This window comes from Nannobrachium achirus (assembly GCF_963921795.1).
Source record: "Nannobrachium achirus genome assembly, chromosome: 24".
Lineage (NCBI taxonomy): Eukaryota > Metazoa > Chordata > Actinopteri > Myctophiformes > Myctophidae > Nannobrachium > Nannobrachium achirus.
In genome coordinates this window covers 3,604,540-3,676,628 of record NC_137831.1, presented here as the reverse complement: position 1 = coordinate 3,676,628, position 72,089 = coordinate 3,604,540, and the positions used below count along the sequence as shown (strand labels likewise).

The 72,089-nt window shown below is 41.4% G+C and overlaps 1 protein-coding gene across 1 annotated transcript; it reads right to left on the bottom strand.

Annotated features, from left to right (window-relative positions):
- Positions 1-24,966: 24,966 nt before the first annotated feature.
- LOC308309379 (protein NLRC3-like) lies at positions 24,967-53,606 on the bottom strand (the record flags this gene model as incomplete). The annotated part of the gene is made up of 11 exons (XM_080754927.1): positions 24,967-25,221; positions 26,215-26,465; positions 26,509-26,579; positions 33,540-33,621; positions 33,907-34,071; positions 34,210-34,215; positions 46,956-47,008; positions 47,128-47,277; positions 47,728-47,901; positions 50,324-52,079; positions 53,492-53,606. The coding sequence occupies 11 exons, from the start codon at positions 53,604-53,606 to the stop codon at positions 24,967-24,969; spliced, it is 3,078 nt and encodes a 1,025-aa protein (XP_080611053.1).
- Positions 53,607-72,089: the final 18,483 nt, after the last annotated feature.

The following is a 72,089-nucleotide window of genomic DNA, read 5'->3' as shown; positions in this document are numbered from 1 at the left end:
CCGCACGACCCACAGCCCGCACGAAACGTAACCCGCCTGCCCGCGCCTCAGAACAATATACAAATCAACGAATCCGCCCGCCCCGCAACCCGCATTTAAAAAAAAGATGGTATATCATCTCCAGAATAGCTCATCTTTATATACGGCTCTTCTAAGTACCCAAAGTCGCTTTACAGAAAGGTTTACAGTAGCACAATATTGTCATGGGCTAAATAAACAAAAGTGTTGTTCAAATTGGGGTTTAGCCTAAAAGACATTCATTCAAAGAAGTTTCATTCTCTCTGGGGCATCGTCGGGGTGAGAATGGCGTTTCAGGTTTTATGTCAATCATATTTATACAGCGCCTCGCACTTTAAACAGACAGCAAAAGACGGACAATATACATTCTGTTAGTTATTGATTAATCACCAGATTGTAGAGATGGGATCATGGGAGCGACTCGAGGTGAGCGTGGTTGGTTCATTCAGTCAAAAAATCTGTCTCACTTGCGAAAGTTGTGTTTCAAATTGTATCCGTTGACTGGCTGGTTATATAACTTAACCGACACAAAGTATTTATAAACGGACTTGGATGACAGAGACACATACGGTAAGTGAAATCCTGATCAGCGACGCGCTGAATTGTTTGTGCATTCTTCTGTAGTGCTCACGTTGTGTCAAATGTTGGCAAAATGTGGTTCGCAGGCCCAACAGGAGCGGAATTGGGACGGTCCTCGCACCAAGGAGCGGAGGAGAAACCTTGCTCCTCTCTGGCGCATTTTAAAACTCGCTCGCTCGTGCTCGTATTCAAACGTTGTATTCTTATTCTTATAGGCCTACTCTTTTTAAGAATAAAAGGCAAATAAGAACAGGTGATTATTCTTATTTATTTTTTGCACATGAGAGTGGTGATAACCCGCCCGCCCGCCGCCCGCCAATATTGAGTCTGAAACCTTGACCCACCCACCCACACGCGGGCGGGTTGGCGGGCGGGTGGGGGCACCGGGTCAGCCCGCGCATCACTACTAACTAGTGCAGTGTTAAACATCATTGTTTTTTTCTGTCTCTTCTGAAAAAATACAAAATAAAAGTCAAATCCTGCTATTAGAAGGAAAGAGGAAGTGTGATCTTTGAGCTGCGTGCTGCACTGAGCGCTAGAGGTGGGGGCGGGGCTGCTACATGTGGGCAAGAGTGCATGTGGGTGTGGGTGTGCGTGCGTGCATGCGTGCGTGCGTGCGTGTGTGTTTTAACTTTAGAAATGCAGATATCCTGTATACACTCATACTGTATGTTGGTTTGGTCCGTTGAGTAAGAAAACACTGTTGCACATTAAAATAATCATCTGGGGACCCCTAGTTTCTTTGGAAACCATTGCTCTACAGTTTAAACAGTGTTCATCTCATGTAATCCTGGGTGTTTGTGTTGCCTGTATACAGTAGGTGTTGAATGATTACATGGACCACAATGGAAAGCAGACCTTTTTTATGATTCATCCATTTCACATGTTGTATTGTACTGCTGTACTTTTATATTGTCAATAATATATTCAATCAATCAATGAAAAGAAAAAGAAAAAGAAATTAACCACATAGTCACATCTGACAGAATCTTTTCTCAGGAGTTGCTAATCGGGAGATAAGCGACCGTCAGGTTGCATACACAAACTTTAGAAGGCAATCGTAGCCAATTAGGAGGGAATATGGGAAATGGGACAGATCCATGTTGATGACATGACTTTAGAGATACTGTGTACCGCTTTGCGTGATTTTAGGGCACAATCTATAGAGCAGTGTCCAAAAATGTGTTTTGCAAAGATCGGCCTGATTGTGGCGCTAGATGGGACAGATGCATGTTGATGGCATGACCAATGGCTGACCAATTTACTGTCTCCAGGTTTTCTTCAGAATATGTATGACAGTGATTTAGCCTATTATTGATTATGACACTATGGAACATTGATTAGGAGTCTTTGATTGATTGATTGATTGATTGATTGATTGAAGACTTTATTAGAAGTTTGCATAGGAAAAGGTACAGTTTCATGACTGTACAGTTCACTGGTACAAGGTCTACTAAAACGAGATCCTAGAAAAGACTACGCTTATTTCCATAGGAAACCATTGAAGTATCTCATATAACATTGAATGACAGACGGATAGAACACAGTACTATGCTGTCAGGTAGAAAAAGGGAAAATAAATACTCAAACATTGTATTTTCATGGACCACCAGCTCTTTATTGTGTCCACTAATTGTGTCCATGGAAAAAAATATGATTTTACAAAGAATTTCCAGCACAAGCCAGCATGGTGATGTCCCCTGTACTCCAGTACAGGGGACATCACCATGCTGGCTTGTGCTGGACATTTTTGTAATACTATTACTTCTACTCCACTACATCTAAGAAACATATTTATCTTGTGTTACTAGTCTACTGTAGTTACTTTGTAGATTATTTGATTATTACAAAACATAAATTAACCACTTTAGCCTTATACTAGATCTACATTTTCAAAATATGTGTACAGGAATGGGTCATCCATTTCATTTGGGTGGACTGGGTTCTGCTACAGACAGAACAAAACAGAACTAGCAGTAATCTGAACATGTGTACTGTATGTAATGTATTGTATATCATTGTAAATATGGCACCCTCTCCTGGCTCTGCAAAGAGTTGCAGCGCTTTTTGGCTATCAAGGTCCAATAATAGTCTGCAGCAGAATCCCAGCAGAATCCTCGCTAGACTGAGAAAAACCTTGTTTGATACAAATTGTATCATTAAACTAAACTTAATGTCTGGTGTTATAATACAGTATGGACCTGTTGATTTGTATTTATCAATCACTGTTGATGTGTTATAATACAGTATGGACCTGTTGATTTGTATTTATCAATCACTGTTGATGTGTTATAATACAGTATGGACCTGTTGAGTTGTATTTATCAATCACTGTTGATGTGTTGACTTGATAAAGTGCATTGAGGAGGAGGAGAAAAGGGAAAAGAAAGCTGTTATTTTCCAATCAAGATATTCTAACGTTTTACTTTATCTTGCGGAAATGGCTAAAAGACAAAAAAAAAATCATCAATTCTCTAAGAGTAAAAAGGAGTCTTATCTACCTACTATGTTTAGTAGCTTGTAGTGTTTATGAGTTTGAGGCAGGGGTCTTCAACAGCACATCCGGGACCCCTAGGGCAGTGTTTCTCAATCTTTTTTTTTACCCCCCTTCCCTGATTTCTGAATCCAAGTACCCCTTTACCCAGAAATACAAATTTGCTTATAAAACTGTTATATGATGCTATGATAACCCCCCATTTTAAGAATATAACATCAGAAATAAGAAATGGAGTGAAAGAGTTTCAAACGGTTTTCAAGTCAATAACTTCAATACATTCAAACAACTTTAAAACACATCCGAGTTGACCTGTTACCATGTAATTTGGATTAACAACTCAGGTTTGTATCAAGTTTCTCCATTTGTCATCATTAAACATAACAGTACATGTTTTCTTCCCCCTCCTAATTCAATGGTAGTCAATTATTTAACTATGAACAATATTAGCATGATTTATACTTCTATTTTTCTTTTTGGGAGGCAATTTCTAGAGTACCCCCTGCAGTACCTCCGCATACCCCCAGGGGTACACGTACCCCCATTTGAGAAACACTGTCCTAGGGGGTCCTGAGAGTTACTACAGGGGGGCCACCAAATCCTTGTGTGATAGGATACGGTGCCCTCCACACTACAGGCGGTTTCCGTCTGGGCTGCCGCTAGGATCAGCGGTGGCCACGCCGCGGTGAGACACAAACACACTCGCTCAGTGAGTAAACGCCATGAGGTATTTCACAAAGATGAATACAATCCATCTCTCACCGCCCGCGTACACATGCTCAAACGAGCACGCTCGCGGGGATTTCACGGGACCGCGCCCGCTCTCCTTGCAGCCCCAAAACTTCGCTGCGAGGCTGAAAAAGCCGCCCGCCTCCCATTGAAAATGAATTGCTAGGAGGCGGTGAGTCGGTGACCGCGGCTAGTGTGGAACCCCCTTAATTCTTTTAACTTAACAACTTGAACCCTCACATCCAAATTCCGAGGAGAACTTTAGCCAAACATAGCAGATCTACAAGCTCTCAACGCCTCACGCTGCAAGACGTTGAGAGCTTGTAGATCGGCGGTTTGGTGTATAGAGGTAAAAAAGAGCAGACCAAGTACATAGTGAAAGATCATTTACAAAATATCGACGAATCAAATCCATGAAGATCTGCATCACAAATGTATAAAATATGTAGAGGGGGTCCCTGCTTCATCTCTCTCACTCTCAGCTAAGTGGTCCTTGGCCTGAACACGTTGAAGACCCCTGGTTTAGGGTGTAAGGTTGGTTTAAACTCTGACAATGTGCTCAAAGTCAGTGATGTGTGATGATAAGTGTTGTTTGCTGCTAAATATGCTGTACAACACAGTAGCGGAGCAGTGATCAACATATACCGGTAGGCTAGTGGTCCTCAACCTTTTCAGGGACCCCCTAAATTGGTCCTATTTGAACTGGGAACCACCCCAAAATAATCATATTTAAACTGGGAAACAGCCCCAAAATAAAAAAAGTTTCGACGATGCGGTGAGCACCTTATTGATTTGTAGGCCTGCATGTTTTGAGCCGAAAATGGACGTTGGGGCTAAACCAGCGAGAGGGTTCTGACTCCCCTTTATATCTCTTGTAGGGAGTAAACGTCCCAATATAACCGACACCTACAAGAGTTATGATTTATGAATATCAATACTGCAATCAATGTGGAAATACTCTGCCACGAGTAGAAGTTTAGAATTGGTATCAAAATGTACTTAAGGGTACAAAGTACCAATAGTAGAAAGTATTTATAAATGTCCTGTTTCACAGGTTTTCCAATGAATAAAATGTAGAAAAACATTTGAAAATAGCTGATCTACAAGCTCACAATGCGTCGCGACGCATTGTGAGCTTGTAGATCGTCTATTTTGAAATGTCAGGTATGTAGCCTACCTATGTATGTCAGAAATAAATGTAAATAGGGTTGAAGTTATTTGTGGCTATCAATACTGCAATCAATGTGGAAATACTCTGCCACGAGTAGAAGTTTGGAATGTTAATATACTTGACTAAAGGCAGAAAAGTATTGGTATCAAAATGTACTTAAAGTACAAAGTACCAATAGTAGAAAGTATTTATCAATGTCCTGTTTCATAGATTTTCCAATGAATAAAATGTAGAAAACCATTTGAAAATAGCTGATCTACAAGCTCACAATGCATCGCAACGCGACGCATTGTGAGCTTGTAGATCGTCTATTTTCAAATGGCAGGTATGTCAGAAATAAATGTATATAGGGTTGAAGTTATCTGTAATTATGATCAAAATCTACAAAGTAACTAACTCAAATGAGCCAGTCTTTTGAACTGCTCTTTGAAAGGAACAGATCCCAGAGATCCTGGCTCACTTCAAAGAACCATAAATGCCATCTCTAGATTCCATGTGTTCACTGTCAGTGTTCCAGACATGTTGTGGTCATTCAGGACAGCTCATTATGTGTTCATGTTAATATTATAGTCTTCTATTTTTATGTCCACCACAGGCCAACATGGAGATGACCCCTGACCCCTGACCCCTGACCAACATGGAGATGACCCCTGCCTAGGTCCAGTGTTGGGGAAGTTACTTTGAAAGTGTAACTTGTACAGTTACAAGTAACTCACCATGGCAGTAACTTGATCAAGTTAAAGTTATACCCCTGGAGAAATGTAACTTATAAAGTTTCAAGTTACATAGAAAAAGTAACTTGAGTAACTTGAGTAAATTTTTTCCCAGCATTAAATTGAGAATGTACATTTGGTGTACATGAAATAAAATATAATATCCTACAAAAAAAGTAACATGCCAGCAGAAATATGCCTCTCAACTGAGTTTTATGTTTTATTTCAAAAAAGTTGTCATTTTCTTTAGTAAACATCTGTGTTACTAAAATAAAGTTAAAAAATATGAAAATTATGAGCTGTTGAGGACATTTGATCTTTAATCTTAACAAAACTTAAAGCTGTACTATGTAACTTTTTTTATAAAACAAATCTTAAAATTGTCCTAACTGTTAAATCGCTAAAGTTTTAGAACCCCCACTCCGTGAATTTCAGCTCTGAAAGCCTTTTCTTTATATGTTTTCTACTGGGCAGTGACCGGGGCGGTCTTTCGCGGGAAAATTGCGTCATCACACTACCGGCCAATCACAGCGAGGGTTATACAACGGCCGGCCAATCACATCGCATCTTGAAGTGGGGTCGCTATGGCCGCCATATTTGTTGTCGCCCGTTTGTACCATCCCTTCTCTAGGTAATTTCGCCTACCAGGCAGGGTGAAGGAGTCCTATCTCTGGAATTACTGAACGCACAGGAACAAGGGACCCCTTAAAAGATAGATCTCAGCGAGGTGGAGGCAGACGCGGGGGTCTGAAGGTACGGAAAACGTCCGAAAGACGCGGACGCGACCGCGGTTTGCTATAGGGCTAATGACCACTAGTTGGGCATCTTACACAGTATAGCTTTAAATGTAAAATTATAACTTCGCTTGTAACTTCTTGTAACTTATAACTTGAGCCAAAAATGACCCAAAAGGTATCTCAGTTACTTGAAGAGTTACAGAAATATGAACGTAACTCAGTTACCAGCAAGTTACAGCAAAATGTAACTTATAACTTTAACTTCCCCAACACTGCCTATGTCACATACCAAGCAAGCTCCTGGAAGCATGCTCATTGGGCAGCCAAGTGTCAATCAACTCTAGTCAACTTTAGCAGGGTCTGAAAGGGGGCGGGACCAAAGAAAAGCAGGAAGGAAGTCAGTCTGACAGTGAGAGAAACAGGTGTAAACAGAGATGTTTATGAATTCAATAATCTGTTAAATGAAGAGCCAGGGATTAATATCAGTGTGGATGTATCAGCATGTCTGTGTGTTTGGAGCTGGGATTTCACTCAGTATTTCTACCATAACCAGCTGACATTAATAACTACCAGATGGACTGTGGCTGCTAGCCTGGAGGAGAAGAGAGTGTGGGAGACATTTCAACAGGTTTCTGAGTGAGTATGGACGCTGTCTGACAACTGTAATCAACATCTGTTGAAGACAGACAGACAGGTGGGGTGCAGAGGGGACAGACAGACAGACGGACGGCCGTCCGTGAACTGGGACCCCCCCACCCCACCCCGACAAGCACTGTAGGAGTTGTAGGACATTTAGTTTGACTCTGTTCCACAGATAAATGTTGTGAAAATAGAAGATCTACAAGCTCACAACGCCTTGCACTGCAAGGTGTTGTGAGCTTGTAGATCGGCTATTTTCACAATGCTGGTCTCTTTTTTATGTCTTATTTGACAATTTGGTAATATAGGCTAAATGTCTTAATTTAGCCATTAAAGGAGTAGTTCACCCCAAAATGACTTTTTTTCTATTGATTAGTCACGCCATGGAGACTTGAGTTCAATGATATTTCTTTTGTATTTGTCCCATTCCTAAGACAAAACATATAGTAAATGTACCCCCATTGATTCTGGATGGGGACCCAAATGCATGGGCCTGAATGGGGACCCAAATACAAGGCCCTCGAAGGGGACCCAAATGCATTTGAGTGAGAATCAATGGGGGTAAATTCACTTGACACTTGCCCCTAAATCTACCCCCAATGATTCTGACCCAAATGCATTTGGATCCCCATCCAGGGCTTATTTGGGTCCCCATCCAGAACCAATGGGGGTACATTTACTATAATCAATTTTTGTCTTAGGAATGTGATGAATACAAAATAATATATCATTGAACTCAAGTGTCCATGGGGTGACTAATCAATAGAAAAAAAACATTTTGGGGGTGAACTACTCCTTTAAACTATACCTTTAGACATGTGCAGATACCCTGTACATACACCTATACTGTATGTTGATTTGTTTACTGTTGAGTGAGAAAACAATGTTGCACATTAAGCTAATCACCTGGGGAACCCCTGGGGGTCCTGCCCCTCAGGTTGTGAACCACCGGTCTAGCACACAGTTACAGTTAGACAGGTTGGGTAGTGGCTTCTTCAACACACCACTCATCTGGTTGTGAAACTGTTTGTTGTGGAACTGTGAGCACAGACAATACTTTCACTGAGGATTTCAAATCAACTCCAACAAGCATTCAGGACAAAAATACATGTAGTTTGTGAAGTAAACTTCTAGGACTTTTCTCCCCCTCTGGACTGGATGTGTCCTTCATGTTAGAATCATTTAGAAAAGAGAGCAGAGTGATTCACTGCTGCTTTTCTCTTTTTACACTGTGACAGATCTATAGGATCAGATCCTTGTACTTCTTACACACAGAAACATAATGGTTCTTTAAAAGTCTACATGTACTCCTTACTATTGGTTGATGATGATGATGTTTATCAGTGGTTTAACGGTGTGTGTGTGTGTGTGTGTGTGTGTGTGTGTGTGTGTGTGTGTGTGTGTGTGTGTGTGTGTGTGTGTGGGTGTGTGTGTGGGTGTGTGTGTGGGTGTGTGTGTGTGTGCTGTGATGAATGAGTTCATCAGAATGAAAGCACATGTTAGATGTTTTGGAGATGAAGCCAGAGAGGCCAGACTGAGATGGTTTGGACATGTACAGAGGAGGGCTGTTCTTCACCCAACATTCCACAGGGGGGCACTAAACTATAATAACCTTCTCCAGCACCCCACAGGCCCTGGTGTTGCTCTGTCTGTGGCTGTAGGATCTGATCATTATTCTACTGTTGAAATGAATAGATTATAAATATTACTGTCTATAGCTATAGGATCATTATTCTACTGTTGAAATGAATGGATTATAAATATCACTGTCTATAGCTATAGGATCATTATTCTACTGTTGTAAAAGAGCAACAGTGAAATGAATGGATTATAAATATTACTGTCTATAGCTATAGGGTCATTATTCTACTGTTGAAATGAATGGATTATAAATATTACTGTCTATAGCTATAGGATCATTATTCTACTGTTGAAATGAATAGATTATACATATTACTGTCTATAGCTATAGGATCATTATTCTACTGTTGTAAAAGAGCAACAGTGAAATGAATGGATTATAGATATCACTGTGTGCATCAGTTTGTGACCTGTGACCTTTGTGTTTGACCTTCAGTGTGGATCCATTGTTGAGGAGTGGATCAGGATCCTGACCTTCACCTTCTATAGCAGACGGGCGGTGACCAGAGGGTAAGAATAACACCAACACCAACACTCTAAAACAAGTTGCTGAATGCACCTGAGACAAACACAAGAACATGAACATGCTTACATTATTGGAGACATGATAAATGACTGCACTGCAGGGTGCTCAGGGCATGGGAACAAGGTTATCTGTATTTAGACTATTTTGGTGTATCACATCTTTCATATTTAATGTTAATTAAAACAATAAACACTGCATACCTGCAGCAAGCAGCAGCACAATGCAGACACAGCCATAGCATGCCTAATGCCCAAGGGTTCCTGAACTATTCAGGCCACGACCCCTCAAAATAACCCTATTTGAACTGGGGACCCCCATAATAATCCTATTTGAACTGGGGACCCCCCCATAATAATCCTATTTGAACGGGGGACCCCCCCCCCCCCCCCCCCATAATAATCCTATTTGAACTGGGGACCCCCCCATAATAATCCTATTTGAACGGGGGACCCCCCCCCCCCCCCCCCATAATAATCCTATTTGAACTGGGGACCCCCAATAATAATCCTATTTGAACTGGGGACCCCCCCCCCAAAAAAAAATCCTATTTGAACTGGGGACCCCCCCATTATAATCCTATTTGAACTGGGGACCCCCCCATAATAATCCTATCTGAACTGGGGACCCCCCCATAACAATCCTATTTGAACTGGGGACCCCCCCATAATAATCCTATTTGAACTGCCCCACCCTGACAAGCTCTTGGAATTGTAGACATTACATTTAGTTTGACTCTATTCCACAGATAAATATTGTGAAAATATCAGAGCTTGTAGATCGGCTATTTTCACAATGTAATGTAATGCGCATTTCTTAGTGTGGGAACCACTGGGATAGGCTGCACATCACTTCATTAAGTTAGGAACTGCTAACTAAGATAACAAAGTGACTGCAATGCAGCCAAAAGGCAAGCACATCCAAGGCCAGTATAGGCTGGGTGCTGGACTAAGACAGTGTATTCTAATAGAAAATTCAAATTTACATCAATTTATGCTCCCAAAGAGTACGTTTACTTCACAAGTAAACGTACTCTTTGGGAGCATAAACTTTTATTTTTCTATTTGTAGGAACTTCTTCCTAGACGTGGGAAGTTGTCTTCCCTGCAGACACTATAAAATGTGACCGCATCGTACAACGCTGATGAAGGCTTGACGCTGAAACACGTACGTTGTGCTGTTTGCTCTGTGGCGTGCCATGCCAACTTGTAGATGTAAATTAAAGTGCCTTAAATGACAGTTCCGTGAGTGCTGGTATTCTCTTTTAGAGATGTTCTTGTAAAAGTTACTTTCCCAAAAAAATGGTCAGAGAGGTGGAGGAGATGAATTGGAGTCGTGCTTGCTTCCTTTGTGTAAAGATGCACATCCACACAGTGAATCCAATGTTTAATCATCTTCATTTTATTACTTGATAAAATGGACAATCTACCCTCCCTGTAACACCACTACATCAGGGGTCCTCACTGGTTTTCAGGCCAGGGACCCCCTAGCTGAGAGAGAACTGAAGCAGGGACCCCCTAGCTGAGAGAGAACTGAAGCAGGGACCCCTTAGCTGAGAGAGAACTGAAGCAGGGACCCCTTAGCTGAGAGAGAACTGAAGCAGGGACCCCTTAGCTGAGAGAGAACTGAAGCAGGGACCTCTTAGAGTCTAAGAGGTATACCTAAGGGGTCCCTGCTTCATCTCTTTCTCAGTCTAAGACTTAGACTGAGAAAGAGATGAAGCAGGGACCCCTTAGGTGAGAGAGAGCTGAAGCAGGGACCACTGGGTTGTCTATCACAAGGGTTCCCAAGCCTTGTCAGGCTGCAACCTCCCCAAAATAATCATATTTGAACTGGGGACCCCCCCCACCCCCCGACAAGCACTAGGAATTGTAGGAGTTGAGGCAGTAGATTTAGTTTGACTCTGTTCCACGGATAAGTATTGTGAAAAAAGCCGATCTACAAGCTCAAACGTCTCGCACTACGAGGCGTTGTGAGCTTGTAGATCGGCTATTTTCACACTGCTGGCCTCTTTCTTATGTATAATTTATGAACATGTACAGAGGAGAGACAGTGAGATGGTTTGGACATGTACAGAGGAGGGACAGTGAGATGGTTTGGACATGTACAGAGGAGAGACAGTGAGATGGTTTGGACATGTACAGAGGAGGGATAGAGTCATAATGAGATGGTTTGGACATTTACAGAGGAGGGACAGTGAGATGGGTTGGACATGTACAGAGGAGAGACAGTGAGATGGGTTGGACATGTACAGAGGAGGGATAGTGAGATGGTTTGGACATGTACAGAGGAGAGACAGTGAGATGGTTTGGACATGTACAGAGGAGGGACAGTGAGATGGTTTGGACATGTACAGAGGAGGGACAGTGAGATGGTTTGGACATGTACAGGAGAGGGACAGTGAGATGGTTTGGACATGTACAGAGGAGGGACGGTGAGATGGTTTGGACATGTACAGAGGAGGGACAGTGAGATGGTTTGGACATGTACAGAGGAGAGACAGTGAGATGGTTTGGACATGTACAGAGGAGGGACAGTGAGATGGTTTGGACATGTACAGAGGAGGGACAGTGAGATGGTTTGGACATGTACAGAGGAGGGATAGTGAGATGGTTTGGACATGTACAGAGGAGGGATAGTGAGATGGTTTGGACATGTACAGAGGAGGGATAGTGAGATGGTTTGGACATGTACAGAGGAGGGACAGTGAGATGGTTTGGACATGTACAGAGGAGAGACAGTGAGATGGTTTGGACATGTACAGAGGAGGGACAGTGAGATGGTTTGGACATGTACAGAGGAGGGACAGTGAGATGGTTTGGACATGTACAGGAGAGGGACAGTGAGATGGTTTGGACATGTACAGAGGAGGGACGGTGAGATGGTTTGGACATGTACAGAGGAGGGACAGTGAGATGGTTTGGACATGTACAGAGGAGAGACAGTGAGATGGTTTGGACATGTACAGAGGAGGGACAGTGAGATGGTTTGGACATGTACAGAGGAGGGACAGTGAGATGGTTTGGACATGTACAGAGGAGGGATAGTGAGATGGTTTGGACATGTACAGAGGAGGGATAGTGAGATGGTTTGGACATGTACAGAGGAGGGATAGTGAGTATATGGGTAGAAGGATGCTGAGGTTGGAACTTCCAGGCAGGAGGCCTAGAGGCAGACCAAAGAGGAGATTTATGGATGTTGTGAAAGAGGACATGAAGGGAGACAGTGCATAGTAAATGGCAGCAGGACGCTGATTATGACTTAATGTGAGTTAGTTGTTGAACTTCTTTGAACACAGGCGCACTTTAGAGTTACAATCTGAGTCACTCACAAAGGGCTGTTCTTCACCCAACATTCCACAGGGGGGCACTAAACTACAATAACCTTCCCCAGCACCCCACAGGCCCTGGTGTTGCTCTGTCTGTGGCTGTAGGATCTGATCATTATTCTACTGTTGAAATTAATGGATTATAAATATTACTGTCTATAGCTATAGGATCATTATTCTACTGTAGAAATGAATAGATTATAAATATTACTGTCTATAGCTATAGGATCATTATTCTACTGTTGAAATGAATAGATTATAAATATTACTGTCTATAGCTATAGGATCATTATTCTACTGTTGAAATGAATAGATTATAAATATTACTGTCTATAGCTATAGGATCATTATTCTACTGTTGTAAAAGAGCAACAGTGAAATGAATGGATTATAAATATTACTGTCTATAGCTATAGGATCTGATCATTATTCTACTGTTGAAATTAATGGATAATAAATATTACTGTCTATAGCTATAGGATCATTATTCTACTGTTGAAATGAATAGATTATAAATATTACTGTCTATAGCTATAGGATCATTATTCTACTGTTGAAATGAATAGATTATAAATATTACTGTCTATAGCTATAGGATCATTATTCTACTGTTGAAATGAATGGATTATAAATATCACTGTCTATAGCTATAGGATCATTATTCTACTGTTGAAATGAATAGATTATAAATATTACTGTCTGTAGCTATAGGATCATTATTCTACTGTTGTAAAAGAGCAACAGTGAAATGAATGGATTATAAATATCACTGTGTGCATCAGTTTGTGACCTGTGACCTTTGTGTTTGACCTTCAGTGTGGATCCATTGTTGAGGAGTGGATCAGGATCCTGACCTTCACCTTCTATAGCAGACGGGCGGTGACCAGAGGGTAAGAATAACACCAACACCAACACTCTAAAACAAGTTGCTGAATGCACCTGAGACAAATGGAACAATGGAACCACTGGGATATAGGCTACACACTACAGCACTTAAGCCTTGCACATCCACAAAGTAATCCAATGTTTAATCATCTTCATTTTGACTTGATCAAATGGCCAATCTATCCTCCCTGTACTAGTAAGGGACCCCCTAGCTGAGAGAGAGCTGAAACAGGGACCCCCTAGCTGATAGAGAGCTGAAGCAGGGACCCCCTAGCTGATACAGAGCTGAAACAGGGAGTCTGGACTTCGGCCTATAGGGAGTGAGTATGAGAAATCAGAAAATGACCTGGCCAAACTGCGTTTCAGTGATGAGTGAAACGCAGTCACTCCACTACATGTAGTGAATACAAATTAGTTGCAGATTAAATGTTGTCATAGATTTCATAGATGGCTTCACAGACTTGATCACAGTTCTATCATCAGTCTTGTGTAAAAGAGCTTGTAGATCTGCTATTTTTGAAAAGTCGTGAAAATGTGTACAAATCATTGAATATATGTCCTTTTAAGCGGACATGTGTAACTAAAATTTTTTGCTGGTCAACTTTAACGGAATACTTTGAGATGGGGGTCCGTGGAGATGGGGGTCCGTGGACAAATGCACTCGGTGCAGCGCTTTGAGCTTGTATATCTGCTATTTTTCAATAGTTAAAGCTCAAAATAATGAGTAATAATGCGTTCCCAGTCTAAATGGGTTAAACCACCTCCCCCTATCAAGAACATCTCTTCATGTTAATGTGTATTTTCAGATATTTAACCAATACTCAATAATCTGCTGCTCAATAATAAGGTCTACTCCCTTTCCCCTCTGCACCAAAACCACTTAGCCTTAAATAGACGATCTACAAGCTCACACGCTTGTAGATCGGCTATTGTCTGTGAATGTTCCCCCCGCAATGTTAATGTTATTTTTAGTTGTATGGTCAGTTGGAAATGTTATTAATTAATGTATTATTGATTTAGTTTTCCTGTAATAAGTATGTCTGCTCTCCTCCCAACAGACACCTCGGCTCTGGGAATACACTAACATCTCTCTACCACACATACACGCACGCACGCACGCACACACACACATACACACGCACACATACACACTACACAAAGAAACACAATGGAATTCCCTTTGACAGACGTTTATTAATATGCATTTGAGGCAATAAAGATGTCATGAAATCAAAACCCACCTTGTCGTGTTTTTGGATGACATAGGGTTAGTTAGGGTCATGTTTTTGACAGTATTATATTACAGTATGTTGTCATAGGATATGTTGTGTCATATGATATGAGTTTCTTTTACTATATTAATGGTTGTATTGAACGTAGTAAATTATGACGTGAAGGTTTTTATGTTGTAACAAAGACAATGGAATAGAAGTGGTTTAAATCTATTTTATGTAAGCCTCAAGTTAAACAGGCAGAATGCTGTCTAGAATCAGTTAAAAAAGTGAATGCAGTTGATAACTATGTGGTTCAGCTTATAATTGTTCATTAATGTGATACTGCATGCCATGAGTGATATTTTTTCAGTTAAACATTTACGTTTGGGGGTAGTATGACACTGTCTGAAACTGTATAGCCATTAATTAGTGTAATTAGTGTAATGTAAAGACCAAAATGAATGTAAAACCCCACGTTTGATTAGAAAATAACTTTTCTAGTTTTGGTAACTTATCAAATTACTCATAAATGGTAAATGGTGCATGTATATAGCACCTTTCTCCAAGGCGCTTTATGATGGAAAAAATAGAAACCACATTAATACATATGCGAATATTTAAATATTTGTATGTTTTGCTCTGCTGTTTCTTGCTTCGACTTCAAATATGACCAAAAATACCATTTAAGTGTGAAAGACCTGGTGGTGTAAAGGTAACACACAGGTCTCATAAGTGGAAGGTTGGGGGTTTGAATCCGGGTGTCAGCAGCTTCAACTTTTGTCCATAAGAGGAGTATAGCCCGCCTCCCTCAGGTGCTAGAGGCTTCAAATAAAAAAAAAGAAATGTTTTGTTTGCTTTTCCCCTTCTTCCCTGCCTTCCTTTCACTCCGCCAGCCTTTCTTCTCTTTCCGTCTCCGCCAGCCTGGGCCGTCACTTTTGGAATCTCGTTAGTGTCTGACATGTTCCAGTCTGATGTTTACAGTCTTTAACCATCTTTCGGGGATTTACCGATCGCTCTTTCACCATCTTTCGGGTTTCTCCATTTCACCATCTTTCACCATCTTTCGGGTTTCTCCATTTCACCGTCTTTCGGGTCTCTTCTTTACACAGTTTGCACTTTCACCATCTTTCGGGGGTTTCTTTGCATGATTTACCCATGTTCCTCATTCTGGGTTTTTATTCTTGAACCATTTTCAGCCTGTACCTTCACCATTGGTGAGGTTTGAACTCATAGTCTTTGATCTTTGAGGCATTTTTCTTAACCACTGCACCACGGGTTCATACTGAATCTGTTGTCTTGCATGTTTTTAAGTGAAAGATCAGAGGTAAAGGTAGCCAGGTAAAACTTCGGAAAATCCCTAATCTGGGATTGAACTAGGAACCTTCTGCTTGCTGGCCCAGTAACTTCTCCACCACACCACCATGGCTCATACAAGCTTTGTTCTCCTGCACAATTTCAAGGTTAAAGGTATAGGAACAAGGTAAAATATAAACAATATCTTTGACATCTGCCAGGTTTGAACTAGTGACCTCCTGGCCTTAAGGGTTTTCCATTAACCACTACTCTATGAATGTTTGCTCTAAATGTATTCCTTTGCACATTTTCACTATAAGATTAAATGAAGGCGCAAGAGTGAGATAAAAGCTAGAAGGATTCCTTGCTGGATTTGAACTAGGACCCTATGGATTACCAGTCAGGGATCTTACCACTGCACCACTGGAACTTGCAAAGTGCCTTCTTTCAAGGTTATATAAAGCTAAAAGAACTAAATGTAATACAGAGAAAATTCCATGCTGGTTTTGAACCCCAAACCTCCTGTTTACAAGGGCTGCATCTTAACCACTAGACTATTGAATCTGATGTCTAATCTATCCAATTTAGCAGATTTTAATCAAAGATGAAGCTACAAGAGCCAGGCAAAACATGGGAAATGTTCTTGCTGGTTTCAAATCAAGAACATCCTGATTATCCACTGCATCAAAAAGCCAAATAAAAAGAGGAAATAAAGAAAGATAGAATAAATAAACAACAAATGGATCTGCTTGTGGTAATGCAGGTTTAAACTTGAAGAAGACCCCCAGTGGATTTGAACCCAGGACCTTCAGATTGTAAGACCTGTACCTTAACCACTGCTCCACCATGTCTCAATCTGATCAGTTCATTTGTATGTTCTTGATTAAAAGAATAAAGGTAACGGGGCCAGATAAAACTGACAGAAAATTATTTACCAGGATCGAACCAACAACCTTTTGGTAGCAATGCCCATGTCATAACCACTCCTCCAACTATGGTGGTTAACGTTCAGTTGTGTCTCTTATATTTTTACTAAAAGATCAGAAGATGTGCATGAGTGATTTAAAAGGTGGAGAATATCTATGCTGGGTTTTACCAAGGAGTTTGTAGTTGCAAACTATATTTTTTACCATTGCACTCAACCACCAGGGTAAAACTTTAAATAACTTCATTGACCAAGGTTTGAACCAGTGACCTCTTGGCCAAGAGGCTTTAGCCTTAACCACTACTCTATGAAGATTGAAATTGGGTGTCTTCCTCTGCAAATTGTCACTAAAAGAATGGATAAAGGTGTAAGAGTAAGATAAAAGCATAAAGGATTCTTTGCTGGATTTGAACTAGGACCCTTCTGGTTACCAGTTAGGGATCTTACCGCTGCACCACTGGAACCTTAAAGTTGACTTCTTTCAAGTTTAAATAAAGCAAAAAAAACAACAAGATAAAATATGGAGAAAATCCCATGCTGGTTCTGAACCCGGAACCTCTTGTTTACAAAGTCTGCATCTTCACCACTAGACTATTTAATCTGATGTCTGCTCTGTCCAATTTTGCATTTTCTAATGGAAGATGAAGATACAAGAGCCAGGAAAAACATGGGAAAAGAACATCCTGATTATCCACTAAATCAAAAAGCCAAATTAAAAGAGGAAATAAAGAAAGATAGAATAAATAAACAACAAATGGTTCTGCTTGTGGTAATGCTGGTTCAAACTTGAAAAATATACCGACTGGAATTGAACCGAGGACCTTGAGTTTTTGAGGCCTGCACCTTAACCACTGCTCCACCATGTCTTGGGAAAATCCATCGCATGTTCTTCATTAAAAGATTTGATAGGGGTAACAGCGCCAGTTAAAACTGACAGAAATTCTTTACCAGGATTGAACCATCAATCTCCAGGCAGGAAAGCCCATATCATAACCACTACTCCAACAATGGTTGACTTTTTATTGTGTCTCTTGCACATTTTCACTAAAAGATCAGAAAAAGGTGCATGAGTAATGTAAAGGTGGAGCATATCTATGCTGGGTTTGAACCAAGGACTTTAAAGTTGCCAACTCTATGTTTTTACCATTGCACAGACTGTAATTTGCACCTCTTTTGGTCTCTTGTGTGTTCTTCAAGACTAGATAAATGTAAAATATCTAGGCATTTTAAATGCAATACTAAAATGTCCTTTGTTGGCAACAGGACACGCTTTTTGAGCTACAATTGGAACAATACAGAGGAGATCAGCATGATACCACGATGAGAGCCATGTGGAGTCAATCCGATTCAAACCAATTTTAGTACCACTTTGGCTCATGGTTCCAACTGAAATGAAAGGCAAGGCTTCGAACTAGTGAATGGGTTTTTTGGGGGCTGGAAGAGACACTGGGAAGACCAAGAAACAAGGGACAATAAATTCAAAATGTGAAATTCATGGTGGGGCACCTTGAAAGTGAGATTGATTTCACTAATTGTATTGAATCCAAAACCTTCTAGTATAATAAGTTGTACCCTGCCCATTTTTAAGCTGTCTAATTAATCAAGCATGCAAGAAATAGCGTTTCTTGTCATGATTACTCACAAACCAGGGTGGCTTTGTCAAAGGCTTTTAAGACATTTAAATAAATACTTTATGGAGTGTCAATGGATGAATTGAATGGGGAGAACACTTCCAGGACCCCACTGGAATGAGCCCAGGTGGTGCTTTAACTGTGATGCCTTCCGACATATGATAACATAGGTAGACAGGGCTGCTTCTCAATTAAGATGATCATAATTAATCATGATATGAACATGTGAGGTGATTGGTGAATGAGGACAACTAGCACTACATTACACACCAAAGGCTCAGGAGAGGTCAAAGGCCGCACTCAGACTGGAACGCACAAGTTGAGTGAGAGTTGTGTGGGGGAGGCGGGGGGCAGAGACAGCACAATGCATTGCGGATGGAAGTCGAGTGGTTTGAAGTCTAGTGCGAGTCGTGAGCAAGTTGGACGCAACCACACAACACCACACGACTCGCACTTGACTTCAAACCACTCGACTCCCATCCGGAATGCATTGCGCTGTGCCTGCCCCCCGCCTCCCCCACACGACACGCACTCGTTTTTGTGCCTTTAGGTCTGTAGCCGGCCAAAAGAAGTAAGTCTTCAATTGTCAGCCAAACCTGAAGCGTACCGCTGCCTTTTGGAAAGTTTCTACCCTACCATTGAATGGTTTCTGGGGCAACTTGATCTTTGTCCTGGGGTTTTCAGTCAGGGTTCGGTCAGCCTCCCTGTGTCAGCTGATCTGAGTGCACGGTGGGGTTGTAGGGTTCCATCAGGCTTTGAAGGTATGGAGGTATGGAGTCATGTGTCTGCACCACCATGGTTAATACTTAATCTGTTCTGTTGTGTGCTTTTCACTGAAAGATTAGATAAATGTTTATGAGTCAGGTAAAAAATAACAACATTCTAAGCTAGTCTTGAACCCAGAACCTCCTGGATGCTATGACTGTATTTTGACCAGTGTGCCACTGTGATGAACATTTAGTTTGTTCTATTATGTGCAAGACCACTTCCATGACAAATGACTGTATTATGTCCCTGTAAATATTTAAATGTTCACCTTTTTAAAATAGCCGATGTACAAGCTCACATCTTTGCCCACCCACATTGTGCCAGCCAGACCTGGCCAGTTGGTACATCCTGGCCATACACCGCTAGGGAGGAGTGGGTTCAGTGTTGCCTGCTTGGTTTTTTAAGGTGTTGCATGAATAACATTAGTCAAGGTAGCTTAATTTATACACACGTTTTATTAAAAGGGTAAATTACAAAATTGTGATCTTAACTGTCAGCTGAGGAATGTGGTGCCATCTTATGGATTCCTGTTTCAACGAAAGCTTCTTAAAAATATTTAAATATGCAATGAGACAAAAGAGCCAATCTTTTGAATGGCTCTTTTAAGTGAACCAGATCCATGGCTCTGGCTCACTTAAAAGAGCCATAAATTGCATCTCTATTTGGAAGTTTCTGGGGCAACTTGATCATTGTCCTGGGGTTTTCAGTGAGGGTTCCAAAAAAAAAAAAATATATATATATATATATATATATATATATATATATATATATATATATATATATATATATATATATATATAACATGCTTTGCTGGTCTTCGACCCTTAGACTTAATGCATGGGGTTTTTAGGGCTGGAAGAGACACTGGGAAGACCAAAAAACAAGAAACAAATGAAAACTTTGAAATAAGGTTATTCTCCACAAAACTGGCCGATAGTACGAAGGCAGGGCCTTTAGCCAATGAGGGAGCAGCATTCTTGGTGACATCACCACCAACACGTGTGACCTGATACATAAATAACAACAACACCCACGTTAAATCTTTTGTAGCTTTTGAAATATTTAACTTTAAGCACCCAATGCAGGGTTTGAGGGATTGAATGTAGGAGTCTAAAGCCTCGATCAGAGTCAGGTCCGCGGTGGAAGTGCGGTGTAGTCTTTTTGAGTCATAAAACTACAACGTTAACGCTCAAAAAGACTACACAGCACTACACCCCCGACTCTGATCGAGGCTTGAAGTCTCTATCAGAGTCCAGGGTGAAGAGCTATTCACTTCACCGCGGTGTAGTTTTCTAGCTATCACCTAAAAATACATAACAAAGCCTAGGTGATAGCTAGGAAACTACAACACGGTGAAGTGAATAGCTCTACACACCCTGGACTCTGATAGAGGCTTCAGAAGTAATGTTGGAGTGCCCGTTGGGAAGATCTTTATGCCCATATATGGTGTTCCATGCGAGGCCACACTGTTTGGTAGGGACAGTGTTTTTGGGCATGATGTTGGTGTAGTGGTTAGTGCACATGCCCTTCATGCAGAAGGTGAGTGGTTTGAAACCTGCTTAAGCCAATGTCAGTAAGGGGGAGAAGACAACAGCCAGCCCCATGCAACGTGACATCCTGTGAAATAAAATATCGACCAATGATCAAGAACGATGATACATGAAAGAAGAAGTATTTCTATTTATTACTATTTCAGTCCTTGGGTGACATCATTCAACTCTAAGGCCCGCTATTTCACAGTGGCAGGCACGTGCACACATAGACATCAAAGGGGGCTTGAGCCCCTGCCCTTTTTATCTGTCTGTAAAAAGTGCCCTCTCCAGACCATGAATGCAGTTTTTACTACGGTGAAAGAAATGCAAATGCTCCTATTTCCATGCCATACCTGAAAGCAGCGTTCAATAGTTGGTTCAGTGTGGTTATCAAGTACCCAAAATAGCCGACCTCTAAGCTCACAACACGTCGCAGCACGACGTGTTGTGAGCTTGGAGTCTGCTATTTCCACCAAAAGGCCCTTTTAGAAATGTCAGCCCCTGCCTCTCTAACATTCTCTGCACGTCCCTGTGGGCATGCACAACCTAGTCACCTAGCAATAATGAAGTTCACATTTTTCAAGTTTTTCCTTTGTTTTTTGGGTAGAAAATATTTTAATAAAATATTCTTTTTAAAAAGTCCAAGGCACAGTCTGTCGAAGACACAACAATAATAATTTACAAACGAGGACAAGGCAGCAGAAACTGCATCACCATTTTTTTTTTCATTTAGGTGTTTCAGAGAGAGATGACAAACTCCAGTTATTATAACAGATAAAAAGACCCTGCGCTTTTTTTCAGATCAATAATGTACATGAATGATGAATAAATGGATGAATGAAGAAATACATGTGAACATACTGCAAGTGAAAGAGCAAAAACAGAAATCCAATAAAACTGAATCAATGTCAATTTCCACTCATTCATAATGACTGTCCTGCTGAGAAATCAGCTTCCCTGTCAGAAGATATCATACAATGTTTCGTATCAAAATATACTGGGTTTGAATTATACATCATTTAAAAAGAGATTTTCTTGGTCTACTGAATAGTGAATGATGTATGAAAAATCACACCCAATGTGAAGTGAGCTGTGGTCGTGCTTGCATAACGTCATCAGACTAGGATTTGAGTCTAGGATGTACAGGGTGTGCTACACACACACGTTTTGCCATGGCAAAACGCTGAGGAAAAAGGCTACAGACACACGACGATGACATCAGTAGACAAACATGATGCTGAGTACACGCATTTTACTATGGCAAAACGCTGAGGAAAAAGGCTACAGACACACGCACAGTCACGTATAGGAGCGGTTTACCACCGCTCAAAAATGTACACACTTTGACATGATGACAGATGGTAAAATAACATAATAACAGGGTCAGGGTTCATGTTGATAGTGCTGCCACTGTTCTTCTGTTCAGTGATCCAGGCCAGGACAGAGAGTTAACATCCATGCACCTTAAACACTGTTCTTCTGTTCAGTGGTCCTGGGAAGGACAGAAAGTTAACATCCATCCACCTTAAACACTGTTCTTCTGTTCAGTGGTCCAGGGAAGGACAGAGAGTTAACATCCATCCACCTTAAACACTGTTCTTCTGTTCAGTGGTCCAGGGAAGGACAGAAAGTTAACATCCATCCACCTTAAACACTGTTCTTCTGTTCAGTGATCCAGGGAAGGACAGAGAGTTAACATCCATCCACCTTAAACACTGTTCTTCTGTTCAGTGGTCCAGGGAAGGACAGAGAGTTAACATCCATCCACCTTAAACACTGTTCTTCTGTTCAGTGGTCCAGGGAAGGACAGAAAGTTAACATCCATCCACCTTAAACAGGGAAGGACAGAAAGTTAACATCCATCCACCTTAAACACTGTTCTTCTGTTCAGTGGTCCAGGGAAGGACAGAAAGTTAACATCCATCCACCTTAAACACTGTTCTTCTGTTCAGTGGTCCAGGGAAGGACAGAAGGTTAACATCCATCCACCTTAAACAGGGAAGGACAGAAAGTTAACATCCATCCACCTTAAACACTGTTCTTCTGTTCAGTGGTCCAGGGACAGAAAGTTAACATCCATCCACCTTAAACAGGGAAGGACAGAGAGTTAACATCCATCCACCTTAAACACTGTTCTTCTGTTCAGTGATCCAGGGAAGGACAGAGAGTTAACATCCATCCACCTTAAATACTGTTCTTCTGTTCAGTGGTCCACCTTAAACACTGTTCTTCTGTTCAGTGGACAGAAAGTTAACATCCATCCACCTTAAACAGGGAAGGACAGAGAGTTAACATCCATCCACCTTAAACACTGTTCTTCTGTTCAGTGATCCAGGGAAGGACAGAGAGTTAACATCCATCCACCTTAAACACTGTTCTTCTGTTCAGTGGTCCACCTTAAACACTGTTCTTCTGTTCAGTGGTCCAGGGAAGGACAGAAAGTTAACATCCATCCACCTTAAACACTGTTCTTCTGTTCAGTGATCCAGGGAAGGACAGAGAGTTAACATCCATCCACCTTAAACACTGTTCTTCTGTTCAGTGGTCCACCTTAAACACTGTTCTTCTGTTCAATGGTCCAGGGAAGGACAGAAAGTTAACATCCATCCACCTTAAACACTGTTCTTCTGTTCAGTGGTCCAGGGAAGGACAGAAAGTTAACATCCATCCACCTTAAACACTGTTCTTCTGTTCAGTGGTCCAGGGAAGGACAGAAAGTTAACATCCATCCACCTTAAACAGCATTATTATTGAAGGACCCCCAAAATGACATGCATTTGGCCACGGACCCCCATCTCTTTTGGGCCTGTGGCCCCCTGACTATGACGAGTGGAGCTGTTAGAAGAACAGTCTCTGGCGGCGGCTCCGACGAGGCCCTCAGAAGACGTTGAAGACGTTAAAAAAAAACATTAGAAGGATTCAAAAGACACTTATAGAATCGAGTCAAAATTCAAATTTTCACGACTTTTCAAAAATAGCAGATCTACAAGCTCGCAGCGCTGTGAGCTTGTATATCTGCTATTTTTTAATAGTTAAAGCATAAAATAATGATACACTATAATGTAGTGTACCGTTCTGAATGGGTTATTGCGGCTCTAGTCTCGCGTAGCGAGACAACTATTCCACAATCTCTGCCTGCTATATAGAGTCTGGAACGGCAGCTCCCGAACGGCGAGTATCGGAAGTAGCCACTGCTGCACTGAACTGTAGTCCCACTGGAAACATAACAGAAACACAATAGCTCAGACAAAGTCATTCGAGCGGCCTATTCTTGTTATGGGTGTAAAGTTTAAGAAAACGTTTGAAAACATCACAGAGGTAACACCAATAACACCAGAGAAAGACGAAATAATGCCCCCCAAAAATGTTGAAAGGAGACATAACGCTTCCAGTAGGACATGTTATTGCTACTGCACCAAGGGAGCGGTTGCGTCACATCCGCTCTATCTCGCACTCATCGTTTCTATTTCCGTTTGCCAGACTGTTTAGTTTAGTTTAGTTTAGTTTATTTGATCATCTTTCACAGTGTGATACATTTTACAAATCATACCTCCACAAGAGAAAAAGAAAGACAAAACAAAACACTGGAGTGATCAAAGGGAATAGGCTGAAGCTATATAGCTTATAACTGCCTATCCTAAATACGTATCCTCCTTAGTTACAATAATGTTTAAAAAAGTAGTCAAAACAAAAAACAAACATCTCAAAACAACGCATGATGTCATAGGGATCTGCTTGGATCCCTATAATAACATGTTGTCTCTACAATATACCATTAAATTAGGTTTGTTGGATATAATATTATACTACTATACATTATACTGTGTTATACTATGGTAATGAACCATATTCGCTATGTCATACTATAATAGACAATACAACTGTTATAATAGAATATAATAACTATGTAATACTGTATTTGCTCAGGATGTAGAATTTTAGCCTTTTTTTAAATTGTACCATATTGTTAATTTGTTTGATCTCCTCTGTCAATCCATTCCAAATCTTAACCCCACAAACAGAAATGCACATACTACTACTACATACTGTATGCCGGGAGCATTTCCCAAATCGTGGAGGCAACAGTCTGGCCTCGCGAGACTATTGTGTCTCTGACGAGGCCCTCCTCCTCCTCCTCCTCCTGGCCTCAGAAGACGTTGAGGTAGGTGGTCCTGGAGTCCAGGCCCACGGCGTTGCGCGCCGTGCAGCGGTAGACGCCGGCGTCCCTGGGGTTCTGGATGACCAGCGCCCCCTGGGGGTGCAGGTACTTGTTGCCGTAGAGCCGCGGCTGCCCGCTGACGGCCAGCCGCGCCCGGTCGGGCGTCTCCCACGCCACCTCGGCCCGCGGCGTGCCCGACGCCGCGCAGTTCAGCTGCACAGCCACACCCCTCCTGGCGTACACCTGGTGGTAGAAAAGACTGTCAATATTATGTGCCTATGCTTAAAGGACAGCATCAGATGTCATATTTTTAAGGCTTTTTTTCATGTTTCTTAACCTCATTACACCCACAAAATCTGAACTTTCTGTCATACGTTTTTTTGACGTCATAAGAACTTTAAATAAATATATTGTTCATATTCACTCCACCTTTGTGGAAATTCAAATTCTATACCAAAGTATACACTTTAGAACAGGGGTCGTTTTCAGGCCAAGGACCCCTTAGTTGAGAGAGAGATGGGACCCCCACAACCTGTTCATAGATTCCATATAGTTTCATGCTTTGACGGCACAATCATCAGTGTATTTTGGATTCATGTCAATTTGTGTTTCAGATATTTAACCACTTGAACCGTCAATACTTAATAAACTTGACCTTTCACTCTGTACTTGGTCTGCTCTTTTTCCCCTCTACACCAAAGCTCTTTGCCGAAAATAGCTGTAGATCTGTTATTGTTGGCTAAAGTTTCTCAGAATATGGACGCTAGGGTTCAAGTGGTTAACTCTAAGGATGTCTCCAAGGTAGATTTTTGTATTTTATTTACTGTTTCATGAAAAAAAAAATTGTGGGGCCCACTTATCGATCAAAGAAACAAACACGTTGTGATTCAGTGTCAAAATCTTTTTTGTCAATCGGACAAATGGTTCCAGAGATAGAGCTGAATCAATCAGCTCTGCATCCTCATCCATTAGAATGAACACGCAATTTATCCAACAGCCACACGAGGGAGCCAACTCACAAACAGAGAAAAGCATCTCTCTGATCTCAGGTCATTTTTTTGTTTTTGTTCCCTTTGATCTAAAGACATCATTGGCACACTGGGACCTTTGAAATGAGTATTAGTCAATATAAAAAAGGAGAAGATTTGAAGGACCCCCTGTAGTAACTCTGAGGACCCCCTGTTGAAGACCCCTGTACTAAAGTAAGGTTTAAAAAGAAAAGAATCCTCTACCCACCACGCTGCCGGTGCTGCTGGTGATGCGGGGCAGGAAGGCCAGCACCGCCACGGTGGCCGAGAGCAGCGCGCCGCCGTACTCGTTGGCCACGCGGCAGGCGTAGGCGCTGCGGTCGTAGACGGACGCCTGGCGCACGGCCAGCGTGCCGTTGGCCAGCACGGCGTAGCGGCCGGCGCGCTGCGGACGGCCCAGCACCACGCCGCTGGGGAGGGTCCACGTCAGTCTGGGGGGACCAGGAGCCTCACCACCACCTGGGGAGGGTCCACGTCAGCTTGGGGAGACCAGGAGCCTCACCGTCGTCCTCTGACACCACGCAGTGGAGAAGCAGGTCCTCACCGCTCAGAACGCTGACCGCCGAGTCGTACCTGTAGGACCGGGTCAGAATTCAGAGATTGGCACACATTGACACAATTTTAGGAAAATAGCAGATCTGTGTCACTTTAGATTTCGAACCACTTTAACCATTATTTTGTGCTTTAACGATTTAAAAATAGCAGACCTACACGCTCACAGTGCGGCACTCGTGCGAGCTTGTAGGTCTGCTATTTTTGAAAAATCTTTAGCACTAGAGTAGGGTAGAGTCACTGGACACTTTACTGTGATACGGGTCACTTTTGTTTTACTTTACCTGTCTTTGCTATTTGAGTGTGAGAGTGTTTTTAGCAGGTCTCCTCGTACATACGGCAACGCTCTGTGGAGAAAACGGTGAGGTCCTGGGATATCGCTGTTACGTTTTGCTTTTTATAAAACGTTCATATGAAGCCTGATTAGGGCTTGAAATGATGTAGTGTCCATGTAGTTTCACTAGGTGGCGGTGACGTACGGATAGATGAGTATACTTCCTTGTTTACCATTCACCATGGTATTGTGGCTCACTGTGAGCTGCAGTAGGCTGTATGGAAGTGTATGCGAGCCATGACATCACATGTGTTGTCCTTTCTTGCGTTTCTGTTGTTCACGCGGTGACGCGAGGGGAGAGAGGAGTCAGCTTTTCCACCCAACTTCAAGATTGTTCCGTTTTTAACCTCTGAAAATGCCGTTGTCGTCTGAACGGAAGGCCTAGCTGACTTTTCCTTTTGCGGAATTCCCGTTGCAAAAACGCAGTGTGAACGGCGCCTCAAGTCCGACTGTATCAAAAAGACAACAGGGTTAAGGCTGACCGAAGCTTGTGATTGGCTGCACGGAGGCGACGAAAGTCGTGGTGGGGGCGGAGATAGCCTACACCTAAACCTTAACCTTAACCCTAACCTCAGTAACGCTAACGCTGGTGAATGCTAACCTGGTGAGATGCTATAACCTGCCGCCGCTGGTGAATGCTAACCTGGTGAAATGTTTGGATACATTTAGCTTTTAGTCACAGTCTTTTGAATGGCATTTCGTTTAGTTTTAGTCGGCGGTTCTCAAACTCTTTTCATGTCAAGGACCCCCAGGATGTATTTGACCGCCGAAACATTTTTGTTTTTACAATATTTCTAAAATAGCAGATCAACATGCTCGCAGCGGCACTCGGTGCGACGCTGTGAGCTTGTATATCTGCTATTTTTCAATAGATAAGGCAAATGGCATGGAGGGTTAAACCATAGTGATATTAATACATTGCAAATAATGAGGCCTCGCCCTTTAGGGCGTTTACGTAGTTTGTCAGTGAAAAAAGTTAAGAGTGGACGGACATTTTTCCGTCACAGTTTTAGTGGGCGTTAACGGACATCGCACCTGTTGCTGATGTGTGGCTTCCTCCCGGGCGCCAGCGTGACGGCAGCATTTCAATCACTTGACTTTTCATTACAACAATAAAACGTTGCAGTGATTCAATCCATTCATCTCAAGTCAACTCATTCAATTCAACAATAAAAGTTAAATTATAATGCAGCGTTTCAATTATTCAATTGCTTTAAATAGCAAATGTAAACCAATCCATTTAACTGCAACACATTTCAACAACATTGCTTCAACAGTGTCTAAAGTTGCATTCAAATAAACATTTACCTGCCATGCAGCTTTCAAACAAATGGCTCTTCCTGCTCTCACTGTGGCCTTATGGGAAGTTAGTGGGCGTCAACTCTCCACTACAGTGAAATCTTAAAGTGACGCCACCTGGTCTGAGGCCCTAAGCTAGATGCAGAATAGATAAGACCCACATTTAGAATTACCTGGTCTGATGCCCTAAGCTAGATGCAGAATAGATAAGACCCACATTTAGAATGACCTGGTCTGAGGCCCTAAGCTAGATGCAGAATAGATAAGACCCACATTTAGAATTACCTGGTCTGAGGCCCTAAGCTAGATGCAGAATATATAAGACCCACATTTAGAATGACCTGATCTGAGGCCCTAAGCTAGATGCAGAATAGATAGGACCCACATTTAGAATGACCTTGTCTGAGGCCCTAAGCTAGATGCAGAATAGATAAGACCAACATTTAGAATCAACATTTTTAACTAAAATCTTTGCTTTTGGGGGTCCCCGGAACAACATATTTTGAGGTGGGGGTCCGTGGCCAAATACATAACATGTTGGGGGTCCTTGACATGACAAAGTTTGAGAACCACTGAAATAGCAAACATACAACCATGATATAGCAGACAGGGGCGTCACAAGGGGGGGAAGTGGGACTGAGTTACTAGGGCCCAAGGTGGAGGGGCCTTAATTATCTTATACTGTAGCTATTGAAAAATAGCAGATATACAAGCTCACAGTGTGCCACTGCGAGTGCCGTGCTGCAAGCTTGTAGATCTGCTATTTTTGAAAAGTAGAGAAAATGTGTGCAAATCTTATGTGTTTATTAAAGTGAACATTTGTAACTCAAATGTTGCTTCTAGGGGGTCCCTGGAACTAAATATTTTGAGATGGGGGTTTGTGGCCAAATACATATAATTTTTGGGGGTCCTTCACATGAAATAGTTTGTCCTATATATATATCTTTTTTTCTTTTTTCTTTTTTTCAAAAAAATTGGAAGGATTTGAAATATTCAATACTTGCACACATTTTCACATCTAAAGAATAATAGCAGATCTTGTATATCTGCTATTTTTCAATAGTTAAAGCACAAAAATAATGCGTAATGATGCGTTCCCTGTCTAAATGGGTTAAACCCCCTCCTCCACCTATGAAGAACATTCTTGTTCCCCTGATCACCACCCAGACACACCGATCAATACTGTGGTTTTTCTATAGTGTCATCATAGCCCTGCGCAGGTAGCTGTGAGGATTTTCTTCTCTACTAAAGACTTGGGAGACAAGGGGAACCTCCGTATGATCACTCTCAGAACATCATAAGCATTTAACACCCAGCATCCATACTGTGGGAAAAGCTTTCCCGACAATAACAGAAAAGCCCTCGTCCCCAGTTAAAATATGATTATTTTGGGGCCTGAAAAGGTTGAGAACCACTGCTCTAGCCTATCTCTATCCCTCAGCTCAAAGCATGTATCAACAGAATAATGTTTTGTGTGTGTGTGTGTGTGTGTGTGTGTGTGTGTGTGTGTGTGTGTGTGTGTGTGTGTGTGTGTGCGTGCGCGCGCTGCACTGTGTGTAATTTGGTTTGGTTCCATTTGTACACTCTCAGAGTTACAGACCTGTAAGGGTCCATTTGGTTCCATTTGTACACTTTGAATTACAGACCTGTACGGTCCATTTGGTTCCATTTGTACACTCTCAGAGTTACAGACCTGTAAGGGTCCATTTGGTTCCATTTTTACACTCTCAGAGTTACAGACCTGCAAGGGTCCATTTGGTTCCATTTGTACACTCTCAGAGTTACAGACCTGTAAGGGTCCATTTGGTTCCATTCATACACTCTCAGAGTTACAGACCTGTAAGGGTCCATTTCGTTCCATTTGTACACTCTCAGAGTTACAGACCTGTAAGGGTCCATTTCGTTCCATTTGTACACTCTCAGAGTTACAGACCTGTAAGGGTCTTTTATAGGGGTGTAACGTAACATGTTTATGGATATAAATAAGTAAACACAGTGATTATCTGCCAAATACATGGACATTGTATATTGACAAACCTGCACCTTGACATGAACACAGAGATTACAAACATTTATTGATAGACCAGTGTAGCTATATGGAAAGGAAAAGTAATTAAACCCTCTTTTAATTTGTTCTTCTTAAAAATGCTAAATACAATGCACAAGTAGGTAGTATCAATACACTCGATTCTTTGCACTGCCGATTCGATACGATACAAAATAAAACGATACGATTCAATTTTTAGCTGTTTTCATTTCAATATACTTCTATTTTTTAAGTTAAAAACGATATTTCGATACAGTTACTATATCGTTACACCCCTAGTCTTTTATGTCTTCATTGATAGGACAGTATGCTGACAGGAAAAGAGAGATGGGAGTGACACACAAGATCATCAGGATGGGGATTCAAACCCGCGACACACTGTCAATCATTAGAGCCTATGTGGTATTCACCTGGACCGCTAGGCCAACAGGCACCCCAGTCCAAAAAAGCTTTAGCTGGAGAACCTGAAGAGAAATTTGACCTGCGACCCAAACTAGTGAAAATAGCTGATCTACAAGCTCATAACACTTGTATGTAGATCTGCCATTTTCACCACATAATTAAAAGTGAAAACAGACGTTCTGCATAATAGGTACTTTTTCTGTTGGTACTTTAAGTACATTTTGAGGCCAATACCATAATTGTACTTTTACCCAAGTAAATGTCTAATTCTGGACTTTTACTTGTAACAGAGTAATCCTACTTTTATGTAAGTAAAACATTTGAGTACTTTTACCACCACTGTTTGATGATGCCAATGCTTTTGTACTTTTACTCAAGTAAAACTTTGTATAAAGTACTTTTACTTATAACATGTAACAGTATTTCTACATGGTGGCCTTGCTTTACTGTAACATGTAGTAACATGCAGATCTTTATGTATCCAAGAAAATGTAGCTTTTTGTGTCTAAAAATGTCCTCAACATTATTAAACTATAGAAGCCAAAGTAGTGAAAAATAATCATTATATTCACCCTGATTCATCAATCCTGGTTGTGTGTTTGCGTATACATCAGGGGTTCCCAAACTGTTTTGGCTCGGGGCCAACCCCTAACCCTAACCCTAACCCTATAAATATATATACCCTATATACCCTAACCCTAACCCTATAAATATATATACCCTATATACCCTAACCCTAACCCTAACCCTATAAATATTTTTTTAATCCGAGGCACCCCTATATTATGATATTCATAATTTTCACTCCCAGCACCTTATATTTATAGCATATTTTAGTGATTATGTTGCGAGGAAAACAACATAATAGCCATTTTGGTTGGAAAATAATGTTGTACTTGAAGTTTAAAAAAAATCTAAATATTATCAAATTATCCCGCGACTGCCGTTGCGGCACCCCAGGGTGCCCCGTCACCCACTTTGAAAACCCCTGTTATACATATGTGTGTAAGAACATATAAAAACAACACACACTCAGTGTAGTTCCATGTAAAAGATTTTAATGATCAAAGTTTTGGACAAGTTGTCTTCATCAGGGTGTTGATGTACAAATATTTACAGTGATTTTAACCTCATGAACCCTGGTCTCTGTTTAGGACAAGTTATCACACTGTTACTGTACATTCAGAAATAGTGAAAATAGCAGATCTACAAGCTCACAACATGAACAGTGGTTCACAATCTTTGTAATTTCAAGGAACCCCAATAACTCTGAGAGTGTACAAATGGAACCAAATAGACCTGTAAGGGTCCATTTGGTTCCATTTGTACACTCTCAGAGTTACAGACCTGTAAGGGTCCATTTGGTTCCGTTTGTACACTCTCAGAGTTACAGACCTGTAAGGGTCCATTTGGTTCCGTTTGTACACTCTCAGAGTTACAGACCTGTAAGGGTCCATTTGGTTCCATTTGTACACTCAGAGTTACAGACCTGTAAGGGTCCATTTGGTTCCATTTGTACACTCTCAGAGTTACAGACCTGTAAGGGTCCATTTGGTTCCGTTTGTACACTCTCAGAGTTACAGACCTGTAAGGGTCCATTTGGTTCCGTTTGTACACTCTCAGAGTTACAGACCTGTAAGGGTCCATTTGGTTCCGTTTGTACACTCTCAGAGTTACAGACCTGTAAGGGTCCATTTGGTTCCATTTGTACACTCTCAGAGTTACAGACCTGTATGGGTCCATTTGGTTCCATTTGGACACTCAGAGTTCCAGACATTTAAAGGTCCATTTAGAACCTCCTCAAGGGATCCTGAGGGTCCCTGGACCACACTTTGAGAACCACTGGTGTAGAACATTGGTCCATATATGGGCGTGTGTTTACAAACATTCAAAACTATTCAGAAATAGTGAAAATATCGGAGCTACAAGCTCACCAGGCGTAGAGCATTGGTCCATATGGCAGTGTGTTTTAAAAAATGTTAAACAAATTTGAAAGACATTTAAAAACAACAGATCTACAAGCTCACAACGCGTCACATCGTGCCGCGTTGTGAGCTTGTAGATCTGATATTTTCAAAAGCCCAAACCATAAAATCATGCATATCTGGTTAATGATCAACAATAGTATTTTTAATTAATAACATGAAATACATTCTGCAAAACGAGTACTTTTACTTTTGCTACTTGAGTATATTTTGACACTAATAATTTTGAACAAGTAGAATTCAGAACGCTGGTAACAGTTGTTTCTACATTGTGGTATTTCTACTTTTACTCAAGTCCAAAATATATGAGTACTTCTACCAGCACTGCAGCACCTGACCCCCCCCCCCTCTCTCTCTCTTTCTCTCTCTCTCTCTCTGTCTTTCCGTCCGTCCGTCTGTTCATCCGTTCGTCTGTCCGTCCTCCCCCCCCCCCCCCTCTCTCTCTGTCTGTCTGTCCGCCCCCCTCTCTCCCTCCCTCTCGTCTGTCCGTCCGTCCGTCCGTCCGTCCGTCCGTCGCCCCTCCCTCCCCCCCCTCTCCGTTCATCCGTTTGTTTGTCTGTCCGTCCTCCCCCCCCCTTTCTCTCTCTCTCTCTCTCTCTCTCTCTCTCTCTCTCTCTCTGTCTGTCTTTCCATTCGTCCGCCCCCCCCCCCCCTCTCTCTCTCTGTCTATCTCACCTCCCCGTCTGTCTGTCTGTCTGCCCCCCCTCCTCTCTGTCTGTCTGTCTGTCTGTCTGTCTGTCTGTCTGTCTGCCCCCCTCTCTCTCCCTCCCTCCCACCGGCCGGCCGTCCCTCCCTCCCTCCCCCCTCTCTCTCCGTTCATCCGTTTGTTCGTCCGTCCGTCCACCCCCCCCCCCCCCCCTCTCTCTCTCTCTCTCTCTCTCTCTCTCTCTCTCTCTCTCTCTCTCTCTCTCTACCACATCTTACACAGCTCTGCTGTACCTCCATAACCATTAACATATATCCCTGCATACAGAGGTTGTGTGAAGGTGGTGTGAACTGTATGGAGGAGGGTCATGGTGTCAGTAACACTGTAAAATGACAGAGTCCCTGCACTGTGATCCAGGTACACCCCCACTCTGCCTCTGGAGGGACAACGTCCTGACACTGCAGTATCAACATTGTTGTGTCTGAACGAGTAGCTTCCATCAGAGCAAAGTAAACACCATGACTTGCTATTGTTTCCAAACACTGACTCTTCACCCTGTCTGTTGATGTCTTTATAACAGACTGCTATACGGACATACACTCCACTCCATTCCACTTCCCAGTAGGACCTCCCACCTTCACACAGACTCTCTTTACTCAACACCTGAGGATAAGGGGTGAATCTCTCTGGATGAGCAGGGTAACCTTGGCGTTGTCCTGTATAAGTCACCTTTCTGTCCTCCTCTGACAGGGAGAGGCAGTTGCTCACTGTGTTCACATCCAGTGAGAGTGAACAGGAATCTGTGAGAAAACACATGACAAAACATCACAACTAATTAAAACCTCATCAATATTATTATTGTTGTTTATAGAGTTTACAGTTGTATTGTCACCGTTGTGGGGGGGGGGGGGGGCATTACTACATTAACCCTTTAAAACCTGAGGCTGAGAGGAGAGGAGAGGAGAGGAGAGGAGAGACTCATTGTGCTCACTAAGCTGAAACTATAATGCCCGCCCACCTGCATCACAACAGCCAGCCGTTTGTTTTGGACATGCGACATTATAGACCCCCAACAACAGATCATTATGGTCTGTTGGTGCTGTTTAGGCTCCAATAACATTTCGTTTTTATTTGTTATATCTTTTTGATGGCATGTGGATTATTTTCTGACTGCCACTCAGTCTGCCCCTGCCTGATAGCTAGCAGGCTACTTGGATGTAGAGAGGATAACAGAGTCATATACAGGTATGTACAGTTGTGCATTAGATTTACACAGAATGCCACAACGCCACTAAACACAGGTATTATTGTGTCTAGAATGCCTGATTTCATTGTATTTGGACATCTTTGATCCAATGACAGCCAAAGCTAAAAAAAATAGCGTATTAGCATCGCCTGTTTAAAGTGCCATTTATGCATGAATTAGTCATTTCTGACATAGGCAAACCAATCGTTTTGATGGCCAGGTAACCTGTTAATATATGGGGATTATAGAGGATTCGTTTTTAGATCATCTGATATCTGATTTGAATGTGTACAGGGCTGTACAGGGCTGACTGATAGTTAGCTAGCTGGAGCTAGCTAGCAGCTCAGTTTTATATGTTTATTCATTATAACCTGACAGGACAGCTAGGCTATTTAACATGACAATGCTTGTTTATTGTCATGGATGAAGGCGTGAAGTTTACATCCATGTGTGGTGATGGGGCTTGTCTGTATGTCTCAGTGAACATTGTTATGCAAATACTTCAAAACGTTCACTATTAGGCTATTCTATTTTAAACAGCCTATCTTCCAGCTTGTAGATCAGCTATTTTCAACCAGCTGATGTAAAGGTTTTAAAGTGTCTAAAATTCTAAAATGCTGCATTAACAAAACATGGAGTATCATAATATGAGCATAATGTCTAAAGCTACAGTATGACTGGGGGGGGGACTGAGTTACTAGGGCCCAAGGTGGAGGGGCCTTAATTATTTTATACTTTAGCTATTGAAAAACAGCAGATATACAAGCTCGTGAAGTTTACATTCATGTGTGGTGATGGGGCTTGTCTGTATGTCTCAGTGAACATTGTTATGCAAATACTTCAAAACGTTCACTATTAGGCTATTCTATTTTAAACAGCCTATCTTCCAGCTTGTAGATCAGCTATTTTCAACCAGCTGATGTAAAGGTTTTAAAGTGTCTAAAATTCTAAAATGCTGCATTAACAAAACATGGAGTATCATAATATGAGCATAATGTCTAAAGCTACAGTATGACTGGGGGGGGGGGGGACTGAGTTACTAGGGCCCAAGGTGGAGGGGCCTTAATTATTTTATACTTTAGCTATTGAAAAACAGCAGATATACAAGCTCACAGCGCCGCACCGAATATATGTATTTTTTTTAAGCAAACATTTGTAACTAAAATGTTGCTTCTGGGGGGTCCCTGGAACTAAATATTGAGCCAAATACATATCATTTGGGGGTCCTTCACATGAAAAGATTTGAGCACCACTGACATAGAAACATACGTTTTGCACAAATGTTCAAAATTTTGTATATGAGCTACTTCAATGGTTTCCTGTGTAAATAAGCCAAGTGCTTTCCTAGGATCTCCTTTTAGTTGACCTTGTACCAGTGAACTGTACCGTCATGAAACTGTACTTTTTTCTTTGCAAACTTCTAATAGTCTTCAATCAATCTACAAGCTCGCAGCGAGGCACTCGTTGCCGCGCTGTGAGCTTGTATATCTGCTGTTTTTCAATAGTTAAAGCACTAAGTAATGTGTTCCCAGTCTAAATGGGTTAAACCCCCTCCCCCTGCAGTGAATCCATGTACCCAGGGCCCAGAATTTGGTGCGACACCCCTGAGGCTATGCATTGCAGGTATGTTCTAACCAAATTACTGTATCTGAGATATGAATGGCCAGTCTTTAATTACAGGTCAGTCAGTAAACACAGGACTGTGTTGTACAATTTCTGTTGATGTGATGTAGAACCTATATACTCAAGTGGTATGGTGTCAAAAAGCAATAAGGCGTAGTTGGCACTCTGAGTTCATTCTTGGACCGGGGTTCGATTCCTCGGGGCGCCCTGCTGATTTTCACCCATGTCCTGTTTAGAACTATATCCATTGTCACATCACGTCAACAACCATGTATACCATTATATCTCTATTTTGTCTTTGAGTACTTAGAAAAACAACAAAAGCTGTTATTTGTTTGACTGGGAGCCAGTGAAGGTGACAGAGGACTGGTGTGATACTGGTGCATACCAATGGGACGCGTTGTGAGCTTGTAGATTTAGATTACTACAAGCTTGTAGATCGGCTATTTTCATCCAGGTTTTAAGTGTCTGTCTCAAGAGCTTCTATGCTCTTGTGTAGGCTACATGATAGGAGATATATTTATGTGTAGGCCTATTGTTCTCAATAAATACATATGTGTGCTAGTGGTTTTCTAACCTTTGTGTGTCAAGGACCCCAAATTAATACTAACTAGGGATGGCCAAATGGAGAATTTTTCTTAACCGATGACCGTAAGGCCCTATAGGTTAATTAACCGTTAACCGTTAAGGACATGTGTTCAAAAATGCGCTGTTTTAGCGATATAAAAAAGGAAAATACACCCGTTTTTCCCCATAATAAAGTGCCATATTTACACATTAAAAACAATAAAACTAGGAGAAACAAGAATACAAATGTTTTCTAAAAGAAATTCGTTTTTTGCAAAGAAACAGTGGGATTGAAATAAAAAGTCTGTAATTTGATTGTGATGCGGTTGTCGCCAGGCAAGTGCACACATTTAGACAAAGGGGGCTTGAGCCCCTGCCCTTTTATCAGTCTATAAAAAGTGCCCTCTTCAGACCATGAATGAATTTTTCTTTTTTACTATGGTATTAAAGAAATGCAAATTTCCCCTTTCCATACCATAACTGAAGGCTGCATTCAAGAGAATTGTCCACCAAAAGGCCCTTTTAGAAATGTCAGCAGAAGCAGACGATCGCACTTACTTCACACTAGCTGTGTATACATGACAGCCTCATTCCAATCTGATCTAAATAAACCCGATTGAAGGTATTGGATCAAGTGTTTACATGGGGTGAGATCAATCCGATCTGGTGTTTACATGTGCCCACTTTTAAATCGTGTTGTGACGCAAATGATTAAATAGATCGCATTTCCCTGTATCCATTAATAATAATAGTAATAATAATGGAGCCTATGCAAATACACAGCCCCACCAAAGTGAAAAAATAAGCTGCAATGCTCTTTTAATTAGATTATTGGGGATGTGCGTTGTTCTGTATGTATTAGGCCTATATTATCATTATAATCATCATCATCATCATCATCACGTCACAATCCATATTTGCTCCCGACGGGCGACGGCCCATAGAACATATGGCTTCATGGACAAGTGCATTCACGATAATAAACAAGGCTATTTATGATCGCAAGAAGACAATTAGTTAGTGGCCAGATCAATCTGACCTGGGCAAAGACGCACAGGAGGATAGATGAACGAGGACGTAGCGTCCAGTCGCGCTAGAATATCTTTCTCTTTCTCTCACCGAACTACTGGAGTTCTGTTTTGTGTGTGCTGTGTTTAGGCTGACCTAGGATCAGGTCTGTTAGCCGTGAGGCCGCGAGATGAATGAATGGCTGTGTAAGTGAGATGATAATGCTGGTCTAGGATCAGTTTAACGTGATGCGTAGCCTGCTGCCAGGATTTGAGACGCGTTGTGAGCTTGTAGATCGGCTATTTTTTGATGAGAAGGCACCCGCGACCGCGTACAAGTTAAACATGTCAAACAAACCGAAAATGACTTACCTCTGTAGTTAGAAAATAGCCTATAAGTATTCATTTATCCCTGACTTTTGTTTAGATCTTAATATTATAGATTCCTTATTGGCAGCCTTCTTCTGCCTGTCGATCAGTTAACAGCACGCTGCACGGCTGCAGTGAGTTACATAAAAGAGGGTTTTAATAATGATTAAATTGTCGGGTCTATCGGAACCTCGGAAATAAAAGGATTTTGGGACAACATGTCACGGGTTTCGGTCTGTAAAAAAAGAATGAACGTCGGAACGGGACGGAATCGGACGAGACCGTTACGGGGCCACTCAGGTTTGGTTTTGTAATTTGATTATTGTTTCATAACTGGTCGGAATCGGTCAAAATTTGACGGTCCATTTAGTTTTCGGGACCATTTTTTGGACCCGTGAAGATCTCTAGCCTACGGTTCTTCTCAACTGAGACAGGAGAGTTGGGACTCGCGTGAGCGCACGCAAACACGCACACTAACGTAGGCAGGCTACACATTATAGATTGATTAAAAAATGCGTTTATAAACTAATAGATGTGGTGAAACATCACAAAAAGTGCCACAATAAATGGCCAGGAAGCCTGCGCTGAAAGAACATGTCACATTCTAATCGGGTTAGGTGTATACATGGAAGGATTTTCCTTTTGATCGGGTCGTAAAAAAGTCTAGACCACCCCTCTGCATCCGATCAGAATTTAAATCGTGTTGGTTTTGATCGGGTTTATTTAGGTGTATACATGCAGAATTAGATTGGGTTTATCTAAAATCTTGTTTTTAATACGATTAGATGCGTGCATGTAAACGGGGCTACTGACTGGGTCCGCATTGAGCGGACCCCCTTCGCACTTCCCCCTCTCCTCTGTGTTTGTTGTGTAGAGCAATAACTTCCAATCGTATGACTTTTGGAATGGTTGAAACATCAGCTAAACATTTCATTCATATTCTTCTCTCTCGCCTGTGTGCCGAGGCAGCGATCCACTTTAGCATTCCACACGTCATGTAACATTAGAAAGTTGTGTTGTAAGCTCTTCTTAAACTGGATTCAATGTGACGGTCTGTTTTGGAAAATCCAATCGGAGCATTTGTGTCCTGATGAACAAGTCAGCGTGCCGTGTACGATTCCAAATCTAGCGTTGCACTCGCAGACTCGCAGTGCATGCATGGATGTTACACAGACTTTGGTGTCCAGAAATGTGTGTCCGCAGCGCGTATAGTTGCATGGTTGATGAGTTGATGTTGCATAGACATTGGTGTATGGGGCGTTTGGTGTGACACATGGGTTGCTTTTCTTTTTTTATCGGTCAAAATTAACTGTTAGTGTTTACCGGTAACCAATTTCTTATCGGTTAAACGGTAACGGTTAACCGTTGGCCATCCCTAATACTGACCCTTTTATGTTGACGTGACAGACATCATTTGGCTATCCTTTGTAGGTGTTACGTACTGTTGCTATATGCTGCCCAGCATATATTGAAAAAGAAATGTCCACAATGTGGAATAAGTAAAGAGAGACAGAAACATATTTTGTTTTGTACTAAGAAAATGCTAAAATAAATATGATAACTGAGTTGTGGAATATCATTGCAACATTGTAGGTTTTTTATTCTGAAAAGCAGACAGAAGTGCTAGCTTATTAGTGTGGTTGCCCTAACAGGGCAACACACTATAGTTATGGGGAAACTTTATTTTTTCTAGATAAACTTTTTTTCGGCGCGTTTCACCGCCCACAGTTTTTGCGCCACACACTCACACCATCATGTCAAATCGACCGGCTTTTATCAGGAATGGTGTGCTTATAAGTTGTATCGTTTAATCAGGGTCGTACCCAGGAATGAGAGTCAGGGTAGGCGAGATGCCAGCCGAAATGCCAGCGAAGTGCCACCCGAAATGCCAGTACCTTGCCAGGTACTTTGAAGATATCAATTATGACATTATAAAACATATAGGCTACATTAACCAATTTAGCCCTATTTTATACCTTGGCTATTTGAAAATAGAAGATCTACAAGCTCACAATGTGTCATGATGGACACGTTGTGAGCTTGTAGATCTGCTATTTTCAAACCATTGATTCCGGATGGAGACCCATCCGAAATTAATGGGGGTACATTTATTGTTATCAAATTATTGTCTTAGGAATGCGACAAAAACTCAAAATTATTGAACTCAAGTCTACATGGCGCGAGTAATCAATAGAAAAAGTCATTTTGCGGGTGAACTACTCCTTTAAGGGTTATGTACCCTGCTAGAAAAACCAGCACAGACCAGCACAATTTTCATGCTGGTCTGTGCTGGTCTATGCTGGTTTATGCTGGTTCATGCTGGTCTGTGCTGGTGCTGGTGCTGGTCTATGCTGGTCTGTGCTGGTCCCATGCTGGTCCACCAGCACAGACCAGCACCAGCACAGACCAGCATGAACCAGCATAAACCAGCATAGACCAGCACAGACCAGTACCAGCACAAACCAGCACATGTTGTGTTTTACTGCTGGTCTGTGCTGGTGCTGGTGCTGGTCCAGCATAGACCAGCACCAGCACCAGCACAGACCAGCATGAACCAGCATAAACCAGCATAGACCAGCACAGACCAGCACCAGCACAAACCAGCACATGTTGTGTTTTACTGCTGGTCTGTGCTGGTGCTGGTGCTGGTCCAGCATAGACCAGCACCAGCACCAGCACAGACCAGCATGAACCAGCATAAACCAGCATAGACCAGCACAAACCAGCACATGTTGTGTTTTACTGCTGGTCTGTGCTGGTGCTGGTGCTGGTCCAGCATAGACCAGCACCAGCACCAGCACAGACCAGCATGAACCAGCATAAACCAGCATAGACCAGCACCAGCACAAACCAGCACATGTTGTGTTTTACTGCTGGTCTGTGCTGGTGCTGGTCTGTGCTGGTCTAAGCTGGTCATATACAAATAGGGACAAACACCCATTTTAACTAACAGGTTCCAGTGGTGCCGAGGATAAGTGCAGGACTGAAGTGCCAGAGGTAGTAAGTTCAAATCCCACTCACAATGTCAAAAATAATGTCACAATCTAATATGGTCAAATACCCATGGAGCAGAGCATCAGAACAGGATTCAAGCACCAGAGCAAAGAGCAAATTACACCAGCAAAGACCTGGCCCACTTCTCAGGGAGGTCCCTGACCACACCAGCACAGACCAGCACAGACCAGCAGTAAAACACAACATGCGCTGGTTCATGCTGGTTTAGATGGTGGGACCAGCACAGACCAGCAGTAAAACACAACATGTGCTGGTGCTGGTCTTACTGCTGGTCTTGTGCTGGTTTTTCTAGCAGGGTAGCCAAGACTAAATCTAAAATGAAAACAGATGCTTTCCAGGTTTTAATGGGTTGAACCTGACATCCCTATTTTGGGCAAATTATCAACATTTGTAAAAAAAATATGTATATTTTTTTAATCAAAAATAGTGAACAAAGCAGATCGATGATCTCATAATATGTTGCAATGCGACACATTGATCTACAAGCTCATGTAACAGGAGTCATTTAGCATGTATTTATGTTTGAATGAAGTTCGACAAAATAAAGCCAATTGACACTGTCTAGACACAATGTACTGTTTAGATATTCTACCCCTTGCTATTTTCTCTAATTCATTGAACAACAGCACCCTCTCTGGTCAGTCTGGTGGAGGTTTCACAGTGGTCAAATCTGGTCACGTGACCTTGCTCTGTCTTCCTGGTTCCTCACTGAGCAATGGTAGGCTGCTATTTACAACTCTCCTCCATTTGTACAATATAAAGTATCTTATTCTTGGTATTAACTGTACTATGTACACACTGTTTAACACATGAATGTGTAGGAGTTGATTAAGTGGACTTGTAGCATTGGACACACTGCATTTAGCCTGTAATCAATGAATGTTATTTGTGTTTGTGTACAGGACCTGGAGTATTGTACTAGAGAGTTGTATGCAGAGATTTGACATGCACATGTTGTCTGTCCCCACCAGGTGTGTGTTGGGAGGGTTTTTGTACTCTAATGTATGAAAAACGTTTTCAATGTTAATTTAAATGCTACTGTTTGTTGTTTACAGTGTGCCTGTTCTTTTAAATTATTTGTAACTAGCCCTTACCCGTTCAAATATATGAGCTCCAAAATGATGTGCAGTGTGTGGGTTATGGGATGTGCACTGTGCATACAGTATATGAGGGATGGAAAGTAACTGTAACTGGTGCTTGCATGATAATATGTAGGAGCATCAATGTAAGAAATACCCGTTTCGTTTAATGGCTACCCCCCCCCCCCCCCGCCCACCCGCCCACGCACACACCCGCCTGCCTGCCTGCACACACACACACACACACACACACACACACACACACACACACACACACACACACACACACACACACACACACACACACACACACAGAGAGCTGGTTAAACATGTTGCCTCATGCTAGATGCAGAATAGATGAGCCTCAAGCTAGATGCAGAATAGATAGTAGATACACCATAAAAATGCTAATATACAGCATACAATTTGTGAAAGTGACAAACGGGCTTCGCAGTTATGTTAGGTGTGTTCATATGCTAATTGTGATGCGATTTCAGATCAATTGCTCCAGCCACTGAGGAGAAACGCTGTGACAGACAGACAGACAGACAGACAGACAGACAGACAGACAGACAGACAGACAGACAGACAGACATTCGCAAAATTATAATATAGATTGTAATTAGACTATTTGTGTTTAAATAATTGGCTTCCTGGTTCCTCACTGAGCAATGGACCTGGAGTATTGTACTAGAGAGTTGTATGCAGAGATTTGACATACACATGTTGTCTGTCCCCACCAGTTACTTCCAATAAATGGGTGAACAGAGACAACACTGGTGTCTTCCTTCAGATCAGCAGACCCAAAAGAGAGGGTTACACTCACAATGCGTCGCATCGTGACACGTTGTGAACTTGTAGATCTGATATTTTTGAAAACATCTGACAGATTAAAAAAATAAAGTTAAATCCAGGCCATTCCTAATGAGTACTTTTACTTTTGGACCGTAAGTATATTTTGATGCAATACACGTGTACTTTAACTCAAGTATAATGTTGAATAAATGCCTTTTCTGTTTATTTGTGTACAAATTACTGGTCATTTTGGTTACACTAATACATTCTCAGATTTACAAGTGTATAAATTAACACTGAGGATTTTATTGTGTTTTCACAAAAATGTTTAAATAATTAGTGGAAGTAGCATATCTACAAGCTTAAATAATTAATGAAAGTAGCAGATCTACAAGCTCACAATGCTTTGCATCCATAGACTGTAGAAAAATATGGACGAACTGAAGCCATTGGTTTCTATGCAGCGCCAATGGCCCTTTTCCACCCCTTGAAATGGGTGTCGCCATCATAGAAATAAATAGAATTGTAAAAGCACCAGAGATGCTATTGGCTGCCAACGGTCACGTGCAACGCAAGGATACTCGGGAAAATGTGTTGAGCTCTGCCGAAAATATAGCAGACGAAGAAGAAAACGTGGACCGCCCACAAGCCAGCCACTGGCAGCCAGCGAAAAACAAATCCACTATCGCTGACACAGACGGACCGCAGTGACAGTAAATGTCCGAAAAACTTTTTGATTTTACCACGGAGATTTGTGCACCGAACGTTTGGACTGCAGCCGCCGCTAACCTGACCGGGCCGTCTAGGACTCTGTACCCCGCATTGGAAGCCTTGTTGAGGACTCTACTTTTGAAAGTGCCCGGGCCGTGCAGTTCCGCAGGGTCTTATAATAATCCAGTTGTTCACTAGACTTAGTTTTCACAAAGCAAAGAGGCATTCGTCCAGAGAAATGTGCATGGGTTTATTCATATTTATTAACAGGGATTTGTGATGTTTATAGGACTGATTGAAGTTGCACTAATAGTTTTCATTCACACCTCTTCAACAAAAGCACCTCTCTAACAAAAGCTGTCAACAATAGTCAATGTGACACCTATGTTAACAATGCGATTAATGTAGGAATGGATGCAATATGCATATGAATTGTTCATTGTGACTACAGTCTATGATTGTGACATGCTAAGTAGGCTACAGTAGCGAGAAGCTGGATTAATGAATTGATTCGTGAACTAATTATTGAGCTGACATGATGCAGTATCGTGGGTTAATTATTCCTACATATTAAAGAGGTTATTTCATGTCATTTTTGTTTGATTGAGGTATTTACAGCCTATTTCAGCCATAATTCAGCCTATTCCTCCTCTTTGATTCAGTCAATTTCATTCTGATTTATATTTTGGAAATAAAATGTGAGATCAACCAATGCCTGTTTGTGTGCGTTCCTATGCTATAAATTTGTGTGAAATTTGTATGTGTGAATGTAAGTGCTAACTTTGACGTGCAAACTGTTCTATTGACAATTATACTGTCTGTAGCCTCAGTGTTCAAATGTTTTAATTAATACCATTTGGCGAGGCGCTAAATGTTGAGTGTTTCTTTTGTAATAGTTATATATTCTATTATATGCTATACCACTCTATATATACGAGTGGTTACTTGGGGGAAATACATTATTATACTAGCCGTTCTAAACCTACAAAAAGCCAGATAATTGCCATAACATCACGTCGCCGAAGCCTGCTATGACCAACTTTTCAAAAAAAGCTCCCGACCAAGATCTCCCATACTCAGCTGGCTTCAACAACAGGTATGAGGTATGCCAAGGGATACAGGATAGCAGGACATGCAATTATGTAAAAAGTGCTGTTTTCAGTTTCCAAAATGTTACATGAAATATTTGATAAATGGTCTGAAGTAGGCCTAATGTAAAGTAAGTCTGTGGTAGGCATACATGACAAATTATCAAGAATGCCATATGCCAATGTTAAAGACGAGTTCATAAAATAATATAGGCTTCCATTGGCTTAAAACAAAGGCTATTTTGGCTGTGAGTGGCGGGCAGTGGCCACTGATAATCTGTAGGCTCATGTCGATCACGGATTGATGTGGCACTTGCACAAATCATGACGAGAAAAAAATAAAATAAAGACGCATTGTTAAGTTGTTACACAATCGAGCAGGTATTATAGCCTTCATAATAAATAAATACCAAGTCGTGTGGCTGATATGCCTATAAGAGTAAATAAATTATAGGCGTATTAACAAAAACGATGTTTTAACATTTATAGCCTATAATTATACAGAATAGCCTATATGTGTGTTTATTTATGTCCTCGCTCATTTTAATAGCTCTGGATTAAGAGCGTCTGCCTATATTGTACAGTGTAACCTGGGTTTGTATAATAGTTTTATATTGTAACAATGTTTATACTCCGTTGTACAAAGAAAACCGACCTACAAGCTAACAGTGCGTCGCATTACGACCCGCTGATGAGCTGATGTGGGCAAAGGCTGATCTGGGATCAGCCGTGCCCCTGCAACTTTATCATCTATTTTAAAATAAATGGACCAAATTTCGACAAAACGCATATGATGGTGATTGAAAGGCATTTTTTAACTAGCGATAGGAACCATACAGTATTCATGAAAATGTTAATTAAGGTTAGAAAACGAAAGGGGAAAATGAATGGGATCCAATGGTGGGAAATGCTTTTTGCGATCGGCCGGGGGGGAAAACAGCGCAGCTAGTGGCCAATCATAGGAAGTTTTACTTCCGTATTGGAGTCATTTTAAATCGGCAGAACTATGCCCCTGTTTGCATCGCAATGTGCTGTAAGCTTGTATATCTGCTATTTTCACTATTGTTTTACAGTATGAGCATATAGGGCTGAAGTTGTCAGTTGTGCTAAGTAACAAAGTACATCTACACAAGTACTGTACTTAAGTTGTTACTTATACTTTAAATGTTTCCAGTTGTACTTCTACTCCACTACATCTCAGAAGCAAATATTGCATGTTTTACTCCACTACAATTATTTGAAAACTTTACTTACTAATTACAGTATACAGCTTTGGATTACCATTAATATCTAAGATTAAAGGCCCTTTCCCACTGAGCGTCATAAAAAAATATGGTTTTCAATTGAAGTGGATGGCAGCGTCCACACCACAACGATAAAGCATCATAATTGATGTGAACGCAGACATATCGTTATTGTTATCTTCATCGCGTCCAGTGGGAATGAGCCTTAAGCCCTATTTTATACTGTTACTGTTATTGAAAAAAATAACAGATCTACAAGCTCACAACATGTTGCATTGCGACAAGTTGTGAGCTTGTAGATCTGCATTTTTTTTTTTACATTTGACAAATCAGAGGCAAATATTATACTTTTTACACCACTACAAATAACACACTTTAACCACTTAAGTCCTATTTTATATACATATTATTGTAAAATAGGTGATACAGTATACAAGCTCACATTGCATCACATTGCGTTGTAAGATTGTAGATCTGCTATTTTTGAAAATTTGGGGGGGAGTTAAACTGACTTTTGTGCCTTACTTTTGTCACTTAGACTTTTAAAGGTATATTTTGATGCTGTACTTTTTACTCAATAAAATGTTGAATGCAGGGCTTGTGTGGTACTGATACTTTTACTTAACTTACTTAGAGACTCATTTTACACAAGCAGATGCACACACAAATCAGCAAGCTGTTAAATAATTGTAGTGGAGTAAAAAGTACAACATGGACCACGGAAGGCCGAATCACAACTCCAGAATGGATGTTTGATCTGTTACAACCTTATCTGTTTCTTTGGGATTGAAAACACCTCAACTTAGAGTGATTATCCTGTTCATTCACAGAAGGATGTGAATGAGTGAATGTCACATGCTGCTATGTATACTAACTGTTCATCCACATAGCTGGATGCGTGATACTTTGATTTAATGAATGAAACAGAATTCACACTTACACAACTTCCTCGGACCTGCAGGTTGCAGCAGGCAATCACCACCATGGTCGACACTGTGGGTGGAGGAGACACAGAGCAAGGTCTACTTATTCCATTCAATAATAGAAACAGCATTAACATATGATCTCCTTACTCTAAACCATGAAGAACACAATTACAGTTCTGTCCATACCTCAGTCTCTCCAGTGGTAGAGCAGAGAGGAGCTCCACTCCGTCTCCTGGATGGTTGAAGCTCAAATCCAGTACTTTGAGATGGGAGTTTAATCTCAGAGCTGAGACCAGATAAGAACAGCCTACTTCTGAGACCATGCAGCCTGACAACCTACACAAACACACGCACGCACGCGCGCGCACACACACACACACACACACACACACACACACACACACACACACACACACACACACACACACACACTTATTACAGCAGCCAGGTCAAGTGGTTGCTCAGGGACTCATTGACATGCACTGTGAAGAACCGAGGACCTTCTGATGACCAGACAGCCTCTATAGCCACTCAGCTATGGTGAATTTAAGTTTGTATCTACGTATGTGTATATTGTTTATACACTGATTTCAGCTCTTATGTTTAGGTGAATGATAGCTAGGTATTTCAGGATTGCAGCAGTGGGATTAACACTTTCTTTTATTTGAGTCCCAGAGGGTTTTTTGCCAATTATTTGTACCCCTTTTTTGTCCGTCCCCCCCCCCCCCCCTCCCGTCTGGAAATAAATGCTGCCCACCCTGCTCTAAACGGTTCAGGAATACTGACCTGAGGATCTCCAGTAAACAGTGTGGACTCCCCAGTCCAACAGAGAGTTGCTGGACTCCCAAATCCTGTAGATTGTTGTTACTGAGGTCCAATTCCCTCAAGCTGGAGGAGTTGGCACTGATGACGGATGATAACACCTCACAGCATCTCTCTGATAGGTTACAGCCACTCAGCCTGAAGACACACAAGTTAAAAAATGAATGCATTTACTTTCTTGAAATATAAGCTCATTATTATGTTAAAAGTATCCAGGTATCAGTTCACCTACAGAGCTCTATTTAAGGTTTTGGCCACTGGCAGCAGCCTCAGCGGAGCCTCCTGCAGCCTGCGCATTAAAGTCATACTATGCAGTTTCGGATATCAGTGGCCACTTTGGACACAAGCACAAACATAGCAGCCAACACATGTGCCTACATTACCCAAGTTTATCTATGTTCCTGCTTACTAGTGCTAGTCATAGACATAGAAAGGTAGATGCCTCCTTCGGCTCTGGTGCATATGCATCAGGGGACCAAGGGAATCCGTGTGCATTGCTTCCACGTTCGTCACACAAAGGGACGTTGGTAGGCCAATCAGAGGCAGGTGGGGGCGGGTCTTTACGCACGCAGCCTATAAGAACAGCTGAGCCGCACAGCCGTGCAATATCAGGAAATGGATGAATTGATAAATCACGGAAAAGACGCGCTGTGATTGGCTAGTAGTCACTTGACTGGCAGCAGTTCCAGAGTGTCTGTGGATCTCATGAAATACTTTGATAGGAGATTTTCTTGGGGGCAGGCCTTTCATCAGGATTTAAACGGTGTTTAGACAATTGTGACGGAATGAGAACGTATGTAGTAAAATAACTACTCCCGCCCCTCTGCCGGCACTTGTGACTGTTATTCCGTGGACGGCAGAAACATCGGCGACTGGCCGCGAATTCCGCGGGTTGCCGAGAATTCCTTGATAATTTCCGCGATCGCGGATTCCTGGGGGGAATCCTCGATCACTTCGTTTTTTTGTTTTAAAACTTTTACACATGCTTATATGCACATGCACCAGAATTGAAATTGGTTGAAACGGTTCAGGAATACTGACCTGAGGATCTCCAGTAAACAGTGTGGACTCCCCAGTCCAACAGAGAGTTGCTGGACTCCCAAATCCTGTAGATTGTTGTTACTGAGGTCCAATTCCCTCAGGCTGGAGGGGTTGGCACTGATGACGGATGATAACACCTCACAGCATCTATCTGATAGGTTACAGCCACTCAGCCTGAAGACACATAAGTTAAAATAATAATGCATTTACTTTCATGAAATATAAGGGGATTATTATGTTAAATGTATCCAGTTCACCTACGGAACTCTCTTTAAGGTTCACCACAGAAGAGCCCCCTGAAGCCTGTGCATTAAAGTCATACTATGTAGTATCAGTGGCACACAAATAACATGGCAATGTGAAGGTTTGTTTCATGGGTAGAGATGGCATTTTTGACGAGGATGGAACAAACTCAGACCAACACCACCTCTTCTCACACGCACGCACGCACGCACGCACGCACACACTATTATTACAGCAGCCAGGTCAAGTGGTTGCTCAGGGACTCTTTGACATGCACTGTGTGGCGAACCGAGGACCTTCTGATTACCAGTCAGCCTCTATAGCCACTCAGCTATGGCGAATTTAAGTTTGTATCTACGTACCGGTATGTGTATATTATTTATACACTGATTTCAGCTCTAATGTTTAGGTGAATGATAGCTAGGTATTTCAGGATTGCAGCAGTGGGATTAACACTTTCTTTTATTTGAGTCCCAGAAGGTTTTTAGACAATTATTTGCACCCCTTTTTTGCCCCAATTTTAGTCATTGTACCAATGGTTTCCTCCCCACACACATGTATGTGTTGTCACTGCTGTTCTATCCTACTGACTCACATTGCCAGTGAGGAGCCCCCACCGGGAGGACGTAGAGCCTTCATCCTACCGTATCAAGAGACGTGTCATAAGACACATCCAGACCAAGAGAAACAGTCCACTCAGAGAGTGGGCGGGTCTATTGGCTGGAGCCAGGCTAGTATCACCCTCACCGTCCGGCTACCCTCCCCCGAACACGGGTCAATTGTTCGCACTGACGCCCGACATAGCCGGTGGCACCATGGGGATTCGAAACCACAACCTTTCATGGTGGTGGGCAGGAACTTTAACACTATGCCACCCAGGCGTGGATTAATGCATTTTTGAAGAATGTTCTTGTGAGTTGTGACTCTCTGCTCAACATTGCGTGCATGTGGGAGAATCTGTTGAAAATGTTCAGTAATACTGACCTGAGAGTCTCTAGGCTACATTGTGAACTTCCCAGTCCATCAGCGATTAGTTTTACTCCTGAATCGAGCAAATTATTGTTACTCAAGTCCAATTCTTTTAGCCTAGAGGAGCTGGAGCTCAGAACCGTTGATAACATCTTGCAGCATCTCTCTGAGAGGTTACAACCACTCAGCCTGGGAAGAAAACAAACAAACAAACAAACATTCAAAGAAACAAAAACAAATCTTAAATTCTTACATGTTTTCCATGTAAGATATGGATGAAATAATAAATGCATCTGGTTACACTTACAGAGCTCTTTTAGAGGCTTTGACCACCGGCAGGAGCCTCAGAAGAGCCTCTTCTGAACCAGAGTATTTCTTCAGGTCAAACACGTCCAGCTCCTTTTCTGATGACAGCAACATGAAGACCAGAGCTGACCACTGAGCAGGAGAGAGTTTTTTTGTGGAGAGACTTCCTGAGCTCAGGTTCTCTTGGATCTCTTTCTCTAGAGAATGATCATTCAGCTCGTTCAGACAGTGGAACAGATTGATGCTTTTCTCTGGAGAGGGATTCTCCTTGATCTTCTTCTTGATGTAATTCACTGTTTTCTGATTGGTTTGTGGCTTTTTACCTGTCTTTTTCATCATACCATGTAATAGAGTCTGATTGGTCTCCGATGAGAGGCCCAGGAGGAAACGGAGGAACAAGTCAAGGTGTCCATTTGGACTCTCTAAGGCCTTGTCTACAGCACTCTGGTAAAGGTGATTTATGTTAGACTTGTCTCTAAATGGATTGAACCACTTGGAAGTTGACAGTAAGTTGACGGCTTCATTGACAAATGAGAGGTAGACATAAAGAGCAGCCATAAATTCTTGTACACTCAGATGGACAAAGCAGAACACCACGTCCTTGTACACCCCACGTATCTCTTTAAAGATCTGTGTGAACAATCCTGAGTACACTGATGCATCTTTGATATCGATGCCACACTCCTCCAAGTCTGATTCATCAAAGTTCAGGTTGCCTTTCTCTAACTGTTCAAAAGCCAGTTTTCCAAGAGACATGATGATCTTATTATTCTTTGCATTCCAAATAGACTTTGTCTGAGCTCCGTCATGATACTTGACATTCTTCTGTTTGAATTGAAAGACCATGAAGTGGATGTACATCTCAGTCAGGGCCTTTGGCAGGGCACCAATCACCTCTGTTTTCAACATGTCCAAGAGAACTGTAGTAGTGATCCAACAGAAAACAGGGATGTAGCACATGATGTGGAGGCTTCGTGATGTCTGGATGTGCGAGGTGATCGTTCTGGCCTGGTTCTCAGCACTGAATGCCTTCATGAAGTATTCATCTTTTTGTGGGTCAGTAAACCCTTTTAGCTCTGACACCCTGTCAACATAATCTATAGGGATCTGATCAGCGGCTGCTGGTCGTGTGGTTATCCAGATGCGAGCAGAAGGAAGCAGCGTTCTCTTGATGAGACTTGTCAACAAAGCATCCACTGAGGCCGGCTTTGTCACATCAGTCAAGACCTCATTGTTCTGGAAATCAAGAGATCGCCGAAACTCATCTAAACCATCCAAGATGATATCAATGTTGGACTCTTTGATGCTACAGATTCCTGCTTCCTTAATGTCAAAGGTGGTATTAACAAGTTCCTCAAAGCTGCAGTCCTTCTTCAATGAATTCAGATCTCGGAAAGTGAATGGGAAGATGAAATTGATATCCTGGTTGCCTTTGTCTTCCACCCAGTTGTGAATGTACTTCTGAGTAAGGTCTGTTTTACCAATTCCAGCCACCCCCTTCGTCATCACTGTTCTGATTGGGTCTTGTCCAGATAAAGGTTTAAAGATGTCTTCAAATTGGATTGGTGTTTCCTGTCCGGTTTGTTTATTGAATGCTGTTTCAATCTGTCTGACCTCATGTTGATTACTGCCCTCTCCACTCTGTCTCTCTGTGATGCAGAGCTCTGGCTTTATGAAGATATGATTTCCTTCCTCCTTCTTCCTCTTCTTCGTCAGATTGGACTTGAGTTGTTGTTGTAGTCGAAGAGCAAGAGTTTCTAAACGACCAAAGATTAGAGGACATCAGTAAGTTCATGTCATGGTGAATGTGGTGTAAACATGTTTAGAGATGCCATTATCATGGAACCATTCAGCCCCATGGAGCACATAGGGTAGAAACTAAGTGTCTAAGTAACCTTATGTGGCGTTAAGGAGCTGTATGCTAGAAGACAAGACTTTGCTACTCTAATATAAAGGATAGGAGATCCCTGAAACATATAATGCCCATTCAGGGTTAGGGTCCCAAACCTTTTTGGCTCAGGGCACCCCTATAAATAATAATTTCCTCTGAGGCACAGCTACATTATATTCATAATCGTCACTACTAGCACCTTATATTTATGCCATATTCTAATATTATCTTTAGCTTAACAGTATGATCTAACTATTTTTTTAATACAAATTGTTAGATTTCTTGTTATTAATAATTTTAAGACATCTGAATGAATTTGTGTTTAATTGAGTAAATCAGAATTTGCGTTGTACATTAAAATTAATTCACCTCCATAAAAGGGGAAACATAAGGGCATTTTTTTGCAATAATTCTCCCAGAGATTATGTCGCGAGGAAAATGTTTAGATAATAGCCATTTTGGTAACTGAAAATAACTTTATACTTCAAGTTTAAAATTATACAAAATAGGCCTATATATATAATATCAAATTATCTTGCGGCACCCCTGGACTGCCGTCACGGCACCCCAGGGTACCCCGTCACCCACAATGAAAACCCCTGGTGTAGAAACTAGCTATCCTTATGTGGCGTTAAGGAGCTATATGCTAGAAGACAAGACTTTGTCACTCTAATATAAAGGGTAGGAGATCCCTGAAACATATAATGCCCATTCAGGGTTTTCAAATAACATAGGCTGGAATATAAACTACATTTGAGTTCTTGTTTTCTTTTTCTTTTTTTAATCAGGATGGGAAACAAATGGCACATGGGGCAAAAGACCCCAAACTAAATTAGAATTATTATTATTAGTAAAACAACTCTGAATATAATTTCATAACTCACCATTGTTAGCTGTTTCTTTTGGTGAAAGAACAGGTCCTGCATAAATAGAGGAGGATAAGGAAGGGAATACTTCATAAACAGTTTGCAAAAAATACAGCGGTGCAGTTATACTATAATGCTAAAAGGATAACTACATGCATAATACATACTGTATACACGCGCGCACGCACGCACGCACGCACGCACGCACACACACAGTCTATGTGGAAGAGAGAAGTGACAGCCTTTATTGCAGTGTTCTCATTTTCATGTTCTTTTTCATTTTCATTTTATTAAGGTTTATTAAGGTAATTAGTGTAATGTTGCAAGCTCAAGCTGCAACAGCTGACCAAATAAGATGTCTATTTTCATAACTGAGACACAATCTAAACCTTTCATTATGCAGTCAACATACCTTGCAGCACATTAGAAGCATCCCATTCCTTTAGTTGTGGATACGTGTCGAGGATCTCTGTTTTTTTGAGAAGTTGAAGGAACTGAGCAGAAGTTGCCTCCCCTTTATCAATCATGGTGTCAATAAGTTGAGTACAGGCCTCTTCTGCAGTCAACTTTGGTGTAGTTGTAAGTTGTCTATAAACTCTTGTATCAAGAACTCCATCAGAATGTGCGTGCTGGATAATGTGGAGATCTGAGCTGAACCACTCGACAAGTTTCACCTTGTTGGTGACCAATATGTTCACAGATGAGCCCTGTAGAAATGAGTAGCAGGAATATTGTTTTGTTTCCATATGCAATAATTGTAACAATTACACCTTATTTTGAGTTGCCAGTGAACCAACCTGTAGAGCATCTATGTGAGTGGAAGCCATGGTCTTCTCTGGATGAGGAACAGCTGACATGTATGAAAAATAGTAAACATTGTGGTGTTTCAGAGTCCTTTTCTTTTATTGCTTTAACTTGGCTCAGTCCCCTTTTCTGATTGGTGATTGAGCCTGATTTGTTGCCATAACGTTTGACATGCTTGCCGTAGCCACTTGCAAGATGGAAGTGACCTCATTGGACCAATTTAGAGTCCTTTTTCTTAATTGTTGTCTTAGATTTTTCTTCCTAAAACACCCTGGACAACACTCCACACGTCCAAGACTCTTCTCCCTTCCCGAAAACATGTGTTTTATTATGTTTAAGCATAGTTGTGGCCGCATTCTTTAAATGGCCCGTTTTGAGGGCTTAGCGCCCATTTATTAGCTTGACATACAGCAGATTTGGATTCAGCAACCCTTAATACCCCTAGAAAACATGTATGTCATAAATTAACAAGATTTGCCTTTGGGGTTAAGATTTTGGGAAAAGTGACCCTTTCTATAAGATGTTTTCTACACGATTCACCTTCGCTAAGCAAGCAAATCATAGAAATCACTCTGATCGGGAGGTCTGTATATTTGATTGATTTGATTGATTGATTGATTGATTCGTTTATTTTCGTGTCCTGCACACAGAGTGCCCAACCCTCATGGGTTTATAAGACACCATTTCAAATTTACGTTTTACAATAGTCATACATCAATTTTTTTGTCATACATTTTCAGTTATACAGAGTATCTTGTCTCCTCCCCCAAGCTTGACAAATAAAATCTGACACAATAAATGCTCCTTTGGCAAAACATATCTCAAGTTTTTCATAATCGTCTAAGTCAAGGAAGTCATTACAGATAGAACATCTTATTAACAAATACCTCTCTTATGTCACCATATTTAGGACAATAAAACAAAAGGTGAACCTCATTTTCAATTTCCCCAAGTTTGCAAAACAAACAACATCTCTCTGGGGTGGCATTGAATCTGCCTGTCTCCAGAGCTAATGGTAGTGTTCCAGACCGTATTTGTGCACACAAAGATCGTTGTCTTTTACTTAAATTATACATCACATAAGGTTCTACAGTGTTTAGTATACTATGTCCTTTATGAGACAGTAAGTTCGCAACTTGGGTTTAGACCAAATATCACTACGCCACTTTTCTTTATACCTGTAAAAAATGTTATTTCTAATCTCATGAACATCACAAAGTAACTTGTTTTGGTAAATAAAAAACAACCTGTTAGAATAGAACAAAGATCTTAATTCCTTTGTCCAGGATTGACCAGATCTAAGATCCCAGTTAAAAATCTTTTTTGTAAGTCTCTGGTCAGACATCTTCACTAATCTATTCCATAGCCGAATCATTTGACATTTGTGTCTGATGCTTGGAGGTGCCCATCCCATATCCTTGTTAATTGCTAACACTGGCGTTAATTTATGAACTCCCAAAAAGTTTCCTTTAAATTATTTCTTTCAAAAACGTTTCATCAAATGAATTATTGCAACCAGAAAACAAATTAGCAAAATCCTCTTCCCATGTTTTTCAAAAGAACCCCTAACACTGAGCTAGACTACCCATTTTCTAGTCTTACCTCCATGGGTATTTGCTTAGATTTTCTTGGTCCCAGTTTATTTATTTCTCTCCAAAACTGTTGGGGATTATGGGTTTGTAAATAATCAATTTGCAAAGAAAGACCTCTATTAAAGTCACGCTTAACAGTACGTATCCTCTTGTCAAATTCAGTTTGCTTTTTCTTAAATTCTATCTTCAGTCCTTCTCTCAGGTTTTTATTTTGACATCTTAGAAATTCTCTCTCTGCTAATCTTACATTGTCCCATAAAGACTGAAGGTCTCGATTCCAATAGGGTTTGTAAGATTTTCTGAACTCTTTTTTTGATCCTTTCTGCTTGGAATTTTGTAACGCTGTATAAATACAACTCCAAAGTTTATCATACCAAGCATCAAAGTCATTTTGACTAAACATTATACCACTAAGTTGCTCAGTTAGATCCAACAATATAGTGTTGTATTGACTAGAAGCCAAAAACGACTCAGGTGGTCGTCTTGGTAATACATTTGTAGGATGCTGCGGATGTGAATCTTCATTAACAAAATATGGTCTCACTTGAAATGTTAACTTTAGTAAAGAATGCTCAGGTAATTTACACCTATCACCCAATAGAGAAACCCTCACCCCCTACTCTCTCCATTAACTCATTTGGGGTGAAAACATGAAATGAAACACAATTATTTAAACCTTCATGAGGAACAATAATATAATCCACTACTGCTTTACCTTTAACTGGGACTGAAGTGAAGTTGTCATTGCCCACAGGCATTCTACCATTGAGTACACAGGCCTTAACATCTCTCAAAAACTCAATTAATATTTCCCCATAACTATTAATGGTGCTGTCTAAACTAAGCCTGTTAGGAATATTATCCACTTCATTAATAAAGTCATCAAGGTTACCAATGCGGCCATTTAAGTCCCCACACAAATAGATAGCATCTACATCAGCCAGTGTAAACATCTGCACCATTAAAGATCCATAGAAAGAATTAGAATCAGTTGATCTAGTTGATCCTTCTGGAGGTAAATAGCAGGAGAAAATAACAAAACAGTAGCCAGAAACTCTATCCTTAAATTGCAGTGAAAGTATTCCTTCCACTGATTTATCCTTTATTTTAATTTCATAATTCTCAAATAATATATTCTTCACAAAAAAACCAACACCACCCGATCCTTTAACACACGGGTGACTAACCGGTCCCTTAGGCTGATTTTGAGATTTCAAAGTGCAATAACTATCCCCGTGAAGGTCTCAGAAATTTCCCCTTCCATGACTTTTCCTAAATACTCAAGATATATGTTCTCGTTTTTTTCCCCCTTCTGAAACGTTTCCTAATTATGAAATAAAATACAATTATACCACTCTGACAGTAATTATCGGCAGAAAAGACCGCTCTCCCCCAGTTCTCCCCCTCCTAAGAGAATTCACACCTTTAGCGCTCCCGGAGTGCGCCTTTGTTCAAGGTAATGGATCATTTGCATTTCACTGTCAGCTTAGCAAAGACATTAGAACCACTACCTGGAAATGTTTTATTTCATAGTATCAATATAATATTAATTATGAGAATCGCTATGGTGTATATAATGTAGGCCTATTATTATTTTAGCCGTGCAGGAGCAATCATTTGCGGGGAGATGAAGCTCTTGCTGACCGGGAGAAGTGTGACGCTGCTGCCACTGCACAGCGTGTTTCTAAAAGCTAAGCATCATTTCAGCTAATAATACATAGAAAGAACAACTGGGTGATCTATAATTTATCGGACGAAATGAATAGCTTGTATAGGCCTACACGGCACACGCTGTGTCTCCCGGTGCAGTCAGCCTGTTCTGTCCGAGTGGAGACGGCTTTTAGACGCGCACGCATGTCACGGTGACATGGGTGCCGATCAAACAGTATAGGCACCCGACACTTGTGTCCTGCACGTTTAATTTCTAATGGATAATCATTTGCTTTTCATTGTTATCTGCCTAAGCAAAAGACACTACGTGAACATTTTACAGAGTGAAGTTTGCGCAAATGGAACCTTATTTTATTATATATATTAAACTATCGAGAGCGCTCTCTTTCTTTCTCTTTCCCCTCCCTCCCTGCATGCATGCGTGATGTCGGGACATCACATTACCTACACATGATTCATTGGCTGGTTTTGTGAGTTGTCTAATAATAGCTAATACGAATGAAAATCGGGACATATGAAGGCGTAATTCTTTCACTTTGCTTCGTATGGCGTTGTGAGCTTGTAGAAGATTGGCTATTTGTGTAACAAAATACCCTATATTGTCAATGAACAAAACTAAGCCAAATGGAACCGTACGGGTCCATTTGGTCTCATTTTACGCTCACAGGAGTTACATCTCTCTCACACTGTGGGGACAAATAAAAGCGTAATTCTTTTACATAATGGATATCATATGGATTCAGTTAACATTACCAAACTAATAAGCTCACAAACTGTGTGACTTTGATGAGCTTGTTGTCCCGTCTCTCTCTTTCTCCCACATGAAAGGAACCTGCCTCTCTCTCCACGTCTTTATTTTTATACTTTTTTATGCCACGTCCACGATCGAACCATGCATGCGTTCGTTCCTATATATGAATGAATGAATGAATGGTTTTTATTTCGGTTCAAGGTTAAAATCATTGTAAAAACAATAACAACACAAAATAAAAAAATAAACAATAATTCAACCGAAAAGGACTAGGCAGAAGCCGAAGCTTATAGTGCCTACCCTTTTTGTCCTTTCTATAATTTTAAATTCTTAAATCATAAACAAAGTCATTGTAATGTTATAACAAAACAACACAAAAAACAAAAGAAAATTTTTTTAACAATTTGCGTTTCTCGCATTAATATAATATTTCATCTTTTACAAAACAGTTTTATACATATTTACTACATTATCTTTAAAGTTTTTCTTGAACAGGTAAATAGAACTACACATTTTAAGGTCATTTTGACAATTATTCCATATTTCTCGTGCTCTAAATGATGTACATCTCTTCTTAATGTTTGTTCTAGGAGTCTCCATTTCAAACAAGCTTTTGGCCCTCAGCTCATACTTGGTTTCTTTGATTTGGAACAATTTCTGAATGCAGAATGGCAGTGATTTAAGCTGTGCTTTGAATGCTAATAAGACTGTTTTCTGATCAACTATGTCATAGAATTTCATGATGTTATATTTAATAAATAGTTTATTAGTTGGTTCATAGTAATCAGATCTATTTATTATTCTTATAGCTCTCTTCTGCAGTAGAAAAATAGGGTTGGTATTAGTTTTATAGGTGTTACCCCATATTTCCACACAATACGTGATGTATGGAACTAAGAGTGAACAATAAAGCAAAAACAATGATTTTTGGCAGAGGATATATTTGGTTTTATATAATATTGCTATAATTTTAGATATTTTTAATTTTACATTATTTATATGTGATTTCCAGCATAGTTTATCATCAATCATTACCCCCAAGAACTTATTTTCCTTTACTCTTTCTATCTCCATACCATTTATTGTGGGCTTGCCTGGAAGGCGAGCACACGTATGTTATCTTCATTATTTATCTATCAGTCAGTCAGTCAGTATCCTCAAAACTTTGGCGCGATTCATCTCTTAAACGCTTACACCTTTCAACACCATTCAAATTTTTATGTGTTCAGCTTACTGAGGACACGTGTGCTTGTACTTTTGGTTTTGAAATGTTTTGTAGAATAATTATAAAAAAATAAAATGTTTAACTTTAAGCACCCAATGCATTTCCAATGGGTTTAGTGAGTGGGGACAGAGTGGAGAGAAGGATAATAGACCCATGTTTATGTTAAGGCGCTGTGGCTGCAGTGTTCACACTTCAGATATGCTATCTATATCATTGCGTTCACACAGGTCTGCTCTCTGATTTGATCCAAATGTCTAAGCTGTGTGATGTATAAAACTATAGTTATAGTTAAAACTATAAATAAATGTCCCTCTCCACTCTACTGATTACACAGCTGTGATCAAGAATCAAGTCCGGGCGATGGGATGTAAATCCCATAGCCATATATCCTAGATCCCGCAGGGACAGTCAGCCATATTAGTGGTTGTTGTTGGTTGTCAGGGAGATATCAAAACCAATGCATTTCCAAATCAGATCCACAAACACAATAAAAGCCATGCTCCACTCCTCAGTCTGGAGTGGCCACATAGAAGAACGCCTTGGTTATAGACATAGTGGAGGACAGATGTGATCTGGGATTGTTAGCCTACAGTATATGCACTCAATATACTCCACTACAGTTGGAGTCCATTTGACAGTTGCTGGTTCCCAAACACAGAATCAAAAATGTAGATCTAGAACACATAGAATATGTACAGTACAGTAAGGTTCAGTAGAGTACAGTAAAAGTACAGTAAGGTTCAGTAGAGTACAGTAAAGTACAGTAAGGTACAGAAAGGTACAGTACAGAAAGGTACAGTAGAGTACAGTACAGTAAGGTACAGTAAAGTACAATACAGTACAGTAAGGTACAGTAGAGTACAGTAAAGTACAATAAAGTACAGTAAAGTAGAATAAAGTACAGTAAGGTACAGTGGAGTACAGTAAAGTACAGTAGAGTACAGTAAAGTACAGTATAGTAAGGTACAGTAGAGTACAGTACAGTAAGGTACAGTACGGTACAGTAGAGTACAGTATAGTATAGTACAGTAAGGTACAGTACAGTACAGTAAGGTACAGTAGAGTACAGTACAGTAAGGTACAGTAGAGTACAGTAAAGTACAGTAAGTTACAGTAGAATACAGTAAAGTACAGTACAGTAGAGTACAGTAAAGTACAGTAAGTTACAGTACAGTACAGTACAGTACAGTACAGTACAGTACAGTACAGTACAGTAAGGTGCAGTACAGTATAGTAAGGTACAGTACAATACTGTAAGGTACTGTACCTTACAGTACCTTAAAGTATCCTATTTGTTGGGTTGGAAGCGAGCCCACACTGTTTCGAAGGAACAGTATTTCTAGTTTTTATTGTTGCTTGGTGATTTATTTTCCTTGTGCCACAGCGCAATATACAGCGCAAGGCATATTAATGTCGGGACATTATTTTACATAATGGATTAGGTTAACAAACAAATGTTTATAAGCTCACAAACTGCGTGGCTTTGGTGAGCTTGTTGTCCCGTGTCTAATCCAGGGGGTTCTCAAACTTTTGTATAACTATTCAAATAACAGGAATAAAATCCTTAGCGTTTATATAGTGTCATTTTCCCAAGCCTGTTTTTTCTGCTAAACCATGAAGTTAACATTGAAAGCGTCAAGCGAGAGTATTTGAGAGGTCAATTGAAATGCTAATTCACATTCGGAAGACAATAGAACCCCCGCTGGCAGCAGGGGGAGGAGGTGTTGCGCTCCTGGGCCAAAAGGCAGAAAATTTAACGGTCAAAATGAACGATAATTGCAGGCGGAGTGGTAGTTTTTAATTTTCAGTCACCCAAGTGTTAACTTCTTTGGGTGCATGGGTCGTTTTTGACCAAACCAAGAATAACCCTGTAACTCAATAACTTTGTTTAGTTTTAGATGTGTTTCATTCAGTGAAATAATAACAGGGCTATGATCAAATAATATCAATTTCCTAAGTTCACTGTTCCACACCGTCCACCCATTTATATTCCACTGGACTATTATGAGATTCCGTGTTTTAAAAGTGTCAGTGTCACTGTTTGGTGGTTGGGCAGTTACCTCCCAAAGCGTCTATCGTCCGACGCAGTACAGTACTTCACAACGCGTCGGTTGTATGACGCTTTAGGGGTGAGAACCTGTTGGCTTTAGCAGCGTGAATATAAACACGGTTAAACAGCTCGTTGTCCCTCAGGTTCTTGTTACGGCGCAGCACCGCTACCTTGTCCTCCACGGTTCGGAACTCCATCTTGATCACCCCTGGTCCTCGTCCTCACGGCGTCGTTCGCTCAGCGTTGACGATTTCGGGCACCGGATCACACTGTAGCCCCTCGGCTAGTAAATCGCCCGCTCTCTCCCGAGCGATTTCCCCCTCGGTAAACGGGAGGCCCACAATTATTATGGACACGTCCGATTGGAACTTGTTAACAGGGCGCTTTGCTTCTTCCATTTTGGTCTCGAATGAATCCATTCTAGCCGAGACATGGCCAATATCAAGGTCAACGTTTTGCTGCATTATCTTTACTTTTGACTCCATCTCGGCTCTCAGCTCATCGCGGTTTACCTCGATAAGACACGTTTTTCAAGCGAGGAATGGCACTCGTAAATGTGCGCTTTGAGCGAGGCACTCTGAGATTTTAAGAGTGATTTAAACTCCTCCCGGTGCGCCTTGAGTTCTGCCATGACGGAGTTCATGTCATTGTTTGTTTCGGGCTCTCTCCTTTCATCCTCCTTCTCCCTTTGCCGTGTGGCGATACGTTTATCAGCCATTGTTTAGAGCGACCGACTGAGCGTTCAAACTTCACTCAATTAAAGAGATAAAAGGCAAATGCCTTATTCACCGCTGCCGTTCATGCCTTTCCAGGCTTTGTCCATTTTTCCATACAGTTTACACTTTCAGGAGAGCTCAGGAGAAACACGAAACACGTCCTCTCACCTTGGCAGCCGGAAGTCTACTTGTCATATACAGTGCTGATTAGTACATGTTTTTGCGTTTTCTAAATATACTTCCACCCATACAGTTTCAAGAGCTCTGTGATTCAGGTCAGAACGGGTGATAAATTTGACATCCTTATGTACAGTATATACTGTACATGCAAACACCATCTCCACACCTGTTTCTATCATTCCTGATGACTGAATAGTTTTCTATTTCAATCTAAGAGTCTGTTGTTGAGTCATCAAGCTTGGTCTCTGAGAAGCTCAAAAAGTGAATCTTACCGTGTTCTGCTGTGGGACACTGGATCGCTACTCTCGACCGCGTTGTGTCACTCGGTCGGAACTCAATGTTTCCTTACATCGCGTCCTGATGTCGCTGGGTTTGACAGGGATTTGCGGATGACTGCGGAAGCCTGCGTTGATCACTTGGAGTTCCGCGGTCACCCCTGAAGATACCGCAGGGGTCCCTGGACTATCATACTCAGCCGCGTTGTGCCCCCTCGGTCGGACACAACAGTTTCTTCACTTGCCCTGGACCCTGGTCCTCAACCGCACTGTGTCCCTCGGTCGGACCCGATGGTTCCTTATGTCGCGTCCCGATATAGCTGGGTTTGACGGGGATTCGCGGACGACTGCGGACGCCTTCGTTGATCACTTGGAGTTCCCCGGTTAGCCGTGAAGGTGTTGCGGGGGTCCCTGGACCCTCGTACTCATCCGGGTTGTGTCCTTCGGTGGGACACAACGGTTTCTTCCCTTGCGTCCTGATGTAGCTGGGTTTGACGGGGATTTGCGGATGAGTCGTTATCTGAGGATCCATTGTTGTTGTTGTCGCGGGATAGCGTTAGCAACATTAGCTTGGGGTGGGATGGGCTGATCCCTGGCCAAACTGGCATCAGCTTGCCTGGTAGTGTTTGGACCAGGGTTTGGGTTTACGTCTCCCGATCGTAGCAGGTAAAGGAAGATCAATGCCCTTCTATCAAACTTGCCAGACAGGGGTTTATTCTTCCGATCTGGGTTTGATGTTAACGTGGAGTAGATAGTAGCCGTACCGAAACCAAGATGTTTACGTTCGGTCCCGTCATGCAGGTAGAAGGCGTTGTGGGACTCCTTCTGTTCTCGAACATAATTCTCAGACTCTATTTGGTGGAGGTTCTGTGGTGAGTTAAGGTAGGAATCCGTACACCACAGAACAAAGAGGAGAAAGTGAGCAAACATTCTAGCTGATGGTGCTGATTTAGCCCAAGGAGAGCGAGCAGGTATGTTTAAGAAACACACGATAAGATGATGATTTCCTTCGTGTGAGCGTGTGTGTGTGCGTGTCATCTTGGTGGTGAATGATGGATGAGAGGGAGAGGGAGGGGGGGAGGGACCACTCATTGGCTGGACTGGAGGAACAGCAGGTAGAACAGAACCTGCACAATAGCATCACTGTTAAGTTAACTCTGAGTGAATAAAAAATAAACAAAAACTACAACATTCAATATAAAAAACTCTCACAAAGGCTTTTCTATCATCTTGATACCAGCCTAGTAGCCCAATCACAGGCTACTGTGGCCCAGGAGTCCCACCTAAACATAACAGCTGATAAAAGCCCACAACCTGATTTATTTTAGGTGGAGATCAGGTGTAGTTCTACAAGGAGTCCAGTAGGTGGTGCAGATTAAAGGACTTTGTTTTTTTACAACAAGAGTTCATATTTTAGATTGTAATTAGGGAAAAGAAAAAGTGAGTGTTAAAATGTTTTCATTTGCTTCGTTCTATTGTTTTATCGCATTTACCGTGCTAAAATGTGGGGTATGCGTACGCATGGGGGCACGTGTACAAGTGGCTAAATATGTCTTTTTAGACACAATAAGCCAGCAGTTTCTTTATTGCTATTTACAGTAACACTTCTAGCCCCCATAAGTCACATTCAACCATGAAAGGTTGCATTGTATCTTGGAAATGGGCTATTTCTTTGTAAAATGACCTATTTATCCACTTGTATGCATGCCCCCAACCACTGAAATAAGAATCTCAATAGAAAGAAGTAAATGAAATAATTTTAACACTCATCTTTTATATTTCTTTAATTACAAACTAAAATATGAACCCTTGTTGTAAAAAACGAAAGTTGTCTTTTAACCACATCAAGACAGAAGACAGAAGTACAAAACAGATTTGTTTTCTTGTTGCGACTGTCAGGTTGCAGTTACTATCAAAACCTTCATCGGCTGTCAGTCTTTCAGTCTGTCCGTCACGTCACACTTTTGCCCTATTCATATCTCCGCCAACGTTGCCCCTATCCTTGCCAAACTTTGCACACACACACTTCTTGGCTGCCACACCACAACCTCCACCTCTCACATGGCCTCTTCTAGCGCCACCATGGGGCCGATTCTAGCAAAACACATTTTTGGACTCTGTGCCGACATATTTTGCCCTAAAATCACACAAAGCAGTACACAGAGTCATGTCATCAACATGGATCTGTCCCATTTAGCGCCACCATCAGGCCCATTTTTTCAAACATATTTTTAGTTAGGTAAAGTTATCCGAAAGTTAAACCAATCTGGGAACTAAATCAAAATCAATATCTTTCTTCACAAATGTGTTCATAAAGGTGTCAACTATCACCTCTGAACTTTCTCAATCACAACTCCCTTGGGGAACTTTATGGGAGCCAATCAAAGTTGGGGGTATCCCGTGGGCCTGGGATTAAAGGGGGGGAAATAAAAAATGGCCAATATCGTATGAGTTGTGTAATTAGGGTATTTTGGGGCTGCCGAATCCATTCCAACCATTAGTTATCAGTAAAAATGACTCCTTGGCCATAAAATAGGCCACATCAAACTACCTTTTTGTGTCCACAAGCAACAGGTTCTCACCCCTAATGCATCATACAACCGACGCTTTGTCAAGTACTGTAATGGCGTCGGACGATAGACGCATGTTTCACGGGTTGGACGCATTGGGTGGTCTAAGAAGAAAGAAAAAAAAAGCAGTTCCCGAAGCGGGATTCGATACCGCTTTGAAGGATTCACTGGTTTACCAACCACCCGTCGCTACCACTCTCGCCACTATAAACGACGGAGCAATGCCGTCTCAGGCGCCAGTGAACGCCGAGAGCCGCCGCCGAGGGAGCGGTAGCGACCGAGTCGCCACGGCGAACGGTGTGAACGGCGCATGAGCCGACTCAGCCGCGTTACCGAATTATGTGCCGTTATGGACAGAATAGTACATTTTGACCAGGGGACTGCTTCCGCGTCCGAATACGGCTCAAAGAAGGGACTACGTTATCATCCACGTTGTCAAAGATAAAAGCACAAAAAAGGGAATTTCCCAGTCGTCTGGTTAGCTCAGTCGGTAGAGCATGGTTACTCAAACCCAGGGACTGGGGTTCGATTCCCCGTGCCGGCTGTCATCGTAAAATATTCCAGTAAACAAATGTCGGTGCATGCGTACTAAAAGACTCCGTTCTCGTCCTAAAACTCTCCGTTCGCGTCCGACTGTAGACGCAGTAGGACTTCCAAAGTGTTGCACGGATGAAGCAGAAAGCGAGTTGGGAAGGCGTCTGACGGGTGAAGCAGAGGGGGTGAAATGGGCTGCCACAAGACATAATATTGTCAATAAAAAAAATGGTTGGAGTAGAGTTTGAATTCATGAAAACTATTCAAAATCAGGTGGGTAAGTGCACATCATGACACACATGATAACATGATACAATCTGACAAGGAACACTCAAAAGGGTATAAAGCATAAGGACTAACAGGACACAGGTGAACTCGAATGACATGATTGGCTAAGCCTTAGCCAATTAGGCCTATTTTATGGCCAAGGAGTAATTTAAACTGAAAACTAATGGTTGGAATGGATTCAGCAGCCCAACAATACCCTAATTACCCACCCCATATGCTCATATTGGCATTCTTTCTTTCTTTTTTTTCATTTTATCCCCTTTAATCCCAGGCCCAGGTATCCCGATACCCACAACTTTTATTGGTTCCCACAAAGTTCCCCAAGGGAGTTGTGATTGAGAAAGTTCAGAGGTGATAGTTGACACCTTATGAACACATTTGTGAAGAAAGATATTGATTTTGATTTAGTTCCCAGATTGGTTTAACTTTTGGCTAACTTTACCTAACTATTTTGAACAGTGCTCCTACAGATTTTGCCCTAAAATCACTCAAAGCGGTAGTATGTCTAGAACCAACGCCACTTACAGGCCAATTTGACCTGACGGTCGCTTATCTCCCGATTAGGGAGTCTGACTGGTTTTAACTATGGATGTAGTCGAAGTAGTTGAAGTAAACAGAGAGCTCTGAGACTTCATTTATGACTCACCGATGAACGACCTTCAGTAACTTCTGTTGTTTTCTGGTGATTCTATCTGAACATCACTGAAAACAAAGAAAATAAATACATTATTATACAGATACCAGACATCATTGTTATAAAAGTTATCTCAATGTGATCTCAATGAGTGTACACACATGCACATCACGCACGTGCATGCCCGCACGCACGCACGCCCGCACGCACACAGGACAGACACACACAGGACAGATGGGGATGGATGGATGTGCGGACAGGGGTGAAAACAGAGTCTGGCTCTTGGCCATCCGGCCTGGCGGAGACTAAAATGTGTGACATAAAACTGGTCTGACATCATAGATGTCTGACGTCATAGACCATAGAGATTGACACATACCGGTATGTCCATATACTGCATGGGCATTCCCAGATATGGGCTTAATGTTGATGACATCAGGGATCTCCATATATGGGCATAAAAGGGCTAAGGAATTCATTTGCAAGTTTGACTCGCGTTGTGGCAACGACACTGGTAATCATTAGACTGACAGCACATTATGTCCATATATGGGTATTCCTAGATATGGGCTAAATGTTGTCTCATGACGTCAGACATCTATAATGTCAGATGCCCATATATGGACATATTGTGTCAGTCTCATGTGGTCTCAGACATCTATGATGTCTATGATGTTTACATTGATAATCGCAATTAATCAGTTAACGTCCCAGTCCAATTTTTAACCTTATAATAAATAAGGTTAAAAATAGGACTGGGACGTTAACTGATTAATTGCGATTAATTAATTACAGAAAATTAACGCGATTAAAAGAAATCAACACATTTTAACCGCACTTAGTTTTTGCACCACATAACCTTCAGTTTTGGGCATACCGGTATGCCCGAAATTATCGCGATGCACGAATCAAGAAGAGACAACAAACACAAAGGGAGAAGTAGACGATCAGAGGATCAGAGGCCCAGTGGATGCGAAATTTAGATTTAAAAAACTCACTCGTTGATTTACTCGTACAACAAAATGTGTTTTACTTGAAAGAAAATGCTTCTCGGGTAAAATATTAACATGCGATTCAAATGTGATTAATTGCGATTAATTAATTACAAAGCCTGTAATTAATTTCATACATTTCTTTTTATCGTATCCCAGCCCTAGTTAAAAAGCATCTTGTAAGGACATATAATAAGTTCATTATTTAGTTATTTATTATGGTCATATACATGTGTTTACAATACTATGTTAATGCTTATATATTCTTAACAAATAGTATACTAGTAATAAGCATGTTATAAGTGCCTTTATAGATGTCAATGCTTATTATGATTAGGGTCTAAACTTATAAGAATAAGTGTATTAGAAATGCCATTATAAACCATGCATTATATAGCCTATATTAACAAATAAGAACTTATACCAGACATTGACACCAAGGCTTGCCCTCCTGCCCCCGGCAGGTAAATACAACTTTCAGGCAGGTAAAGTTTACTTTCAGGTTGGGTTGCCCGACCGGGCAAGTCCTCATTTGAGAGGGGACTCAACCGTCTATAAACACAACACCAGATATCTGTCTAAACACCTGAACATGGCCAGCGCGCTCTGTCTTCTGGTCTGTGGAATGTCAAATAAGAGCACTGTTTACCAATAATGTTCTGTTTTTATGCTTTAAAATGTAAAATAACAAGTGTGAAACCATATGCATATTCAATCATAGCTATGTAGGTGGAAGTATTGAAGTAGGCCTACAGTTGAAATTTTTCATCGTGCAGGCCCTGAAAGCCAAGAAATAAGCGTTAAATTGATCATTTTATAATGGACGGTTTACTTTTCGGGCAAGTGGGCATGACCTTTGGGCAAGTAGAACATGACCTGTACTTCCGAGAGGCAAGGCTCTCTATACTGTAAGTATCTTATTAACTGTTAATTAATGGTTGTTATAGGATGTTCGTTTGAAGTGGTACCCCATAATATTTCAAAAACAGAAGATCTACAAGCTCACAACGTGTGCAACACGGCTCAATATGAGCTATGATCAACTTGACATTAGTTTATAATGCAGTTTATCAGTATAGCAACTTTAAAGCTCAAAATGCATTCTGATGTGATGTGTTGTGGGCTTATTAATTGCGACCGTAGGGAGCAAGTTTACTATGAGAACCGTCACGGCTTGACCGTATGTACAGTGTATGTATGTGTACATGTATACGTGTAACGCCTGACACTGTGATTCCCCTGACACTGTGACATCACAGGTGACATCGCAGTGATGTCAGATACTCAGAGCAGGGATGGGCATAAAATGGATTTTGTTTGGGATCTCCATATGGGCATAAAAGGGATTAGTGATGTCAGATACTCAGAGCAGGTATCTCCATATATGGGCATAAAAGGGATTATGTTAGGGATCTCCATATATGGGCATAAAAGGGATTGTATCCCAGATGATGACCTGTTAGGAGAACCACACTAACAGAATCCACAGATGGCCAAGACAGATGGCCAAGACAAATGGCCAAGACAGATGGACAAGACAGATGGCCAAGACAGATGGACAAGACAGATGGACAAGACAGATGGCCAAGACAGATGGACAAGACAGATGGACAAGACAGATGGACAAGACAGATGGCCAAGACAGATGGACAAGACAGATGGACAAGACAGATGGACAAGACAGATGGACAAGACAGATGGACAAGACAGATGGCGCGACCTCGCACTTTAGGCTGAGGTCGCTTTTCGCCCTTAGGCGTCTTACTGGCTATTCTGGGCTATTTAAAAAAAAAGTAAGAAATCATGAAATTATTTGAATAAACAATCTAACAACACAAATCTTGTATTTGCGGGGTTGGTGCCTTGCATGGTTTCCTCCGCCATCGGTGTATGAATGTGCATATGTGTGAGTGTGAATGCCTGGCTGAATGTAATGCACATTCTTGGATAAAGTCTACAGTATGTGACAAATATAAATATTGATTAATTTCAAAGTTGTCATCAGCAGGCATGTAACCCATCACGGAAATTCTATCCAAATGATAAACAAAGTTAATATGGCTTTTATAAGTCCATTAATGAGATGCAGTACTTTAGGTTGTATCAGAGAAAAGCATTTTAACATGGTGATGAGAAGGTTGTTGAAACGACCCTGTCACAACAAACAGCCCCCTGGACAATATAGAGATGCTGGTCCCTGATTGGGCAGCAGTCTTAAACAAGAGGAGACACCAACATACTGTACTCACTCACTCACTCACTCACTCACTCACTCACTCACTCTCACACACACACACACACACACACACACACACACACACACACACACACACACACACACACACACGCGCACACACACACACACACAGCTGATCGCAGTACTTGCACACTCTGCTTGCGCATGTAATAAACACATTACTCTGAAACATAGAAAACCTCTACTCCACAGCACTTGGCACCTTCCTATTAACCTAAGGAATTGCTTCCTATTAACCAAGGAATTGGGTTAATAACTTCCTATTAACCCAAGGAATTGGGTTAATAACTTCCTATTAACCAAGGAATTGGGTTAATAACTTCCTATTAACCAAGGATGGGTTAATAACTTCCTATTAACCAAGGAATTTCCACCAGCAGTGCAGGAGCGACAACTAGAGAGGTGACCACACCCCTGATTACCACCACAATGAGAAACCTTTCAAACATTAAAATGCATTGGAATACACAATGTTAAGAACACTGTCCATGAAACAATCCTTCCACAGTCATTTCCAAAGCCGGCCGGCAAAGTTAGTCAAATGGAAGCTGCTATGTAGTTATAGATTTTAGTTAAAGTTAGTCAAATGGAAGCTGCTATGTAGTTATAGATTTTAGTTAAAGTTAGTCAAATGGAAGCTGCTATGTAGTTATAGGTTTTAGTTAAAGTTAGTCAAATGGAAGCCACTATGTAGTTATAGGTTTTAGTTAAAGTTAGTAAAATGGAAGCCACTATGTAGTTATAGATTTTATGTAGTTATAGGTTTTAGGCTTTACTGCTCTGTTCCTGAACATTTCCTGCAAACAAATTTTTCCCTGTTTTGACTTTCACATTTTTTAGAGAATGGAGCGTATTGTTGCAGAAACTCCCAAATGTCAAGAAACCCCTCCATTCCCATTGAAAAGCAGAATCCACCTTCATAAGTAGATTTTAAACTTGAAAGTCAGAGAAGGTCATACAAATAAAAATCACACCCGTGTGAACTGAGCGGTGGTTCCCCCCCCCCCCCCCCCCCCCCCTTCCCCCCTGTGTGTGTGTGTGTGTGTGTGTGTGTGTGTGTGTGTGTGTGTGTGTGTGTGTGTGTGTGTGTGTGTGTGTGTGTGTGTGTGTGTGTGTGTGTGTGTGTGTGTGTGTGTGTGTGTGCCTGCCTGGTCTGGCCTGGCCTGAACAACAGCGCCCCTCCCTTAACATGTGTGGTCAGAAAAGGTTACTGCAGGCTACAGACAGACAGACAGACAGACAGACACGCAGACAGACATACCCACATACACGGCCACGTATAGGAGCGTTGTGACCACCGCTCAAAAATAAAAGCTGATCTACAAGCTCAATGCTCTGCCAATCCACAGGAAATCTACTGTCTTGCCAATGACAGGCCGTTTGAAGTTTTGAAATGGCACATGTAGGCCTATATAGGCAGGACCACATCAGCCATGTCACTATGACTCAGACATAACCATAAACAAACCATATTTAATTCAAATGGTCATTTTACCTTCATCGGCAGAGGAGGTTGAAAGAAAAGACGCTGCTTCGTGGAGTGTCTGAGTTGATCTGAGGGAGTCGTCTCTTCCTCAAACTCTACCAGAACAGCGTCTGTGACGTCAATGTGGTCCAACATGAAACTACGAGTCAGCAGGAAATGTTGCAAACATTTGGTTGTTGAGACATCATCTTTACGTGGTTCTGTCATACGTACATACACAGTAATAGTAATGCATGCACATGTTTAAAACTATACAAGTGGTTTGTATGTATGGTTCATGCATGTCAGTCAAAGCACCGTCCATTAATTGCAGTCTGGCCTGCAGTGGATCTGCAATGTTCAAGGTTGTATTAATTGTATCTTGTGCACATGTATGTAAGAGCAGAGTGGCTTTTACTGCAGGCATCATAGAGTGATCATAACTCAACATGTCATACTGTATGATTGAACATCATTAACTGCTACTGATTCTGACCCCCAGCCTGAGAATAATGTGTTGCTGAAACTTTAATGGAAAGCCTCAATAAAGCTAAGAGACACTGATTGTTGTTATGATGACATTATTTCACATTACACTACATTTTCAGTACGTTAAAAATATGAAATGAGATTCTACATGGGCAACTGGCGGCCCGGGGACTGACCCTCACTTAATGTGACCTGTGGGTCAATATATGAATATATATTATTGATTTCAGCTGTTCCAATTCCAAACATGCAAATTTACACGCATGTTTTCATTTTCTAAATACTAATGAGAGTGCAGATACACAATGTGACCCCCTGGAGTGAGTGTGTACATTAGTGTCTCTTTCCATCAGTAGCCTGAGCCTGTCCTCCATGCATTCTGTCCTCACTACTACAACCTACTGTAGGCAGACTACTGCTTTTAGCAAGCTGGGACTGGTCAGGGATTGACTGGTCAGTGATTGACTGGTCAGTGACTGGTCAGTGATTGCTGATTGATTGTCAGTGGTGGAATCCC